Genomic DNA, 72,089 nt, shown 5'->3' on the forward strand with positions numbered 1-72,089 from the left:
GGGGGAAGAACAAACCAAGCTAACATAGTCTGATATTCAAGGCTCTGTCCAGGTAAGGCCACTCATTCTCAACTCATCAACGGGCCAAAGATTAAAAGATAACTGACAGATTTAGCATAATGAAGAGATAAATAAGTAACAATATTTATTTTGATACGGTTTTTAATGAAAAAGTATATTTTAAGAGTCTCTTCAGAATATTTTTTAATGATATTAATGATGTGGACTAAAATGTGTATTTTTAAAATAAACGTAAGATCTGTGAAATTAAAACAAAACATAAGAGTGATCAGAGTATTTTATTTTAAAATAAAGAATAAACCAATCACACATTGTTCAACATTTCAACATTAGTAATAAATGCTAAAAATATGGTATAAAAAATATGGAGGGCATAAAGGAAAAATAATTTTTCTCCTCGTTTGCTCTCCACATGTGGAGAAAAAAGTCAAGAAGAAACTGAGATTTTTTTTTCTATTTTTTCTCTAATTTTTTTCTTTTTCATTTTCTCTCCATTCTAAAGACTAAGCCGTGTTTCATGGGTTAATGGAATATTTGAAAGGAAACTAAATCATGATTTTAAAAGTGATATTACAATATACAAAATAAATATTTGAAGAAATTTGTATCAATTTGTAAAAAAAAATTGAAAGCAATTTTTGAGATGTTCCAAATGCCTCCGGCGAGTATTTAATTAAAAAAAAAAAAAGGATACATGATTGCACATATATGAATAACTTGACCTAAGTATTTTTTTTTTTAATACGTGGGATATAAACTAAAAAATTCTTGTAATAATGACGGAGGAAGCACATAAAGTATCTTAATAATAGTGATTGCCTGGACAAGAAGTTGAGATTAATAATTGGACTTGGTCAAACTTAAGTCATGAAGCAAATATATAAGCTTTTTCTTTCATGATCAAACTTATTTTAAAATTAAGTAAATTGAATTCTTAAGATAATCGGTCAAAAAAGAATTCATAAGATAAAAATTATTATTGGTGTTTTAGCGGGAGAAGAGCGCCTTCGTTAACTTCTTTCTCCACTTCCTCTCCACTCAATTTCTCTGTTATTGGATTAATTTTCAACGGTTAAGATTTAAAATTGAGTAAAAAGATTGTTAATATTAAATATGATAAAAATTTATCATTTTAAACTACTAATATTAAATTTTAACAGTATAAATTTATTTATCTATTTTTTATTATTTAATATTTAATATTTTAATAATATTCTCATAAGATAAATCTCAGATGCTAAATTTGCCTCCCAGACCTCTCGTTCTGGCTTCTGGTATCCCTCGTCGCAGTTGCCGTTTCTGTCTCAGGCTAGACATCGCCAAATTTTAGTTTGAATTCCTTGTTGCACGTGGTGATTCTTTAATTTCATTTTTTCAATCCTCATCCTGATCACGGAACCATCGCTTCTTGAGCCTATTCTCGTATAGTTGCGACAACCACGACCGCGTCTTCCAAGCGTCGGAAACTCCTCTGAAACATCGAAATCGCAAGGTTATCGGAAAAGGTTGGATACTTCAATCACACTCAGTTCTAGGAATCAAACTGGAAATATTTCTGTTAGGCGGTTTTTCTTTTCCTATGATCCTTAGTGGACATGTGATTCTTTATGGTGCTAAATTCTTTTGCACAAGAGCACCCAGTGTAATCCAGATTGAATAAGATCACAAGGGTGACAAAGTCCTACCATCTAATACGTAAACACGGCTTCATTCTCAGGACTTGAGCTTGAGACATTTGGTTAAAGTGATACAACCCCTTGCTAGTTGAATCAAGTCCTTGGTGATTATGGTGTTTAATTTGTTGCTGTGGTCTGTCTCCCAACCCCATCTCTGGAGGGTAAAAACAAAAAGGATCTGATCATTCTTCATCAATGGTTTTAATTTAATCCCAAAATCCACATAAATATTACATCCATGGATTTGACCTTAGTTAGCTGACACATTATTTTATATTTGGACTCAAAGAAAATGGACTTCCAGTAGATGGTTCAAATTATGCAGACAATACCAATGAGATTGGTGGCGATCTCAGAAGGAAACAGTCTGAAATAATGTCTGAAGGACAAAATCTAACTAAATCTCCAAGAATGATAAAGGCGATGATCAATCATTGCCAAAAGATAGTTTGGGGTCTTTCAAAAAACCAAAGGGAGATAAGTTAGACTAGAACATTCTTAGGCCACCCAAACGCTAGAAGCAGAAAACGATGAGGATACTAATGGTTAGGTTAGCTTGATATTTCTAGATTGAGTTCTCCCTTTTTCCCCGATATTGCGTTTTATATCTCTAATATTAATTTCATCAGTCACCATATATAGACAAGGTACATCGATTTTATCTGTTAATCCTTAATGTAATATTTTCTACAACATTTAATAAAATATTTATGTCTTTAGTTTTATTGAGGATAATTTTGAAAAGATTCTTAACTCTTCACTGAAGCCTAAAAAATATAAACTATAATCTCTTAACTTTCTTTCAATTATTTCAAATATTGATTCATTCTTCAAACTTTACCTTAGAACCACTTGCTTATAGTTTATTGAGTTAAAAATTGAAGGAATTGAACTGTCTTAACATTTTTTTTTAAAAAAAAAAACTTGAGTCACCAAAATACATAGACCGAGTTATTTTCGAATTGTTGACTAATAACAAAACTAGGATTATTTCAGATTCACTTTGAATATTTGAGCCTTTTGGATATATTCCACGAACTTGTAATAGGCTGTAATAGTTAATACACGATGAATCAATTAAAGCTCAAAGACAAAGTAAAGCATATTAGCATAGAACTCACGGATCCCCAGTGAAGTGCAATAAACCAGATCAATGGATGCAGACAATTCACAATTTTACCATTGCTTAATTGAGATGCAACCATAAATAACACGGGCCAAAATAAGAAAGTAACCCGCTCAGTAAAACAAGAGGCATACTGGAAATAAGGCTTAGTTCAAACCAAATTCATCTCCCTAAGATATGAAAAAGGAAAAAAGATTACGCACCCGAAGTAACTTCTAGTACACATTAAAAACAAATATCAAGCATGACAATATTTTTGAAAGCATAACAAAACATACCAGTCTTATGCTTCTCAGTACATATATATTTTTATGAGCAACAAGGAAACATTTGGATCAAACATAACAAGTCTTGTACTTATGACACCGACGTTAATGTCTTGACCAACTCGCATAAATTTCCAACATTCTTGTGACAAATTAGCTCAAATGCTTCAGCTTGAGGGAGCAATCTCAATGATTGCCAAGTCTTTGTTTATTTTTTTTGCCACCGTTGCAATGCTTTACATTCTTGAACATTCCATAGTCAAAAGACTCGATGATTTTTTCGGCTGTTAAGTCTTCACATCCCACAGCAAATTGAAGTGATGTAAATCTTCTCATCTCTCCATGATTTGATAGTCTTTCGGAATTTTTCAAGGGTTTATGAGAAAAGAAATCTGCATATGACAGTTGCTAGATTTCCTAAAGAAGCAAATTTTTGCATAATAATTTCAGCATCATGACAGCATTGCAGTAGGGATTTCACTTCGATGGCTAATATTTTTAATTTGTGAAGCACTGGATGATGATTAGTTGAATCTCCACTTTGATTGCATGATTCTGATAAGATAAATTTTGTATAAAATATAAATCTCACACAGGCTGCGGTTGTAATCAAGTCTCAGGGGTTTGCAGGCATATAGTTAAAAGAGCATGCAATGATAATAACTGAATACTAGAATAGCAACAAATGAGACTGCCAATGGATATACATACATATATATATATATATATATATATATCGATCAACGATGCAGTACACAAACGGAAATATATCAGAACGTCAGTGAGCAGTACAGCAGAAAATGCATAAGGCGAAAGAAGGGAAAAGCAATAAGAGCGAGGAGATCCAGAGAATCTGGCCAGAAGGAATAACAACCAAATCATGCACACCCCACCTTAACGGCTTTTGTCGTATTATATAAGAGCATCCTTCCCTATTTCCCGAAGCTTCCAAGGCCTCTTCTTCATCCGTTGGCTTCTACGTAGACCAATATTCTGGTTTGGGCTTTTAGCAGCACTACTCCCTAGATCAGCGTGCCCCATCTGGTGTGGGGTCGTAACAGAGCATTATATAGTAATATTTAAAATTTAAAGTATTAAATAACTGGCCATGACTACAGTAATTCAGTCCAAGTCAATTGCCGTCAAAAGATCAAAGGCGGACATTTTGATCATTTTCCACATATTCAAATTGATACTCAAGAAATTAAGGGTTTGTTAGATTTTATTCTCTATTTTTATGTTCTTCAAATAGTTGTAGACTACCACTGGCTGTTTGGCCGAGTGATGTGTGCATGTTGGGTGTGTGCGCGGGGGTTTGAGCTTGCTCCCTTATATCTCAAAAAAAAAAAAAAAAGTTGTAGACTAATTTTTTAGAACTCTTGAGAGCAAAAAATTAAAAAAAAATTGTTTGAACTACTAATTTGAAAAACATGTCTAAAATGGTAAAATTAAAAAGTGAAACAATAGTTTGCTTTATTGGCGTAATTGTTTTTTTTCTTTTGACATAAAAAGAGTCCATTTTATTATTAAAAATTATTATTTATACACATTAAACAAAAATACTAACACAATATCCTGACACAAAAATTGCGTAAAAAGCACTCACAAGAATACCAACAAGCATGATATTGTTATTTGTTATTAATGAAAATACAATGTATTCTACCTTTTTCCTAACTTCGTAAAACAAAAAGTAACACAATGTCAAAAGATGTTCTGATTTTTTCTGTTAATATTTTTTTTTAATAAGGCAAAACGGAAAACATATTTTTCAACATGCTTTTTATTTTTTATTTTTCAAAACGAAAATCTATTTTGAAAATAAAAAAGCAAACAGGGCCTATATCTTTTGAAACTAAAACGAATAACAAGATTAATGACTGCTTTGAATTCCATTATATATGCGTGTGCAAATATAAAACCCCTCAATAAGAAGACATTAGAAGGCGTTGGCCAAAAGAAAAAGAAAGATGTTAGAAGTCAACAATAAGAAAACGATGTTTTTTTCGAATAGGTACTCACCGGTTTGCCAGTAACATTGGCGGGCTTTGACGAACTTTGCTCTTCTCGTGGCGTGACCTTCAAAGCACAATGCATTAAGAAGATATCAGATATTTTAGCTACTTACTTGATTGACGCCTATCATCATATGATCATATATATTTGAAATCCCATCATACAACACTAAAATAATATTTTAAAATTCGAAAAGATGGAAGCATCACATTACTTGGAGCACTTCCATTCATTCAAATTCCTCTCCCAGTTAGTGGGGGGATTCTTCATATTTAAATGACCTTGCAATATAGAATCTAGAATCTATGTGGAGGGGAAGACAAGAGCAGAACCTCTTACATACCAGTTTAGCTTTAACAATGTCTTCAAACATCTTCCTCGCTTCAGTGGGGGATAAACCATGAACTCCAACTTGAGGCGAACGCGCACATTTAATCATAGAACTCACCCAATTAATGGGAGCTTTGCCGGCTCTAGAAATTCTCTAAGGGTAATTTCTGGAGAAAGATAGTTGCATTTGGAAGTTGTTAAACTTTCCAAAGAATCAACTTGTTTAATAATTTTTTCAGCATCATAACACCATTGCAGTAGGAATTTCACTTCAATGGTCAGTTCTTCTAATTTTTGAAGCTCTGAAATTCCATCATAATTACTTTTTACAATGTATGAGATTCTCAGGCACCGCAAACTTTCGAAGCATGGCACAAAATTCACTCCAGTATCTCGACGGTCAAATACCTTCAGGTGCTGAAGTGTTTGGATCTGATCAGATGGAATTATCGTCAAGTCTGAACAACGATTTAGATAGAATGCTTTAAGCCTAGTTAATCCGGACAAGGATGGCAAACTCCTTATTTTAGTACCATATAAGTTTAACACAAGAACATTGCTCATGCTGTCAAAATAGGCTGGTGGGATTTCAACCAAACTTCTGATTCTTTTGTAGCAGTGGTGTCTGAAGGCTCCCGCAATTTTTGTCTGTTGGTGGACAATCCTTTTTACTGCCAGCCATAGAAATCCATCTAGCACCCTGCCGTGACTCTGGTCTGAAGGAGCACTTCTCATGCCCTTCATTATCAACATGATAAGTGCTACATTCTAAATCCGAATATTTGAATGATATATCTAAGGCAAATTGCCCATAAAAATCGTTCATTTTAACATACCTCATTTGTTGCTCCCCTTCCAGGAACGAGACATTAACAAGGTGCCTCAATACTACATTAATACAGCGACTACGCATAGCGCTGTACTTAGTAGCTGCACCAACATCACCAAGAAAGCCCTGAGCAATATAACACTCCACAAAGTAATTTATGTATATTTTGCTATTTGCAGGATACAGTGAAGCATAAAGGAAGCATTTTTGTTTACGTTGATCACCCAACAGTTTATAACCACTTTCCAAGACTAGGTATAAACCTTCAAAACCATTAAGTTGAGGCGTGCATTCATTCAAAAGCCCCTCCCAATCAGGAGGAGACTCTTGATAGGTAAAAGACTTTGCTACAAGACCTGCAAGGAGGGGAAGACGATAGCAGAATCTCTCACATATCTGTCGAGCAATTGGTATGGGTGGTAAAAGATTCTCACCAATAATGCATCGAAACATCTTCCATGCTTCATTAAGGGATAATCTTTCCAGCGGGACTTTCCTATTAACACATGTCGAGTTGAAAGCAAGAGGATAATGAGTGGTTATTACCACCTTACTATCCTTTTTGTGTTGTGAAATATCCAACTTTTCCCAAATCCCATTTGGTGTGTGCCTTAGGCCATCTAAAATCAGTAACTATCTTTTATGTTCCAGCACTTTTCGTATTCTTCCAGCAACTACATCAGCAGGTTCATTACCTTCTCTGTCCACCTTTATTCTATTTGCAATTTCCTGTAGAATGTGAAGATCTTTAATCTGCTTATCAGATGGCACTTTGATGAATATCACCATATCAAACGACTTGTCATCGTTATCAACAAAGTGGTTGTTTAAGTTTTGCATTATTGTAGTTTTCCCCACTCCTTTTTGTCCATGAAGTGCCACGCATTTTACTCCTTTATTTTCATGTTGTAGCAGAGTCAGAATTTGTTCGAAGGCTTCCAGGAGAGTCGGATATTCTGCAATTGATAGAACACTAGTCTCCTTTATGACCCGCTCTGGCAGCTTATCAACTAGAATCTTCTCCGGACATTCTTCAAGAAGCTTCATCACATCTTTTAATGCCCTGTTGATACCCTTTCCAAGATCTCTCCCTCCAAAAATACGCCGTCTCTTTGTCCCTTCTTCAACATATTCTTTGTTCAAGGAAGCCGCCTGTTTCTCAATATTTGATACGCGCTCATTCCAAAGCTTGTAAGCCTCGAACGGATTTTTCTGTATAATATGGCTCAAAACTTCATTGTCTTTGTCCCTTTGTAAAGCAAGTAGCCACGTTAATCCATGATTTAGCGATTCATGTATGTAAGCAAGCGAAATGGAGTCTCCAACGACTTTGGACCACAGAAATTCTATAACAAATTGGGCAATAGTTGTAGCCGCGGGGAAGAATTATCCCAGCTATCACCTCAGCCATTGAGAAACCTCAAAGCCTACGGCGAAACGGTTCAAGAAACGTTACTAGAGAGTGTTATTAATGAAACAAGTTCCATAGAAATTTTCATTTTAAGAAATTTCCAACTATCTACTGCCTCCAATCCTTAATATAAAATAAAATAACTAATTTGTGAATATTTAAAAAATTAGTTAACAGTAAATTTATTTATTTATAATAAATAGGTGTTACATTCCCAAAAATATTCTTGTTAATAATGTGTATTGAGGCTATTTTTTTATGCAACCTTTAACATGTATAATCAACATGAGAAGTACTTTGAAAAAAAATATGTAAGAAAAAGTAAATTGTGGTCTTATATTTAGCATCAAACTAAATTTTCAACACTAGCTTTTATATTAAGCATTCTAGGTAGTATTTAAAAAATTAATCTTGTTTTATAAGTTGACTCGTTGAATTATCGTCTTTTTTGTATTTTATCGTATAAATTTGTCTGTTTCCCTTCCTAATTTGGCGGGAAAAAAAATCTAGTAGGTGTTCAGCCGGTTGGGGGTGGCGTTTTGAGAGGAAAAAAGTAACTTATAAATGTGATAAGTTAGTTTATAAAATTAGGAGCTGTTTGTCACAGCTTTTACCTAATATGACTTATAGGTCAAAAGTTACTTTTTTAAGTACAATTACAAAAGCACTTAAAACTTACTTATGACTAATGAAAAAGTAGCTTTTTGAAATTAAAAAAACATTTTTGCCCTTATGTCTATGTTGTTCTTGTGCTTTTCTCTATATGTTTCTTTTGCTTCCGAATCAATTTTTAGCTATTTATTTTTAATATTCTCTTAAGTGAAAATAATTTTTAACAGTTTTGATAATATTTTTAATTTTTAATTTTATATTTGCATAAATTATGCAGAGTATATCATCCAATTAGTTATGTAATATTATTTGATTTAAAAATTTTCACATTAATATGATTTCTAGCTTAAATATATTTTATTCATTAAATATAACTTTTTCCTATTACAATAATATAAAATTATTATATTTTGCAAATTCAAATTTTTAATCGTTTTTCATAATTTGGTAAAACTCATACCCATTTTGGTAATCATACAAATAAAACTTATTTTTACTAAATTATAATCCGACTAATTTTTTACCTAATCTAACTTTTACAAACTAACTTTTATAAAATACAATCCAAACACAATTCACATCACCCAATTTAACTTTTATCCAATCTAACTTTTTTAAAAGTCAAATTGATAATAAGCTGCTTTTTCAATCGCTAATTCAAACAGACCTATTATTGTCTTCTTGAAAGTGATTCAGCAGACAACAGCCACACTTTTTTTTGTCTTCTTTTCCTTTTTTTTTTTTTAACAAGATGGTTGCCTGCTTGAATAATTCACTTTGTTAGTATCTACTTGACATTCTTTTTTTTTTCTGCAAATTAAAACCCAGTTTCAAGCTAGCATCAACTAACATATAAATTAAAGCTCATTCAACGACAAAATTATTAAACTCGAAAGAGAAATTAATTGAAAAAGAGTGATGGCTTACGCATACTGAGACAAGTTACTGGCAAAGGTTCCATTCTTGATCCCCATGAAAGCTCTTAGTGGAGATCTATACTTCAAAGGAGACAGTCTAGTCAAATCAGAAGAAGCAATCACGTATATGAGTACTTTTGACTCAGATGAAATCAGAATAACGAAATTAGCTCATTTTATTTGTGTTTGTCTATATACATATCTTTAAGAAGCAGAAATCACTTACCAGTAATCAAGAATTCCCATTATTTCAGTCTTCTTTCCCTTCTTAGCTTTTTCTCTATCAGAAGCGGCTTCAAGTACTTGGACTTTCGTGAGCTATAGTCATGAACTTGACATTTTTTTCAACAACCGGTGCTTTGGTTGCAAGATTCAGAACCATATCTATATATTGACTATTATAACAGCTCATAAGAGATATTATGGAACAAGAATAAGTGATGGCTCATACTTACCCAGAACATGATGACCGAAAAAGGATCCCAATATGTATAGGTAAAACAAAATGAAGCTGTGTGGAAATTCAAATATCAATTCTTCAGATAAATAAGTAAATGCTGTAATGTCATATGGATCATTGTGCGTTAAAGAAGAATAAAATCCCAAACTTAAATGCTGTTCCTTTTATCGTTCAGTCTTGTTCATTTTATCTTTTTCCTGATAAGCAGAATTAAGCATCAAAATAAAAGTCTACTGAGTTAAGTCATGAACTTGACATTTTTCTGCAAAAACGCAACCACTGCTTAACTGTAAGAATTAGAATATAAAGCTGCTTCAACATCAAATAATGACCACATCTCAAAAGAGAAATTAATTAAAAATCAGAAAATACAGTGATGACTTCTGCTTACCCAGAATATGAGCAGAAGAGAAGAGCTTTTTTCCGGAGATGGTCTGAGTGTTGATTTCGATGAAAGATTTCAATTTTTGAAGGTCTGAGTGAAGGAGCTTCAGAGGAGAGTCTCCTTAGGTGTGAAGATGTGAATAGAGAAAAATTGCTACCCAAGTGTTTCTCGGGTTGCGTCTAGAGTGTAAATCCACAATTCTCTACGATGATGGAGGAAAAGAAAAGGAAAAAAAATAAAAGAAAAAATTATAAAATAAATGAAATAAAATTAAGATAAAACAACGTATTTAACCACATGATTGTTAGCACAAATTAAGTTTATTTTTAATTCTCATAATTCTCTTAAAATTATCACCTTATCTGTGTGTATATTATTTACTAAAATTCATGTCTTTTTTAGTAATTTTATATTTAAATTTGTTTTTTAATTAATCATTTATATAAGTTTTAATTTATCAAACTGACTTTTTTTTATAAAAGTAAACCTAAACATCAGCTGATTTTTACCATTTACATTTGCGAAAATAAGATGAAATAAAAATTAATTTTGTATCATTTTTAAATATAATGCGCATTTTCCGGTTGTCTCAATGGGAAAAAAAAACAAAGAACCAATTCACACTGGAAGAGGATTGTTAACCGCATGAATACTGATGTTAATGGAATTTATGAATTATGATGATCATCGAAAAAAATCACTACTATGAAAAAATTATGGGAAATTTCATTTAGCCTGGAGATTCTATTTCCAGTTTCCCCATATAAATCTGAAATTTTACTGTGCTCCTTTGAGGGTAAAGTAAAATTAACTCTTGAAACTAAAAGATAACAATAACATTGTAGAGAGAAAGAAATGAGAAAATTGATGTTATAAGTAGAATACAAGAATTTATAATTAAAATTTTCAGTTTCCCCATATTTTCTTACTTTACGCCTCAGTGCACCAATTAATATTTCCTCATTTCTGACTTTCTGTCATGATCTATTCATCTTCGTGCCATAGAAGTTGAGATTCCCTCCCTCCATTGTCTATTTGTCAAGTGTCATGGCTCCGATCGGCCCTCTCTTTTTATCAAATGGATCCAATGGAAATTACATGCCTAATTATTATCTTCTTTATTTCTCCCTCGTCATCCAAACTGTCTCTATTTTGCACATGACTTTTATTTGGTACTATGTTCTCTGCATACTGTATTTCCCTGCTTTATAGCTCAGCGCACTTTTGACATCCTGTCATGATCTATTTGCCTTCGCGCTGCAATAATTGAGATTCCCTCCCTCCACTGTCCATTTGTCAAGTGCCATGGCTCTGACCGACCCTCTCTTTTTATCAAATGGATCCAATGGAAATTACATACCTAATTATTGTCTTCCTTATTTCTCCCTCGTCATCCAAACTGTCTCTATTTTGCACATGACTTTTATTTGGCACTATGTCCTCTGCATACTATATTTCCATGCTTTACAGCTCAGTGCACCAATTAATGTTTCCTTCTTTATGACATTCTGTCATGATCTATTTGTCTTCGCGCTGCAATAATTGAGATTTCCTCCCCCCACTATCTAGTTGTCAAGTACCATGGCTTTGACTTGCCCTCTTTTGTTCCAAATCAATCCAAAGGAAATTACATGTTCAATTATTATCTTTTTTATTTTTCCCTCATCATCCAAATGATTCTTATTTTTTTTAACTTAATCCGACACTTTTTTTGAAAAATGATTTCTATTTTTCTCAATTCGCCATTTTTTGGCAGATTGACGAGTTGAGCTGGCTCCAGAGTTGAGATTAAAACTACGCCAGCAAATCATTACCATCCACGCCTTCTGCACTGAGTATGAATAATGCCACCATCGACGCCAAGCAGAATAAGTTGGAGTCAGGGTTAGACGTGGATTATGAGCACTTAGACTGGGAAGGGAGGATTTTCCGGTGTGTGTAAATAATTAAATAAGTTAAATAGATCACTAACAACTACTAATATTAAAAGATAAATGACAGATTTAGTATAATGAACAGATAAAAAAGTAAACATTATTTATTTTGATATGGTTTTTAATGAAAAAGTATATTTTAAGATCTCTTCAGGATATTATTTAATGGTGTTAATGATTTGGAATAAAATATATATTTTTAAAATGAACATGAGATCTATGTAATTACAACAAAACATGAGAGTGATTAGAGTATTTTATTTTAAAATAAAAGAAATAAACGAATTATACATTATTCAATATTATTAAAAAAATACTAAAAATATAGTATAAAACATATGGAGGGCATAAAGGAAAACTAAGTTTTTCTCTCATTTTCTCTCCATACACGGAGAAAAAAGTCAAGAAAAAAAAGAGATTTCTTTTCTCTAATTTTTTTCTTCATTTTCTCTCCATTCTAGAGGTTAGGCCTTGTTTCATACGTTAATCGGATATTTGGTTAGAAATCAAACCATAATTTTAAAAGTAATATTACCATATACTCTTATGGTCCTATTTATAAGGCAAAAAGCGAAGGGCTTTTTTAGTCCTATTTACAATTTACTTCATTAAGTTTTTAGCGTGAATACACTCTTTCGCCCCCATGTCGCACTTCAATTTGTGTATAAGGTTTAGGCTGCTTGTTCGATAACCTCTCAAATACAGATTAAAGGCTTCCTCGTTTGTGGGTTTTCATCATCGCAAATGTTCCTCGATCCACTACTGTCATAAACAGCATAATATTATGTTATATGTGCCTCCCTTTCGATGCTTTCTTCTCTCTCTCTCTCTCTCTCTCTCTCTCTCTCTCTCGCCAAGTCGCTACTTTCTGTTACTAGTATATTGAAATTTTTTGCATTATGTCAATATTGGTTCTAGTTTCTATTTGGTTATTGCAAGTTTGAATAATTTCAAGACAGGTTCAATTTATCCAAAACAAAGGTTAAATCTATCATAAATAATTAAATATATTATACTACTTTCGGTCCTAATTATAAGAGTTAGTTGACTAATTTGAAGAGATTAAGAAAATGAGTTAGGTTAGTTATTTGTAATAAATAGATGTTGTCTTTCCCAAAATATCATTACTAATCAAGTATATTAGCTAGAACTACGATTATTAGAAAGACTACAATCGAAAAGAATGCATAAATATGAGAGACAAAGTGGACTGGGGTTTTATATTTAAAACCAAAATAAAAATTAAATAAGATCTTATATCAAGGACCGGAGGTAGTACGTCAACTATATTTTGTAAATAAAATTCTCATTATGGCACATAATTTAAAAAATAAGCCGCATTATATATATGTTTATAGTTCATGACAATAAAATTTGTTAAATTCTTTTATAATATGTACAAGGTTTGCATCAAATTGTGTGTATACATATTATTAAAAAAATATTGTCTCAATACTTTCACCTAAACGTATGGAATTGAGGATGAAAATTTCTGTGTAAAGGGTTTCAAATGCACTCATGAATATGATCAAAGTTTTCAAGCCGGCAAAGATATATAGAGAGTTCAGGAAGAGCATGCTCTTTAGAGGATCGCCTATCTGGCACTAACCTGAAAATCTGAACTTGGAAGTAATTATTGGCCTTGGTCAAACTTATGTAAAGGAGCAAATATAAACTTTTTTTTTCCACATAAACAGATTTATTTTAAAATTTTGTAAATTGAACTCCAGAAAGATAAATTATTATTATTTTTTGGCACAAAAAAATAAATTACTATTAAATAGTAAGAGAATAACCTCTACTGAATTCATTTGTTTAAATGGTCCATGAATTGAACCCAAAATGTTTTTTTGGCTAAAGCATAGGTATCCTCTTATTGGAGGTAATCCTATTCAAGACACTGTTGGGTACTAAATGTCGGCACCTCTCTCAACGGGAATTCGAGCCTTGGTTTGTCATGTTGTGAGAGATTATCTCCTTCCGCTAGACCAAATCCCTGTTGATAAAATGTTTTTGTTTTTTTTTTTAAATGTTTTTGTTTTTTGGGTGATACAATTGAACCCAAAATGTTAAAATTCAGAACGGTCTATTGTAAGTTCACAATAGGAGAAAACGGTCCGTGACCCGAGCCCGTCTAAGAATCAAATATATCCATCGGCATCTCTCGTCCCCAGTGCCCGAATCTATGACGAATCGACTATAGCAACATGTGGATTGGTATAAAAAAATACTTATATCCACTTACTTATATTCATTTATGTTAAGTTTTTTGATCATTATCATGTTTTTTATTTTTAAAATATTATCATGTTATAACATTTAATTATAAATTTATATAAAATAAAAAAGAACTTGATAAATTCACCTAAGTTTTTGATGTTTACCAACATATATTGATTATTTATCTCAGTAATCACCATAAAATCCCTCGGTTCAGGCTGCACACAGGGTGTCTCTGATTTGATTTCTCTCAGCTGCGGCAACTTGTAAGAGCTTCCACCCGAAATGGAAACTAGTGAAAGGTGGCCAAGGAGAGAGAGTCAGGTATGCTTCGAAAGCTTCAAAGACTTTCTTCTTTGTTCTTTTTGCTTTCGCTTATTGCTTCTTTACTCTATGCTCTCAGTTGGACTTTATTTACATTGACGTACAATCTGTCAGCATTCTCTGGTTCTTGACCAAGAGTCTCTGCATTTTTCTTAGCCGTATTTGTAATAACCTGAAACATTTTTTTTCCCTACATTCGTCAACCCTACGAATTTGTCGGGTCCTCACAAACTATTCCAGGGTAACGACTGTTCGTGATGTGATTGTTTAGTTTGGAGATGAGAAGCTGTGATTTTTTTTTATTTTCGGCGTCATGACTGAAAAACATAAAACACCTGTTGAATTTGCCTAGTTATGGATGTTGTAGATCCTTTGATATATTTGCTTGAAAAGCTATGAAAACGTAAATAAATTATAGAAAATTTCCATTTGTTTGTAATTTGCAATTCACACAAATTCAATAGCAAGTAAATAAATATGTTTAAATAAAGTAATAAGGATCAATGGATAGATTTTTAAGTATTAGCTCATCAAATTATGGCCATGTTAATTGAATTTTAGAAGTCTATGCGTTAATCATATACATCGTTAATATGGATAGACACTCCAGGAATATAGGGTTGTTCTTACATAAGTAATCAAGTGCTAAATTTTCAATTTTTCATATCTATTTAGGACATTTGGTCCTAAATTTTCAATTTATGATCTTGGATTTCGGTTTTGATCTAGGCATTTGGTGGAAGGTTCGAAATCATAATGGCGAAACGAGAGCTTTCTTAGCAGTATTAGTTTAAATTTATGGCAAACTGAATTATTCACATGATTTTTCTAAAAACTACCTGAGATATACAGTGAAACCGATTTTTTCATTATCAACATTTCAAGTTAATACATGCATGCATACACACACGCGCACACACACATATTCTAAAGCTAAAATTTGAAATAAATTCAAATAATTCAACCACTAAATTCAAATAAATATAATTACTCATTGGCTGTGAATTTTAAATTTTTTAAACTTTAAATAATACTTAAATTTATAAGTTAAGAAAGTTAATTGATTTTTAGGTTTTCTTAATTTGAAAATTAAAATAGACCCGTGTAATCATCTTGGCAGTGTCATTGAAAAGCTTCCCAGCTCGACCTTAGCTAATCGAACTTCAGGAAACTGCTTGGAAACACCCGAACAAGCTTTGCACGCTACTATGTCGATATTAATATTTAATAGATTGTTCAATTATTAACTAGCGGCAGTGCATTCCTCTTTCTTTTCTTTTCTTTTTTTTTTTTTAAATACAACGGAAAGAAACATCACTACGCTCTTTGTTGACTATTATTTGGCCAACAATTAAGAAATTGATATATGACAAATAAATTTATATATTTCAACTTTAAGTTGTATAAAAAAAAAAAAAAGAGGAAAGTTACTTGCATCGTCTTCCGAATATTTTAAAGTTTAAGCTTGTGTAGGTTTTAATGAAAATATGATAAATAAATTTCATAGCTAAACAAATTAAAGAAATATTTATATTAAATTTAATTAAGAAATTTATATAAATTGAACAAAAAACTCAAAGAAAATCTGTGTAATTTAACCTAGATAAAAACATGTGGAGCGGGTTCATCATATTCAATAATACTTATTGTGCATATTTTGTTCATGTCAATCGTTTAAATTAAAATTAGATGTTCTCAGTCATATTTTATGTTTTAATGTTCATTTTAAAATTATTTTTTAAAAAAATATAAAATCATATATATATTAATTTTCAATGTGAAAAATAATAATGACTTTAGTCAGAAAATTAAATTAAGTTTTCAAAATAAATCGAACATGAATAATCTGACGGAGCAACAGCCACGATCCTCCTCCTTAGTAATGAGCACCAACACCGTTCATAGTGGAAGCACACTATCTAAGATGATAGAAGATGCGTGGAAATTTCCATATACTCATAAAGAAAGTCAATGAATAAGACGACGGAAGACGCGTCGAAATTTTCATATACTAATCATGGAGGTTGGTAATGAATAAGAGATGCATAGAAATTTCCAATTATTGATCTCGCTCCATGTCTTTATTATAATGTTCAAATAATTAATTTGCAAATAATGAAAAATTAGATAGGATTAATTAAAAATAATAAATAAATTAAATATATATTTTCCGATTATGTCCTTATCATACATGAAAAAAAATGAAAAAAATATGTGGGAAAACACAATAAGAGAGAATATGACAAAAAAGATAGAATAAATAATTAAGGATAAAATAAAAACAAATACATTAAATGATAAAACAAACTCAAATTAAACTTATAAAATGGACCATATTCTCTTCACATTTGAAACTTATAAATATGTATTTACCACGAAGGGACCTATATACATTGACCTCTTCATTCTCTACGGTTCTTTACTCTTCCAACAAAGGTCAGTGCTTGAGCTGAGGCAACGCCTGATCAGATCGCTTCTTGGTATGTAAGTACCACAATTATCCCACCCTCATCCATATTTTCTGATTTATGAACTTCAATTCAAATTCCTCTTCCTTCAATATTCATGAATTCTCTTATTCATTGCTCTCCGGCAGCTACCTAGCTGGCAGCTTGGCACTCAACTTTTGCGGAGTGGTTTCCGAATTTGAAGCTATTGAATCTGAGTTATAGTTGGAGAAAGTCACGGTGAGTTATACAACTTATGCTTTATTAATTAATTGTTTAATTTGTCATGAGCTAGCCAACGCTCATCTGATTTTGAAATTTAAAAAAAAAAAAAGGGAAGCAAGTAATTAATGACTCCTGCTTTTATTTTCCCCTTCATCTTTTTCTGGTTTGGAACCATTGAATTTGATGCCAAGTTACGTTGCTTAATTCTTTTATCTCAGATTTCAAAGGGATCTGGACTGCTATTTTTAATAACCATCAAAGGGTCTGGAATTGACATTGATTGCTTTAATTTTGAATTTTTATTCTGCTTTTGAGTTCTGTAAAGAGAACGGAGAAGTGGAGAAAGAAGTAAACACACATAACGATTTATCGCAAGAGGAGGGGCGCAGAGAGACTTATATCAATCAAATTGTGCGGAAATAAGATTAATTAAGGGAAAAAAAACAAATGCAAAAATACATTGCCTAGACATAGGGAAAATTAATGAATGGATTATTTATTGACAATTTTATTGGCTGGAATGATGTAAATGATAGTACAAAATTTTATGTATAAAACTTTTAAGTAATGTACAAAATTTGTTGAGACCGGCACTTCTTATGTAATTTATCGGTCCTTCTTACAAATAAAATTTTCAAAGGGGCCAATTTTTCTTTTTTGATATCTATGATTAACTTTGATTAAGATCATTAAAGATAATGTAATGATGTGATAATAAAACTTTCATTAATGTAGTAATAATATTTTATAACTTATATATTGATGATGATTTCAATTATGTTGTGACTATGTTGGGAGATTTGTGGGTTGAGCTTTGACCTTTTGTTTCTTGTGCCTCAAGTCTCCTTAGAAGGGATGTTGTTATGGGTTTGTAGGCGGTTACCGCTGGGCCTTGTTCAAATTGTTGTTGGGTTTGTGGGAATTCTTGTGTGCTGCCTAATATCCTTTATGATGCCTTTGAAATAAGTTAAATCCTCATTAGCCATGGTCATGTTTTCAACACCCTAGTTTAATCCTTTTTCTATTATGGGTGATTTCTAAACTATTTTATAATATAGGTATTAAATTAGGGATTCATCAATTATTTACTTTTTTGTACTAAATATTTTGTGTTTGGTGGCTGGAATATGAGTTTATACATTTAAAAAAAAAAAAAAGAGGAGAAAGAAGATGTTTCTAGAAAACAATAGAGAAGAAGATTTTAGTTTAGAGTTTATATAGATGGTGATAACTTTTGAATATAAGACACATTACATAAATTGAAACAACTCATGGGAAACAAAACCAAGGGGTTTTCTCTTCAATTCTTGCCAAAACTTATTAAATGTCACTAGACTGATCCTTTAATATACCTGGTGTAGATAAGTATCTTTTAGCTGTTCAAGTAACTGGTGTAAAGAGTATCTAAAGTTTATTTTAACTTATTTTAAATGATTTATATTAATTGCTAGAGTGGTCACATGAAATTCCAATGTAAAAAGTATTCTTTACCCTTAACATGTAAGGAACCAGCGTAAAAATTATACTGATATTCACAAAAATGCAACTGGTCACTTTTTTTCACACCGTCGTGGCGATGAACGGTGTAGATAAATCAGTTTTAAAAATTTCTTTAGTATTGTGTGGCTCAATTGTCAAGCATCTCATCAATACTTAACAATTTTTTTTAAATACCGTTAGACTATATTTAACAATTTTATACATAAAGGACTAATGGATCTAACCACTGAAATTTGGAGGACCTAATAAAAAAAAAACCAAGAACCTAATTTAACATTAGGAGAAACTATAAGACTGATATTAATTTTTCTAAAATTTTAATCATTAAAAATTACAAATTCATATTAATAATAAATAGTCAACCTTTTTGTTTTGTGCTTTTTGGACTCTATATGTGGATGAGTCAAAATAATCTTAAATTCAGAAGAAGAGAACGTATATATCTCCTAAAAATGAAAAATAAAAATTGACGAAAAGTCTCACATTAAAAATTTTAATGATGAGAATCACCTAAATCAAAGACTGATATTTTGAGTGTACAAAATTTGCAGAGCACTTTTTATGTATAAACTTTATTAAATTCTTTACACTAATAAAATTGAAAAAAAACATTACATTCAAGTCCTAAATAAGAAAATGTTTTACTGTAAGATCCCCTAAAATATTCAAATTAATCTCAAGTCTCAAGAGACTTGTGGGTGAGAGACTACCATTATGAATTCATTATCTTGTTGTCAGGACTCTCCCTTGTCAATTTCGATTCCTTTACTTGTCAATTATGTTTATACAAATTATCACTCCATGCTGCACCCTAATTTGTCAATTAGGTCATAATAAGTTGTCATTTGAAGCACTATAACTTGTCAATTGAGTCATAATAAGTTGTAAATGCATGTCCTTTCTTTTCTTTTTTTTTGACCAAGACTAAATGCATGTCCTTTCACTTGACTGTTCTATAGCATAGAGTGGTAATTTATAATAGCATAATTGACAATTAATAAGACCTGAAATTGACAAAGGAGGTGCTGAGAATGACAATCTATATATCAATGAAGGCAATATGGTCGACTCATAATTGTAATCTCTCACTAACATGATTAACCTACAATTGTAATCTCTCGCTAACGGATCTCTTATGACTTGAGATTAATTTGAACATTTCAGAGAATCTTACAGTAATAAAATCTCTTACCTGAACCTTGAGTATAATCCTAAGTAAAGGTACACTCGGCATTCGAATCTTTTTTATGGTGTATCTAGTATCTTGATCTTATTTTTTAATGCAACCAATATCCTAATGTTATTTTTATAGTGTACCTAGCACCTTAATATTATTTTTTAGTTATATCAAACACTCTAAAAAAATAATGTCAGGATATTGGGTGCATTAAAAAAAAAGTACTCAATCTTCAAGAACCTCTCTCTACTCCGTTTTTCTTCGATTTACTATCATTTTATCAATGACATAACAATATGAAAGGGGTATTTGATTGAAAAGAAAATCATGATTTCAAAAATAATTTTATGATATATATAATGTATGAAAAATTTTGTTTCAATTTGCACAAGTTTTTTTACACTCTTTAGGCAACATTGGGACAACATGGGGCGGGCTAGAACCCGAACACCTGACCCGTCGATCACTTCTAGCCAAGTCCTCAGCCAAAACTGGTCCCCAAATTTTATGATTCCACGTGTCGCCTCGTCATTTGTCTACCAATTAATATGAATCACCCTCTAGCTCCCATGATTGCTGGATCCTATGTTTTAAACTCTCCCACTCTCACACATTTCACGCGCGATGCACTTGCTTTCTGCAATCGACATCTGTCACCACGGTCTGTCCCAACGGCTTCTGGTGCTCCGACATTAACTACCAATACTGAGCGTTCAGGCCTCACGCCCAAGAACCTTTTTGGGTTAAACAAAGTAATAATGATAATAATAACAAAATAAACCCGTTTCAGGCTTGTACCAGGGAGAGAGAGGAAAAAAAAGAAAAAAAAAGGACGGCCATTTCAGGCTTTCCATAATAGAAAGCCTCCGTACTAGGACCTTTCCAAAAGAGAGGGAGGAAATTCCTCATCTTCAACTTCTTCAGCCAGGTCTATAATATTTTCTGTAAGTTCCAGCTTCCGAGGCACATATATGCACTACTGATAAAGATTGTGTGTGTGTTTTCTATCTATAAGGTTTCCGAACAAATTATTTTCATTTCTTCTGGTATGGTATTTTTGTTTGTGAATTTGTTCGATGAAAAACAGCTTTAATTACTGATTGTGTGCTTGATCTGAAAGGCGAAGCCCTAAAGAGAAATGGGCAGACGGAAAGTTGCGATTAAGACGATTGAAAATCCTGTAAGCAGGCGAATGACTTTTTCAAAGAGAAGAAATGGATTGCTGAAGAAAGCATTTGAGCTTTCAGTCCTCTGCGAGGCGGAAGTTGGCGTGATTGTGTTCTCTCCCAATGGCAGGCTCTATGAATTTGCAAGCTCCAGGTATGTTCCCAGTTCGTTTACTTTTCTTTGTTTTATCAGAAGCATTATTTTCTCTGACGGGTTTTGGATATGAATAATATCATTTTCTTCTTCTTCTTCTCATTATTATTATTATTATTATTATTATTATTATTATTATTGGGATTAACTATCTTGAATTTGATATTCTGTCAGACACTGGTTATTGTTGGTACCAGCAAGAAGAAATTAAAATCTTTTCATACTGAACACCTGCACATTCATCAAGATTATCAATCTGTGAGCTTGTAATTGATGCTTAGGAACGTTTGGCTATTAGTTTTGGGAGGAAATATTCTCTGAATCCTCCTTTCTCTTTTTCTTCTCAAATCCCATTTTCACAAATAATAATAAATAGTTCATATTTTATACTTTACAAAACTATGATTATATTATTATACCATTGCATAAATAAGAGAGATAAGAGGTAGATATCTATTTTTTAAAATATTAAATTCGAATCATCTATTATTATTTGATCTAATAGTGGAGATGAAATTCTAAGAAGAAAAGAAGAAAAAGGGATTTTGAGAGGATGCAGACCCGTTAGTTTTGTCCTTCAAAATTTCCATGCACAAAAGTGTTATTTTCCGCAATTGCAAATCCTTGATGAATTTCTGATATATAAGGATCTCTTCGTCCTTCTGCTAGCTGAGATCTTTCTTCTTCTTGTACACGTTTTTTCTCTTGCCTCTTCTTTTCTCCCTGTCTTTTTTTTTTTGGTTGCCCCAAGCCAATAATCCTTGACTAGATTGCTTAATTAACTCACTGACTAGTACACTTTCTAAAGTTCAGATATAAAAGGGCTCGTTTGAATCTGTTATTGATAAGTGCTTATAAATACTTTCATATGAGTTGAGACAAAACTCCACTCACATAAAAACTACTTTTAAACCATTCCAAATAAGTCAAAGATACTGGGCAGTGAATTCTATGAAAAAGAGTCTTTGAAAGGACTCTAAGAATTCTCTCTAGAGTTGCTAAAAAATTGAAGCATGTTTGTGGTCTAGTCATCACCTCTTTTCTTCTCTTCTTCTTTTGATAAAGATCTTTTTCTCTCTTCTCCTTTCAAACATTACCATAAAAAGAAAAATTCTAAGAGATTCAGACTCTAGTTGAACTCCTTATATATGATGAATATTAGATTGTATATATATGCCTTTTCCATACATAAGTAGATAGTCTCTCTAAGCATTGATACGAGAAAAATTTGAAAAGTTATGCATGACATAGCTAGTATATATATATAAAACATCATAAAAGATTTCAAAAAATTTATATATCTTCTTAGTGAGCTGCGCACTTCGGAATATTCATTTATTAATTATACTCTTCCGATTCTTAATATAAGACTTAATTGTTGTGTTGATTTTAGTCCTAAATATAAAATCTATTTCTTATATTTTTCAATTTTTCTTAAATTATTCCTATGGATACTTCTTCAACTATAATCAAGTAGAAGAGAGAGGGAGGATATTGAGAAAGATGATTATGGTGTTTTAGGAAAAGCATGTCATATTTCTTATAATTAACTAACTTTTTAAACTTTTTTATTAAGGATTGGCGGGTATATATTTATATACACCTTTGTAATGTACTCTTTTATTTATTGATATTATTTTTCCTTACTATTAAAACAAACCTATTTATATACATGCATAAGCGATTTTGCGCACATGTGTGATGATTCATTTATTATGGTTGGTTTTATTAATTTGTGATAATTGCTTGGTGATAATGGAATGTAAAAGAGCTGGGCAATTTATAATCTTTATGTTACAGCATATCAATAAGGATTGGATGGATTGGGGTACAACTGAGATATACTTGCAGGCATAAGTGCTATGACATTGACAGGCTATTTAAAATCTTCAAACTATATGAGTTTTTTCCCTTCTAAATAGCAGAACTAATATCTATTGTATATGCTCATTTTCAAATCTTTTGGGTTAACATATGCTAAATGAAATTTTGAGAAAACAAAACTAAGTTTTACAAATTTAAAATGGGAGTTTTAATAATACACACACTGACATACATATAAACATTAACTTATGATTATACAAATACTATATATACTTATGTCACTGTACTCATATTTTAATTCTTCATCAGCTGTTCATTCAATCGGCGTAAAAATATAGGATTTGCATGCTAAATGATTAGAGCTGGACGAGAGTTGAAAATAGTTGATGATGTAATAGGTTGGTCCAAGTTATTGTGCTTTTCTCTACCCCGGGACAAGGATAATTATATGTTCACTCATGTAATTTAAAACACATAATATATGAGTTTGTGCATGTAATTTAAAACACATAATATATATGAGTTTGTGCATGTAATTTAAAACACATAATATATATGAGTTTGTGCATGTAATTTAAAACACATAATATATATGAGTTTGTGCGAACTCTGGGTCATTAAATTATTTGAAATAAAAACTTAATTACAATGATACAACTTTTGTTATCAAATTTTCAATAAGATTATAATATACAGAAATATGTTTTAAAAAACAATTAATGATATAATGAGAATTTATAAATATCGCTTCGATAAAATATAGTCAAAACGTAATGTTTCAAAATTTTCAATTAATATAGTATAACCACTTTTTAAGTTGAAGTCATTTTTCTGCCCCTACAAAAGATTATTAGATTATTAACTTTTTCTGAAATATAAATAACTTTTGAATGCCACTGAGGTTAGAGGATGGAAAGGAAAACGTGCTGCGCTGATTACACGTATGTTAATCTCAAGACAATTTTTTTGTTTTAAAAAAAGAAAGATTTATGCGAACTTCTTGTTCCGAGCTCGATTTTTAATTAGACATTAGATCCTTATACTTGATTGTCTTTTCAATCATGACATTTTTTGGTGGGTTAAAACCTTTACATAATTATTTTCAACGTTAAAATTTGGATGCTAGGTATCAGAAGTTGATCAAACTATATTTGAACAAATCATGCGTTGGTTAATAATACACTTGTAAAGCTAGGGAGTAGATTATGACTACCCTTCATGTGGCATCTTTATTCTGAAAACTCTGTAGTTTTAAAAGTAATTTTATAGTATACGAAATAAATATGTAGAGAAATTTGTCTCGATTTATAAAAAATACTTTTGAAAAGCACTCTTATAACTTTTCAAACACCCCCTTGATCATTCCCCCTCTTTTTCTGCAGTTAATGTCTCCGTTTCTTCTTTTGTGGCAGCGAATTTACTTTTGACCTATTCTTGGCTGCAGTCAACTCTCATAGCTTGAAACCAAGCTAAGAGAGAAAATAAGTCATGTTACCAAAAGGAGGACAAAAAGATTGGAGGAAAAAATCTAGAAAAGAAATTTAAAAATACAAATTAAATCCTACTTTTTCTCTTATTTAAGAAAACGAAATGAAGCAAGATAATATTGGGTTGCATTCCAAGTAGAATTGAGTTTATAGTTTTTAGCAAGATTTTCTCATAAATACAATTTATGGTGGCCACAGAGTTGCCTTTCTTATTTGACTTCATCGCATTTATGACCTTTCCATTGTGACTATTCATCATCTCTTACATATAAAAAAAAAAAATCTTTAGGAAGAATTATAGCTTCTTCAAATTTAACAGCACCTGTTTGAAGGTGTGAATAATCTTATAGTTGTAATATGGAATTAAAAATTGGATTGGATCTTGAAATTTTGATTTGATCATTATTATGCTACATTACTACTATATGGACAAACACCTACCTGTCTATGAGTGACCTTAACATTTTTAGCGAACCTTTTCCTGTTATAGTTTGCACTTCCTTGAACTGTGCATTTGTTATTATTATTATTTTTGGGGTGAAACAAAGGGGCAAAGCCCAATTACATTCGTACTAGTCTAGGTGTTCCACCGCCTTGGTGGGGTGTTCCATATCGTCCTTCTTGTTCCCTTTTGTCGGCTCATGGAAGCCAGCTTATCTGCGCACCGGTTACTCTCGCGAAAATTATGGGAGAACTTGACACAGCGCGGTAGATTGACTACTTCATTGATTTGAGCTTGAAGATGAGTATATCCTGTGACTGCAACATTCTTTTTCAGCGCCTCTATCACTTTTACAGCATCTGATTCAACCTCTATTTTCCTGAATCTCATGTACCAGCTAATTCGCAGCCCTTCAAGAATTCCGAGAGTTTCTGCTTCTACCACGTCGTATTGTCCCAGATGTATGGAAGAACTCCTCCACACCCTGCTAAGCCATCTGTTGAAACAGTCCCATCTGAATTTAATTTACACCAGCTTTTAGGAGGGGGTGCCCAGGTCACTAGAGTGGTTTCTTCTTTTGTGTCTTGTAGAGCATCAAAACATCTCCCATGGTTATAAGTGTCCAGGAAACCGAAGATACGCTGTATTCTATTCACCGGAAGTTCCACGTCTGGACTGTGGATTTGTAAATTTCTCCATTTCCAGATGAACCAACAGGTTACTGCAAGTGTATCTGGCCATGTCCATTCCTCTTGGCTTCTCTTGACATTCTTAATGTTTATATCTATCCAGGAATCCCAGTCTGCACCAAAGAAATTAACCCGCCATTCAGTCGGTGTAATTTTCCTCCCAATCAGATTAGCATGAAGACAATCTCTCAGTGTATGAAATTGGTCTTTTGTCACCCTTTGACAAAGTGGGCAAACACCATTACTATCATCCCAAGCTTTGGTGATTGCCCTAGTTGCAAGTCTTCTATTAGCAACAAGTCACATGAATACTTCAATTCGCTTGGGTACCCTCAGCTTCCCAGTCCTTTCCTATTGCTGGTGCTGCGTATTTTCTGGTCCTAGGATCCATTTGTATGCAGAGGCCGTGGTGAAGGATCCATCTTTGAATAACTTCCACTTGTACTGTACGGTTCTACTATCAATGTCACTATTCAAACATTCTATGTTCTCTTGAAACTTTTCCCATAACTGTCTCATTTCTTTCCAGAGTTTTGATCACTCTTCTTCACCACTATGTGTTCTGTGCCCTGTTGTCTCCCTCCATATTTACCATGAAGCACCTGTACCCAGAGTTTCTGTGGGTTAACTATACTTCGCCATATGAGCTTACACAAAAAAGCCTCATTCATACATTGTAGTGATTTAATTCTCATGTCTCCATTCTCTTTTGGCTGACACATTCTTTTCTTTCCTTGGAGATTGCATGCTGTAATACCTTAATTTTCTATGTCAGCTGGGTCAAATTACGATAGCTTTAAACCCCTAAGCCATGTTTGATCCTGGAAATATTATACTCTTGCAGAAATTTTCTTTATAGGGTTCAACTATATGGTAAGTTAATAATATTACTAACCTATCACCACACAGCCATTAAAGTAGATGGCATTCATTTGTTCACTTCAAGAGCCATAGTTTCCTATTTGTAGAAAATTTACATTCCATAAATTCATATAACTTCATGTCTACATATTTATATACACAGAGTGGTAGCCATACTTGGCTAATAAAAAATTATAAGTTCAAACTACAAAAATATAAATCGATGACCAATTATACAAACAACTTGTTCTTTCAACCTTCTCAATTCCTTGCGATCACCACACTCTTGTTGTTCGAGCAACTTATCTTTGTTGTATGTCATGGAAGGAAAGGAGTAAGATTCTAAGAATCCTAGTAGTAGCAACAGTCTATCATACACATATACAAGTTCACAAAGCATATAAAACAAGCCATGTAATAAGCACTCAGCAGATCAACATATCCAACAAGGTTCACATGGCATATACAGTTTAACATGGATCACAGTTCTATTATTCACATAGAATGAGTTTGAGGGAACACACAATTCTAGCATTTACATAGAATAAGAGTTCTAGGAAACACATAGTTCCAGTATTCACAGAGAATATGAGCTCAAGGGAACACAGTTCCAATATTCACACAAAATACGAGTTCAAGGGAATACACAGTTCTAGTATTCACACAAAATACCAGTTCAAGGGAATACACAGTTCTAATATTCACACAGACATACAATTCCAAAGTTCACACAGAATACAAGTTTCCATCATTCGTAATCGAGCACACAGCTCCTATAATCAAAACCACCGTTCATAATCGAGCACACAGCTCCTGTAATCAAAACCACCGTTCATAATCGAGCACACAGCTCCTGTAATCAAAACCACCGTTCATAATCGAGCATATAGCTCCTGTAATCCCATTCATAATCGAGCAAACAACTCTCGTAGTCAAAAGCACCATATATACATTAAAGAATATAGGTACTATGACACAAATAGACATGCAGAGCTATTGTATAAGTATATGAGAGAAAGAGTTACTACTTAAGCCCCTTCTTCTGATTTACTTTTTCTAGATTTCGTCTTTACTTGCTCTCTTGGTAGGCTTGGGCATATATTAAATCTTATAGTATAATTTCACATATAAATGGGTCAATGCTTAGTCCATTTAGCTTCTATTATTCAAAATATAACTTTTCGACCCATTAATGAACTTCATTTCTTTTTATTTAATAGTTGCTAGACAATATTTTTATATTTATATTCATTAATTTATTTAAAGACATTCAAAATGGCTTTGCCTTCTCTCAATCCTAATTCTCTGAGTTTTCCCCCCTTTTTAATAACTAATCATCTTGGTTTTAAAAAAAAAAAAACTTTGTATTTAACTTTTACTTTTAAGAACAATTTCCTAAGTAAATATCTGGAGGCACCTGGTTAATATTTAAGAGCAACCAGTATATTAACTTGCTTATTATATGACTAGTTGATATCATTATATAATAATAGCAATATTATTCAAATTTCAAGAGCATCGAACAACTAACTCCTTTTATGTTTTAAAAAAGAAATCTGATTTTCTCAGCACCCCAAAACACACGCAAATATCTAATGCTCCATTATTCTCATTCATAGTATTTAAACTTTCCTTCTCTTTTCCAGCATGATTCCCAAAACTCCACAAAAAGGAACAAAAGCTTTTAACTTCAAAATTGTCTCTCCTCCACTGTACCCAACATCTCATACTAGAATTAGTAACCAAATCATAGTCTTCTATTCATTATATTAAAATAAGATGCTTCAAAACCAGAACAGGGAGTCCAAAAGAAAGAAAGAAAGAAAAATAAAATTACAGAACATCGAACCCAGACACAACAGTCAACATGCGACCCGAAGACATACATATATACTGTATTTCCTTCTTCATTCACACCCAAAACTCAACGCCATTCTCTAGATTCATTGGACCCCTGTTTTGGTAACTCACAACCCAGCAACATTAAGCAACATGCAACCAAGAAAACATGCTTCTTCTAGCCTTTTATCAGTGAACCCGGCGACCATAATCAGAACCAAGCGAGCTTAGTTCGATTATTTTCTTGTTCTTTAACTTCTCTCTCTAAAACGGATTTCCATCCCCCAAACCTCACCCAAAACGTAGCCACAGAAAGAAATAAGGTTGGAATGGTGCTTAGGAGGCTTACCTTGATCAAGATCGCCGGTTGCATGCAAGGAAAATGCCCTCCGATTAACTTCTTCTTCCTCGCTCCCTCTCGTCTTTCTCGGTCTCCCTCCCTCTCTGTAATTTCTTTGGTCTGATGGAAATAGAAGGGAAGGAGGAGTTTCAGATGAGTTGAATGAGCTGGGGAATCTCAAAAAGACCATTTTACCCCTCTAACCTTTCTTATTTCCAATTTCATCCTTTCACTAAATTTCTGAAATCATAGAATAAGTCCAGAAATTTTTCCATAATGTTTTGTTTGGATTTTCCTTCTCCATTATCTTCTTTGACCTGTAAAATAATTTTTCTAAAAATTTCGGGTAAATAATTAACTCCCTTCTTGAATTTTTTTAAGAATATAGCCCTTAATTCCATACATTAATCCTTAATTCATTTTAAGGATTTTATGCCTCTATTAGCTCCTTTATCTCATAAAATAATTATCCTAAAATTTTTAGTTCAAATATAAACCTCTAGCTATTTTCCTTCAATTTTCGAGAAAATTTGTCATTTTAACTATCGCAATTAACTCTAGAATTATTTAAGCTATTTTGGGAAAAATAAACTTTTTCATAAAATTTCTAAGTCCTTGAAATAAATGTTCCATAATTTTTTCCAAATTTTCCTGGGCTTTAAATAATTTAGTAAATTTTCTTTGCTACTTTTCCCGAATGTGAAAAATTCAGGGTGTTACACATGCCATCTCTTTTTTCGCTCCGAGTTCCCCTAGATGAATTAGCGCTCCTTCCTTTCTATGTTTGCGATAATACCTTTGGGGATCTTATGATGTTGCATGGAGTATTAAGCCATAAAGCTGACTATAGATTTGACCAAAGTCATGTACCCACCATTGGTAAGCTCGAAACTTTCTACCCTTGGAGTCTTCTCTGTTCCCGTTGCACTATGACTTTATATCTCTCTGTCTTTTGGGGAAGGACAGTTCTGCACCAAGATATCACCCTAACTCATCCACCTGCTTGAATTGACTTCTACTACAAATTTCCCTCCTGGTGGTACTGGGAACATTGAGGGAGAAATAGATAACAGTTTTCTCTTGACTTTATGCCCCATAGCTTGTCAAAAACCTGCAAACAATTCAAAATAATGTTCAGTTGATTAATATCAGCTTCTGCAAATAACACGAAGTCATCTGCAAACATCATATGCGAAATAATTGGTCTTTTTTTACCTACTCTCAAGCTTCTCCACTTTCGCTTGCACTCTGTCTAGGATCATATGAGTGAGTTTCCCCATGCGAAGCACAAAGAGATCAGGAGAGAGAGGGTCCCCTTGTTGAAATCCCTTGGAAGTTTTGAAGCTGCTCAATTTCCCTCCATGCCACAAAATACCCTTCTTCTTCCTCAGAGTGCAGTATTTCATTTACAATTATAATATCATCATGAATATTCCTACCTGGTAGAAAGCTAACTTGGTAAGGTGATACTAGATCCACCATATGCTCTTAAGTCTCATGATTGTAATCTTTGATACACATTTATAAACTACATTGCACACTTATATAGGTCAAAACTGACTCACATGCTTAGGCTGGTCTACTTTTGGGATAAGGATCCCATTAGATCCCAACAACGTTAAAAGAATAGAGCCTAAAACTCGCTTTAAAACCTTCTATAGCAAACATGGTATTTTTAACTTCCTCATCTATGGTGTCCCCATCAATATAATCCCACTCCTCCTTCTGAATTGTTGGCCAAGAATGTTCATTGCAAGCCCACTTATGATGAAACTCTTGCTCCGTAAACAGTTCTTGGAAATGTTTGTTGATTAACTCTTCCACTTCATCTTAGCCTTCCACCCAATTGTTGTGGTTATCTTTTAGCATAGAGACCTTATTCCTCTTTCTTCTAGTGGTTGTATTTGCATGATAATAGGAGGTATTTCAAGGCCATTGTGTTCTTGCCTTTTGAAACCAAAGAAGTTCTTCCTTTTCTAGTATATCACTCAGCTCCTCTTGTAACTCTTTTTCCAATTTTTCTAGAAATAGGTTCTTTTGGTTTTGGGTGGCTTATTGTATACCATTTAGTCTCCGCAGTAGTTCACATTTCTTTTTTCCAATATGTCCAAATGAATTTTCATTCCAGTCCAATAAACTTGGCACCAGATCGTTTAGCTCATCTTGAATTTCCTTCTCACATGTCCAGTTGTTATACGAACTACAATTTTGAAATCTTTATGCTTCACCCAAATTGCTTCAAACTGAAAAGGTTGTCGTCAAGCGTTCTGCTTCTGGCCCTTTAAGTTAATGTGGAGACGGTGGTGATCTGAATGCAGCCTTGTCCCCACTCGAGCTACCGCATCGCAATATAGGTTTTGCCAATAAGTATTGCACATTACTCTATCAAGTTTCTTGTATAGCCTTGAACTCAGCCCCACTCTTGGTCCTCTCTAGGTGTACCTTGCATCTTCAATGTGTAAATGAATCAGGTTGCATGTATCAATTTTTGCATAGAACCTTTAGCATCTTCGTTCATTTATCCCTTTTCCACCACGTGGCTCATTGTTTGACTTAATATCATTGAAATCTCCTATTAGGAGCCACAGGGTGGACATTGTTTTTGCTAAGTTTTCTAGTTTCTCCCATAGATCATCTCTTCTTTCGACTTCCTTAGGACTTGCATAAATTATGGTAAACAACCGGCTGTTTTTTTCCAATACTTGAGATTTCACAATACAAAAATTGCTTGTGGCATTGGAGATCCTTGATTTCAATTGATTCATCATCCCACAAAATCCAAATTGCCCCAGACATCCTGCGCTTCTTCTATCACTTGCAATCTGAACCCCATGTGTTTAATGGTAGCAGGGGAGCTCCCAAGTCAATCTCAACGCACGTCCTAGCGCACATTGTTCGATCTTTACTCGGAGTCATCTCATTGACACAAATAGGACTTCCAAACTTGGTCCCCAGGTCATAGGACAACTTCTTATTGTAATAGTCTCCGGTGAGCCCAGGTAATCTAACCCAGACTTCACCTCTTTGTAGCTTCTCAACCCTGCCATGTTTGAACTGTTAAGTAGTGGTTTTTGGCTAACTATGACCCTTTTTCCAAAAAAAAAAGTAATAATCACCCATTTCCTGGAAGGTGGCTAGTAGATACCCAATATCTATATAAGAGATGTCGACCTTACCAGCTTTCCCCCGCATTAATTGCACTTTTCGTCATAACTGCATAAAGCCAATTGCTTCTCCCAGCAATTTAATAATGAGAGAGTTCTACCAGCTATGAGCCAGATGCCTCCTTTCCTTTTCTGAGGAAACTAGGATAGGGCCTCTCGTTGAATCTATGATTTTTAGCCTTCTAACAGTTCCTCGTCATTGTAGAATAATAAATTCCCATCCCATACTTTCTCTTCTTTCTTTGCTCTACTATGGTTAGTCTTCGGTTTCAAAACTTCACTGTATGAGAGTGGTTGTTGTGGTGTGGGTATTGGTTGTACAACCACATTATCCTCCAGCATCCATTCTTCCTCACATGGTTTTAATGAACTCTGGCTAGTGAAATTTCCTATAGTTCTTTGCACTTTGCCTCTAGCTTCTGCTTTATTCTTCTCAATATCGTGGTCCATTGCTTCTAAGTTATTTTGCAAGGTTCTCCTCTCTATCTCTATCTCCCTTGTGCTTCTATTTGTATTAGCTAGGACTGAAGTTTCCACTTTATCGACTGGAGGTCGATTAGGTGGTTGCTTGTCGTCAGTGACAGGCTGATCTTGCATGAAAAACTCAGGGAATCTCTCTCTAACTTTCTCTCTCTATACGTTCTTGGTAAACTTTGCATATTTTAGGTTATATTTTAGGGTTTCTATCCTCAATATAAATAGGGAAAATTACATTCAGATTCTAAGTAATTCAAACGTTCAAATTAATCTCGAGTCCTAAAAGACCGTGGGTGAGAGATTACATTTATATGTTGACCATTTTACCTTAAGCATCCTCCCTTGTCAATTCCAACTCCTTTACTTGTCAATTGTGCCTATAGAAATTATCACTTTTTGCTGCACACTAACTTGTCAATTAGGCCACAATAAGTTGTCATTTGGAGCATAGTGACTTACCAAATGAGCCACAATGAAGTGTCAGTACATGCCCTTTCACTTGACAATCTTACAACATGGAATAACAATCTGTATAGGCACAATTGACAAATAGAGTTGGAATTGACAAAAAAGGGTGTTGAGAGTGCCAATTTATATGTCAATGAGGGCAAGACCGTTGATTCACAATTGCAATATCTCACCCACAGATTCTTAGGAACTTGAGATTAATTTGAATATTTTAAGGGACCTTGCGATAATAAAATCTTTTATTTGGGACTTGAGTGTCATTTTTCCATATAAATATCATGTATTCAATTTCCCATGTCCAAAGGGTTGGACTTCATAACGACTAAGGTTGTTTGGTTACATTTGTTTTTTTTAATGGGAAAAAAGACCTTATTCGTTTTTCTTTTTACTAATTGACTCTTTCTTTATGGCAGCATGGAGTCTATTATTGAGCGCCGCAATCGCCTTACGAGGCCTGATTCAAAAGTCAAGGTATTGCACGTACACTCCAAGTACTATTCTCAAAGTAAATTATAATGTCTCTTCATACAAATTAAACCCAGCTACTAGACATTATTAAAGCATGGTTCCTATATATAAGCCAATATACAATTGTTATCCAAGCAGAATTATAAAACATCGGAGAGACACTATTGACAACCAGAAGATATAGTTGGGCTATTATTCTGGGCTTAAACATGGCCCTTTTAGATTTTTTTTTTTAAAAAAAGCTTTTGCACTACATAAGAAAAACTCAAAAGTCAAATCTATAATCAATAAAAATTGAGTTTAATAGAAGGGCTAATCCCCCACAGTATGGTGAACCAAGGATCAAATTTCCGTTGAGAAAAGTGGCCACATTTAGTACCTATTAAACTACGTACCTGGACTTTCTGAACTCCTGTGAATGGCTCAATTAAATTCTTGTTCAATTTCATCAAGATGGCTTCTAGGACCTCCTTCATGGTATTATTATTCTTTTGAACACTATTTGGACGAAGCGGAATCTAGCACTGCATCAGGGTACTAGATGGCATCCGCTTAAGGTGATTCAGGAAATACAGGGACTTAACAACTTCACTCAAATTGCTTTTCAGTCTCACTCACCTTAGTATCTCAATCAGCAGAGTCTCAGGTTTGCGCCTAAATTAACCTTTCCCCACCCAATGGTTGGTGCATTTTCTTCTTGAAGAAAAGGAAGCTCGGACATCATGGATGCCATACTCTCACGTGCCTAAAATGCATCCCCACGATGTGTCTGATTTGATATAGAAAACACTCGGATCCACATCTCTTCTCATAATTATGCTTGAGTTTCCTCATTCTGAATTCTCTATTTTAGCAACACCATTGAACCGGAACAAGAAACTCTCCAGTTAATTTGTATCAACAAGATGACCATCAATCTTAATGGGAGCAATCTTCGAGCAAGCTTTGCTTGGCAAGACATCTTGCGTTTGCTTTCTTCTTTCTTAAGGGTTTCGGCTAGTATGTAGCTAATATTTCTATTTTCAACTCCTTCATTAGGTCTAACTTAATCTCTAATATTTATTATACGATGCAATAACTTTCTTCTTTAATATCATTTTGCCTTTTTATAAGGACAAAAACCATGAGATGTTTTTTTTTTGGCCAACAAAATGAGATTTACAGCTGCAAGCCTGCAACCTCTTTTTTCGCAATATTTATGCATATTCTTTAAACTCTACACGTCTTTTAAAATTTTCCTTCCATTGTTATTTTTTTATACTTTTATTCCTCATTTTTTACCTAAAAAATGAAGTGCATTTTTATCATTTTATGTTGTGTTTATAATTCGGCGCAACTATTTAAATCAAACTATGAAATGTATAATGTAGCCAATGGTTTTTTCGATAGGCCCCTCAAACTTTATTTTTCATCTTATGATGATGTACAAGTCCTCCTTTAAAATATGAATCAAATTGTGAAATTCACAACTGCTCATCCTATCTGTTTTTTACGGGTCTTTTTTTTTTAAAAAAAAAAAACAATATGGGGATTACCATTTTAAATGGTTAAAACTAAGAATAATGAGTTGTATCGAGTTAAAGTTTAAAATTAAATTTCACTGCCTCAAAAGTATAGTTTTTGAGTTACGCCGTGTACCAAGTTCAGATTAAGATGGGTTACTGGTACACTCAAGCAAAGATTTAGATTAATAATCTAAAGTGGCATACAAAATGCACAGCAAGAGAGGGGCACAATTGTTGGAGGCAACTACTTCTATTTATATAGTTAGGTGGAGGAAAAATATCCCTATCTTAGAAAAATGGTTCACAATATCAGTGAATTAACTGTGATAGATTTATCATAATCTTTCCCAATATCTCAATTAATGAGATAGCATATTATTTATTTATATCCTAATTTATTTATATTACTTTAGTGAAAAGCCTGATTGAATATTCCGCGGTCTTGATCTGAGATATTTAAAGACCAAGTTACAACCGATTTGGAACTAAAAGATAGTTTGTTGTTCAAAAATATTCCTTGGTAGATGTAATGAATAGAGTTATTTCGCAGGAAAACAAAAGACCTGATTCTTGTTCGAGTAAGATGGAGGTTAGAGCTCATGAGCCAATGAATTTAGATGACAGTGACGATGGCTTGTCATATGGCATCATCAAATCACGCCGATCGCCCAGAAAGCCTTCAAATTTCGTGGGAGCGCAGAAGAATCCATTGTTGAGGTTAGACAGAATAAGAGATGTTGTCAGCCTCTGGTTGAGTTATCCTGTTAGAACAGTGCATGATAGCAAACTTAAGACATGGATTCATCAACTTTCGAATGCGCATGGCTCAGTAGCAGAAAAGTACAGTCTGATCCTTGAGGACCCGCTCCATTACTTGGAAGACCTTGTACCAATGGAAATGTTGATGGAGAATGAGACAGAAGCAATTTGTAGTCCCATGGTTGATCAAAATAAGATACCAGATGCTATTCTCAATTTAGCTGCTGATCTTGCTATAAATCAGCTGGTTCAAATCTTACTTTTTGGGGATGGTCATGCGCTCAACATTCGCCGTGTCATGATTCGTACCAGAAATAATGCAGAACGAAGACAAGTTTTTGAAAAACTGAAAGTGGTACTAAAAGATATGGAAGATCTGCCTCGTTTTAATGAAATCTTTCATGGAGTTTTGTGGATTGATGTGTCAATGAGTCAAAGCCAAGTAAACGTAGAGGCTTATGCTAAGCAACAAGTCGATCTGCAGCTTCGCCAGTTGTCAAGGATCGGGAAGAGTGATCACCAAAGCATGATTCGAAAGAAATATTTAGTGGTTGTTTTCGATGGGTATGCTGAGAAAACTATAGATATGAGGAAATTGAATTTGCCTATAGGTGAGGCTGTTATGGTGTTGATTACCACTGAATCTCGAGAGCAAGCAAATGATAAAAGAACAAAAGCGATAGATCTGGCAATCAGTACAAATGATCATTTGTTGCCATGGAGAGTCTTTTGTCAAACCGTAGGCAATGAGCTTGTCTTCTCCTATGGTGCCCTCCAGGAAATTGCAGTACGCATAGTTCAAGAATGTGGTGGCCATCTTTTAGCCATTGTCCTTCTGGCGAAGTCATTGAAGAATGTGAAAGATGTCAAATTCTGGGAACTTGCACTCTACAAATTGTGCTGCCTTAATCCTTCTTATGACATGAATATGTTTCAGGATATAAGCAAAGTTACGGTTACTACATTCATAAACTTTATCTGGAATGATATGGATCAAACGCTGAAGCATTGCCTCATGAGTTGCTTATTCATCCCTGATATCAAAATCGGTAAGTTCTCAACTGAATTGGTGCATCATTGGATTTCTTATCAGTTAACAGATGATCGAGAAGCCATGCATATCTTGACCGAGCTTGTAGAACGCTCTGTCTTGATCAGAGATCAATCAAATGATTTGTATGTCCAGTTGCCCGAGGACACATATGCTATTTTGCATTCATTGAACACCCTAACCCCGTTGTTCATGAAGAAATCTGGATTAGGGTTGACAGAGCCACCTAAGGATGAGGAATGGCATAGTGTTGTGCATATGGAACTTGCAAACAATAAACTTGCTGAGCTGCCTTTGTCTCCAAGCAACCCTGAACTCAAAGTGTTATTGTTGCAGGGAAATGTTGATTTAACAAGAGTGCCAAATACGTTTTTGTTAAATGCCCTTGCTTACGATCCTAGACTTATCTTACACTAGTGTGCGTGAACTACCAGACTCTCTTTTTGAGTTGGAGCAGCTCAGAGAAATGTATTTGAAAGGTTGTGAATGTTTCATGAAATTGTCACCAAAAATTGGAAAATTGAAGAAACTTGAGAAGCTCGATCTTGACGGAACTGAGATCATACATCTGCCAGAAGAGATTCAAGAGTTAACCAAGCTCCAAAGCTTGTTCCTTTGCTTCTGTGAATATCGTGGCAAAAAAGGCAAGCAATATTCGTGCCCAACAATTATTCCATCTGAGGTAATCTCAAAACTCAAGGGGTTAAAACATTTAGGTATTGATGTGAACCCTGATGATGAGCGGTGGTATGAGAATGTACTGGACATTCTTCCAGAAATCTTGGGATTAGAGCATTTGCTGACTCTTAACTTATATATCCCGCATCTGGAACTTTTAAAGTTCATACCAGACCGTATATTATTGCGGGGTGATTTTAGATTTATTGTTGGTAGGCATATGCAAAGGATCATATCAAGTACCCCATCCACATGTGAGGCAAAATTTAAACAAAGTGGCTGTAGCTTGAAGTTTGTAAATGGTGATGATGTCCCTAATGAAATTGAAAGGCTTGTTAGACACAGTAAGGCTTTATTTCTGGAGAGACATAAGACAATCAATAGCCTATCAGGATTTAACGTGATGAATTTAGAGCAGCTGCGCGTATGTATGTTGGCAGAATGCAGAGAAATGCAAACAGTTGTTGATGGAAGAAAAACAATTAGGGGTAATGACATTTTCTCACATTTGCTATACTTGTGCATATCACACATGAAGAGTTTGAGAAGCATATGGGAAGGGCTACTTCCACCTCGCTGCTTTTTTGGTATGCTGAAGTGTTTAGTACTGCAAAATTGCCCGGAGTTAACAACTATCTTTACCTTGGATTTTTTGGGCAATCTTTCACTATTAAAGGAGATTATAGTTAAGGATTGTCCCAAAGTAACCACGTTGATAAGTGATGGATCATTCAAACATAAAGGAGAGGTCTTCCTGCCTAACTTGAGAAGGATATTACTTCTCCATCTTCCTGAGTTGATCACTATTTCCAATGGATGTTACATAGCTCCAAGCTTGAATACTATGGGAATTTATGATTGCCCAAAGCTCCAAAGCCTTTCTAAGTCGGAACTGTCAAGCCAAACTCTGAACATCAAGGGAGAAATCAAATGGTGGGATCAACTGCAATGGAGCAGAGAAGAGTGTGGAATACCGCAACGACCGTCTAAGTTTGATGGCATTTTTTCCTCAATTGATAATCAGGTTGATATAATGACTCAAATGGGAAATGATGGTGATGATATTGATGATAATGCAGGTAATTCTCTATCTATTTTTAATTTAAATTTTCTTAATATGAATGTCATGACCTCTTTTAGCATTTCTATTTCCCTTGATTCCCTTGCTAAATCTACCATGGCAGATATGATGTCGCTACAGACTTTATTTGAGCACCCAGAGCAAAATGCCGAAACATTTAGCAGGTGCATTTGCTTAACTGTGTTTATGTACCTCTATTCAAAAGGTTAGCAAAAATTGTGATGTAATTTTATAACAATAATTCTTGTATGACAGAATCAGTGATGATATTGACGATGATGCAGGTAATCAATTTAAATTTTCTTAATATGAATGTCATGACCTCTTTAAGCATTTCTATTTCCCTTGAGTCCCTTGCTAAATCTACCATAGCAGATATGATGTCGCTACAGACTTTATTTGAGCACCCAGAGCAAGATGCCGAAACATTTAGCAGGTGCATTTGCTTAACTGTATTTATGTACCTCTATTCAAAAGGTTAGCAAAAATTGTGATGCAGTTTTGTAACAATAATTCTTGTATGACAGAATGCGTGATGATATTGACGATGATGCAGGTAATTAATTTAAATTTTCTTAGTATGAATGTCATGACCTCTTTTAGCATTTCTATTTCCCTTGATTCCCTTGCTAAATCTACCATGGCAGATATGATGTCGCTACAGACTTTATTTGAGCACCCAGAGCAAAATGCCGAAACATCTAGCAGGTGCATTTGCTTAACTATATTTATGTACCTCTATTCAGAAGGTTAGCAAAAATTGTGATGTAATTTTATAACAATGATTCTTGTATGACAGAGTGAGTGGTGATATTGACGATGATGCAGGTAATTAATTTAAATTTTCTTAGTATGAATGTCATGACCTCTTTTAGCATTTCTATTTCCCTTGATTCCCTTGCTAAATCTGCCATAGCAGATATGATGTCGCTACAGACTTTATTTGAGCACCCAAAGCAAGATGCCGGAAGATTTAGCAGGTGTATTTGCTTAACTGTGTTTATGTACCTCTATTCAGAAGTTTAGCAAAAATTGTGATGTAATTTTATAACAATGATTCTTGTATGACAGAGTGAGTGGTGATATTGACGATGATGCAGGTAATTAATTTAAATTTTCTTAGTATGAATGTCATGACCTCTTTTAGCATTTCTATTTCCCTTGATTCCCTTGCTAAATCTACCATGGCAGATATGATGTCGCTACAGACTTTATTTGAGCACCCAGAGCAAAATGCCGAAACATCTAGCAGGTGCATTTGCTTAACTGTATTATGTACCTCTATTCAGAAGGTTAGCAAAAATTGTGATGTAATTTTCTAACAATGATTCTTGTATGACAGAGTGAGTGGTGATATGGACGATGATGCAGGTAATTAATTTAAATTTTCTTAATATGAATGTTATGACCTCTTTTAGCATTTCTATTTCCCTTGATTCCCTTGCTAAATCTGCCATAGCAGATATGATGTCGCTACAGACTTTATTTGAGCACCCAAAGCAAGATGCCGGAAGATTTAGCAGGTGTATTTGCTTAACTGTGTTTATGTACCTCTATTCAGAAGTTTAGCAAAAATTGTGATGTAACTTTGTAACAATAATTCTTGTATGACAGAATGACTTTTTCAGTCTCAAGAAAAATACCTGAACCTGAAGATCATACTCCAGATGATGGGTACAGTTGGAGGAAGTATGGCCAGAAAATAGTGGCTGGATCCAAAATTCCAAGGTAGCACCACTGCAATTACCCTAAAAGAAAAGAGAGATGAATTACTTCAATATTTATGCATCATTTGGCTAATACTGTGTGGGGTCATTGCGCAGTTCCTATTACAAATGTACTCATGTAGGTTGCCCAGTTAAAAAGAAATTAACGCGACGATCTGAGGAAGACCTAACAATAGTTGAAATCGTTTACAAGGGAACACATACGCACCCCAGTCGCCAGCGTGACAGATCCCTCCACGAACTAAAGTCCAGTTAAGTCTAACAGTGTTTGATTTTAATTTTATACATTGTTATTGCTACTGTGTGCGCCATAATCTCATTCACTTCCACACCGCTCTGGATGGACAGATGTCTTCGATGATGACTATAGATGGAAGAAATATGGTGAGGAAATCATTAGCGGATCACCCAATCCAAGGTACCCACCAATTTTAGTTCTCCGCGACTACTCAAGTTATTGTGCATCATTTCGCTGATACTAGGTGTTGTGAACGCGCAGAAGTTATTATGGATGTGTTTCCACAGATTGCTCTGCTAAAAAACACGTGCAAGTATCAGATGAAGATCCAACCATGGTCGAAATCACTTCCACTGGAGTTCACACTTGTTCCACCCCATTTTGTGAAGACGCTGCCGTGAACGAACCATGTGACTCAGTACTGACTCAGACTTGACAGGAGTTGATCAGATTATGCCGACATCCTCCAAAGGATTTATTTGAAAATTGTTACGTCCCGTCTTGTTTTAAACTCCCGTTAGATATGACTTGTTATGATATGTGCTGCTACTTAGTTTACTGTACGTCAGAATTTATTTCAATAAGAAAATGGATTCAGAGACAATAAAAAAATCCATTCAATATATATTTTTGCTGTTGGTAAAGTTTCAATGTCGCGTTTCTTCCTCATCATATGTATTTGTATGTGTAGGGAATGAATTCAGCAAACAGTAAGGCGCATATTATCCACAAAACGGAGCTTTGGGTCGCCCCTTAAGCTGGCCTTTTACTAATGGAAGTTCTCAGTCTAGCTAGCAGCGAATCTTGATGTTCCTCAACTGGTTTGAAAGAATCTAGTCAGAGGATGATAATTGGATAGGTTAGGAAGTTAAGAAATTGGGTTGATAAATCAATGTAATTATAAGGATGAACGAATTTTTTTTTTTTAATCTAAAATGTTTCCTAAACGGGAAAAGAGAACAAAAAAAATGCCAGTCATTTTTATTTTGGGAAAAAAAATTAAGAATAATTTTAAAAATCAGGTAAATGCAAAATATTTACTCAAATAAATTTTTTTTTCAAAAAACAAAATACTGTTTAAATATGAAAAGATGAAATCCAGCGGTTTGAGACGGAAGAGTGCCGCTGAGTGATCACAATTCACAAGCTCGAGTAGATCATCTAAAGGAACAAGCATCAATGTTGGGTCGACCCCTGAAACAAGGAAGTCCGCCTTCAAAAAGGGGACCCGCAACGAAGACACCAATCAATTACAGATGGGTTTCGACATGGGACCACGTCAGGAGCCCATTGGTAAACAATACTCCATCCCTCTCCTTAGCGTAGGAGTTAAGTTAGTATTTATAAAAAAATGTGTTAATTTTTTAAAATACTCTGTCTAATTATTAGGTGGAGTTTGCCAACTCTACACATTATGTAAATCAAAACAAAACTCTTCTCATATATTTACTTTAAACTGCATAAAATCATTTCCAAAAAAAAAATAATGCAAATATTTGCATTGGAGCTACTGTTAATGAAACCCGTACCATGTGCATTCAACAAGAATAGTTTGAAAAAAAAAATTAGAAATTTAAGAAATATAAAGTGAGATGCAGTCTTATGTGTTTGAGTAAAAACAAAATTATAGTCTTAAAAATACTTTTACAATATACGAAGTAAATATGTATAAGAATTTATTGCAATTTGTAAAAAAGTACTTTCCAAGTTAGGTAAATACCGCTTTAGAAGTAAATAAACCTCTTATTTAACTCCTATATTTCCAATATAATGACGCTTCTCTGACAGACTGTCGGCACTGGATTATATATCACGGAAAAATGCTTTGGTGAAAAAGGTTTTGCTAAATACTGACGGCTTGAGAGGTTCGTTATTGTTTTATGATAACGGGGGGTCAATGAATAAGACAATGGAAGGTGCGTGGAAATTTCCAATTATTGACCCAAAAAAATACCATTTTATTTATTTATGAGGAGGTCTTTGCTTGGGCTGAGAGAAGGCTTCATTAGATCACTTCTTGGTATGTGCCACTATTATCCCATCCTCATCCTTATTGTTTTATTTTTATTTTTATTTACGATCTTCAATTTCAAATTCTTCTTCCTTGGGGCCAAAAGAAGAAATATTAAATACTCATGAATCTGGATTTCCATTAACAAAAAAACCGTCAAAGGGTCTGGAATTGACATTTGCTTTGTTTTAATTTTGAATTTTTATTCTGCCTTTGAGTTCTTTTAAGAGAATTGAGAAGTGGAGAAAGAAGTAAACACGGAAAGATTTTCGCAATAAATGGGGCTTAGAGGGGCTTATCAGGTTGTGGAATTAATAAATGGGTTTTTTAATTGAAATTTTATTACTGAAAATGACCTAAATCATAGTATCTACCTATGTGTATAAAATTTGCAGAGACTGGCACTTCTTACGTATAAAAAATATGTCGGGTCCTTCTTGGCAATAAAATTTTCGATGCATGAGACCATTTTTTCTTTTTAAAACTATGATTAACTTTGATTCATACAAATCCCAAGATTAAGGGGTGTTCAAATGAACTTTTTGAAAGTAATTTTATGGGTTCAAAATAAGCACGTGCAAAGAATTTTGTTTCAACTTTCGTAAAATCATTTTTTTAATTAAAAAAAAAGGAGGTTGCCAAACTCTTCCTAACTCAAATCTTGCACTTCACACACTTCCATTTTGCCATACCTGCCATCTCTTCTAAGGGCACGCCGTCTTATAAGAAACTCTCAGGGACATAAGAGACTAAACAATACTTGCACAAAGAGCAAGATACATTGAAGCTCTTCTCAAATGAATAAGATAATGACATTAGATGGCAGAAATCATTATATGATAAAAGATGTATGAAATCACGAATATAACCATCTTTTATTTTTCTTATAGTTCCTCTCTAATAAAATGCATCTGGAGCGATATATATTTAAAGACCAATATGAGAAATAACCATTGGAGTAAGAACAAAAGAAAAGCCGTTTATAACCGTTGGGAACTTCTTCTTACTAGTTAACGTACTAAGCACACCAACAACTATATTTTGTACTCATCCAGTCCTAAATATAAAACCTATTTTGTAGTGCAAATTACAGTACAAAAAGGGTCTTATACTTAAGACCAGAGGAGTATTATTTAATGCCTTAGGCAAATGTTTAAAGGTGAAGGTTAGTGCGTTAAACAGAAACCCATAAAATATGATCATTATGAAGTCCAAGGTTTCCTTGATGCGTTCAAGTTAGTAGATTCTTCATCGTCATAAGCTCTTCTTGAACTATCTTATCTTTATTTTTATGTTCTTCATCTTGAGTGTAGCAATATGCATGATGATGGATACAGTACAATGCAGAGCCATGCATATAAGATAAGCTTCAATGTATATTCAATTCATATGAAAATAACATTTCTAAAAACATAAATTGGATATCAAAAACATTTTAAGACTAAAACTTTAATTTTCGATCATTTGTTATCATAAAAACTTGTATTAAACATGATGGCCAAAAAAAAAAACTTACAATGTTATGAATCACTATGTCGAACAAACTGATTTCTTATTTGGTTAAAAAACCGATCTTTTTAGAGTTTTAGATGAAGACAAATAAGGAGGCTGTCCAATGAATTGATAGATTATGTTCAAATTACTTTTTTGGGGATGACATATTTTCCCGTCATCCTCTTATTCATTATGCAAGAAATATTTTCTCTCTGGAGTTTCCATGGAGGGAAGTGATGAACAAATGGTTTCTGATGATATCAAAATACATGCAGTCACCAAAATGGAGCCATCTACAAAACAAGCTTTGGATCCATTTACTAAACTGGAGGAAATAGAAACAGCGAAAAGATTTGATTTTACCAAAGGAGAAAAAGTGGTGCCATTTCTGAAAGCGGAGCCATTTAGTCTTCCCAAACTAAAGCTGCCAAATCCTCTCAGGATAGAAACAAATGCACATTAATCTTCCAAAGCCAAAACCCTTAAGCAGTTTGGTATGCCACTGAGTAGATCGACGTCTAGATTGCCGCTAAAAGTGAGCCGGATAAGAGATTTTATCATGCTACTGTTGAATTATCCCATGAGAATAGCGCACGATAGCAAACTCAAGGCTTGGGTTCCAGAAGTTTCAAGTAGGAGACATTCTCTGGATGATTTGAATCGCCTTCTCAATCAGAAGCCTCTTGAATGCTTCCAAGTCCTTTTACCAATATACATATTGAAGAGCGTGGAAAGTGGTTGGAGTCCCAACTATGCTTATTCCAACGAAACACCAGAAGACATTCTCAATTTATCGGCGAATCTTGCTGTGGATCAATTGGTTCAAACTTTATTGTCAAAGGATGATCATGTACGAAACATTCACCATGTCTTGTTTTCTGCGAGAGATGCAGCTAAAAAAAGACTAGTTAAGGAAAAAATAGAATCAGTCTTGAAAGATAAGGAAATTATGCTTCGCCTTCATGAAACATTCTCCGAAATCTTACTCATCGACGCCTCAGATTACCAAGGTCCAGCTGCGGAGATCCATGTTCAACAGCAGATAGCTCAACAATTTCATCTTCCACTGATAGAAGGCAATGACGATTTGCTTAAAACAAGCATTGAGAAAGAGATGTCAAGAAAAAAATACTTGGTGCTTTTGGTTGAAGGAGAAGCCCAAAAGCCTCTTGATCCTAGGAAAGTGGGTTTTCCTAAAGAACTTGCAGGAGTTGTGGTGTGCATTACCACTAAATCTGCAAAGCAGGCTAATAGTGAATTAACAGTGGCAATGGATCTGAATATGAACACAACGGATCACTTATTGCCATGGGAAGTTTTCTGTGCAAACGTCAGAATTCTGATTTTACCATCATCTAATACTGAGAGAATGGCCATGCGCGGTGCTCATCTTCTTGCCGGTGTCATTGTGGCAAGATCATTAAGAAATGCAAAATATTTTTCACAATGGGAATATGCTCTGGTCAAATTGAGTTTGCTTCATTCTTCCTATGACATTGATATGTTTCGAGGCCAGAGCAGCGTCTTACATAAAGCATTCATAAACTTCATCTGGCATGATTTAAGTAAGACACAGAAATATTGTCTTACATCATGTTTATTCGTTTCTAAATTTGGGAAGCCAGAAAATGAGTTAATAAATTATTGGATTTCTTCTCAGATTAGTGGGTGCTGGAGAAGCAAAGCATAATCTAATAGAGCTTGTGGAGCGTTTTGCCTTATTGCAATTAGAGGACACGAAGCCAAGGCACATTCAAATTCCGCAAGACATATATGATATCTTGCAATTATTAAACACTCAGAATCCTTTGTTGATGAAAAAATCTGAGTTAGGGTTGGTTGAACCACCAAAGAGCGAGCTATGGCATAGTGCCATATATATTGACTTGGCATGCAGACAATAAGCTGTCTGAGCTACCTTTTTCCCCAAATTGTCATGAACTCAAAGTGTTAAAGTTGCACAACAATGCTGATTTGACAAAAATTCCCCCTCATTTCTTCTTTAAAATGCCTTTGCTTTGCGTCTTGGATTTGTCCTACACTAGCATTAAAAAATTACCAAACTCCTTTTTGAGTTGGAGCAACTTAGGGAACTCCATATGAAATCTTGTGAATGCTTCATGAAACTATCCTCAGAGGTTGGGAAATTGAAGAATCTAGAGAAGATTGATCTTGACAAGACTCAGATTACACATTTGCCAAAAGAGATCTAGGAACTGACCAATCTCCAAAGTTTGACTCTTTCTTTGTATGAGTATCGTGGCAAGAAAAGTAAAGAATATACAAGCTCAGCAATTATTCCTTCTGGGATGATTTCAAAGCTTAGAGGCCTAAAACATTTAAGCATTGATGTAAACCCCGATGATGAGAGATGGGAAGAGAATTTACAAGTCATTCTACTAGAACTCTTGGTATTAGGATGCTTGGAAATTATTAGTTTGTACATTCCAGCACCAAAACTTTTAAATCTCATACCTGCTCGCTTTTTTGAGGCTTGATTTTAGATTTTGTTGGGAGACATATGTCACGGATTAATTCAGGCACACTACCCACAGCTGAAGAAAAATTTAAACAAAGTGAGTGCAGCATAAAGTTTGTGAAAGGTGTTGATGTTCCTTATGAAATAACAAGTGCTGTTAGACATAGCAAAGCTTTGTTTTTAGATTGACACATGACCGTCAAGAATCTCTCAAAATTTGGCATGATGAGTATAGAGAAATTACAAGTGTGTATATTGGCTGAATGTAAGGAGATGCAAACAATTGTTGATGGAAGATGCTCGAGCAGTAAGGATATATTTCCCTGCTTGCTGGTGTTGAGTGTATCATACATGAAGAATCTAAGAAGCATTTGTGAAGGAGAAGTTCATTCCAGTCACAGCTTTGGTATGTTGAAGACCTTAGCATTGCATAATTGTCCCAAGTTAACAACTACTTTCATCTTGGATTTTCTGGGCAACCTTTCACTCTTGAAGGTGCTTGTAGTTAGAGATTGTCCAAAAATAAGTGCTTTAATATCTTGTGGACCCTCCAACTCAGATCAGGTACTTTCCTCCCAAAATTATTAACAATGACACTTCCCCATCTTCCTGAATTGATCAACATTTCCAATGGATTGCACATGGGCCCAAACTTAGGATTCCCCAAAACTTCAACAGCTTTCAAAAATGGAACTGTCAAGTAAAAATTTGAAAGTCATCAAAGGAGAAACCAAGTGGTGGGAGGCATTGACATGGAGTGAAGCAGAATGGGGAATAGTTGGCTGGCCATTTGTTTTTGATTACATATTTTCTCCAATTGATAAACAGGCTGACATTATGGGTCAATTGGAGTTCGACAATGATATTGATGACATTGCAGGTAAATCTATCTGATATTGGATTTTAATTTTATTTTTTGTTTATTGCTACTATGTTGTCATAGCCTTATTTACTTCCTTAAATTTTGGCCCCAAAAAAAAAAATACTTCCTTAAATATGGTGAATTATCAATGACCCACATGACATTTACTTTACTCACTTTGTAAATTGCTATTGAAATAGGGGGGATAGTGGGCAAGCCACTGCATCCTTCTAGTGGCAAGGTCTTTGAGGATATGGTGAATTATCAATGATCCACATGACAAGTATTTACTCACTTTGTGAATTGCTATTGAAATAGGGGGGATAGGGGGCAAGCCACTGCATCCTTCTAGTGGCAAGGTCTCCGAGGATATGGGGTCTATCACATCAGGTGAGATAGTGGGTTAACTGCTACAGTCTTCCAGCAGCGAGGCCTCCAAGTATAGAAGGTATATCCATGCATAATTATATACTACTACCTCCGGTCCTTATTATAAGACCCTGTTTGACTTTTATTTTGGTCCCAAATATAAGACCCCAATCTACTTTGTCTCTCATATTTATCCACTTTTTTCCATGATAATCCTTCTAATAATAGTAGTTATAGATAACAAACTTGACTAGCAAGGATATTTTAGAAAAAACAACACCTATTCATTACAAATAACTAACTTAACTAAGTTTCTTAATCTCCCCAAATTAGTCAACTGGGTCTTATAATTAGGACCGGAGGTAGTATCATTTACGTTAGCTCATAGGCTTATAACAAAGTAGTTTTATTTTCTAAAACTATTCTTAAATTACAGAGTCAAGTCAGTTATCTCAACATGGACGAAGCAATCTGAATCTTTTGAAGATGGATATAGCTGGAGGAAATATGGCCAGAAAATGATTCTTGGAGCCAAATTTCCAAGGTACCACCACTTCTTTTAATTCTCCAAGAATCGCAATGTCCGTACCAATTATATATGCCTCTTTTGACTTGCGCTCCTTGTGATCTATGAGCAGAGATTATTTCAGATACGATCACAGAAATTATCGTCATTGCCAAGCTAAAAAACATGTGCAGAGAGATAATGAGGAGCCTTTCCTCTACCATATCACATATCGTGGTCATCACACTTGCACACAGACCTCCATTGTAACAAATTCCCCTTTGAACAATCAGGTCCACTTAGGGGCTCAATCCGAGGTAGACGATGATGATGATGGTATTTACTATCATTCGGGTAATTCTATGTCTATTTATAATTTTAATATATGTCGATATTTCAGCGTGAGACTATTTTAAAATCAAGCACAAGCGGCGTGGATAAGAGCGGAAATAGGGGTAGGCCCTTCCATAGCATCCAGTAACCATACATGAAGGGGGAATTGGACAGACTTAGCATTTCATAACCTCTTTTTCTTCCTTTAATAAGTGGAATTTATATCTATAGCATATCGGTTACCCTTAATTCCTTGGCCCCGTTAAAATCTCAAGCTTCCTAGCCTTCTAGTTTGAGGATGCTTGTGGATCGAAAGCAAATTGCAAACAGAAGCAGCAAGTATATATGCATGACTATATTCCACGTATCTCTTTTTATTTACAAGGCTATACAAAAAATTGTGTATTTATAAGGTTAACTGTATTTCAACTATCTTTAAAATCACTTACAGGGGAAGCGACACTAGCACACAAGCCTCTTGTTCGCCAAAGTCTGTTGTAATTTACAGTATAAATTGGAGAGGCAAGTCGGCATCCAATTCAGATCTGGAGTCATTTTTTACTATGGAACATTGTATTAAACCTTCAGCAAATGAAACATATGACAACGGTGCAGACGCAACTTGAACTGGCTTTTTCTAGTCATCCAGGAATTTACAGTTCCACATCTGACCAATTCGACGACTCTCTTCTTGAGCAGATTGTTTTGCCATGCACTAAGGATTTGTTTGAAGTGATACACCCACATCATCTTCTATGTATTTTTAAATTAGGTCACACTTGTTATATATGATACTTGTTTGAAAAATCAACATTTTGTAAACGTTGCAAAATTGTTTGGCTACTCTCTTGGATGATCTCTCCTTTTGTACGTTTTCAATGAAAGCTGGATGTGGATTGAGCATCATATGAGCATGAAAATCTGTTCATTCCCCCATTCACTGAAATGGCAACACGAAGGAGCACAGATTTGCCAAATGCTCATGGAAGAAGGAAAATGCGAGAAATTTGCAAGGGGTAAGAGAAGTCTCTGTACCATTCACAGCAGCTTGATGCAAGACTGTTAACAACTATATATTGCTAGGAGTCAGTGTTGAGTCCCATTACTATGATTCCATGTTAAAAAAGTACTCAAAAAAAATATATTAAATAGTAAGAGAATAATCTCTACTGAGTTCATTTGTTTAAATGGCCCATAAGTACGTTGAACCCAGAATGTTAAAATGTAGAAAGAACCATTACATTGTAGTCATAATATAAAAGTTCAAAATTGGAGAAGACGGTCCATGACTGGAGCCCATTTAATACATCCATCCGCGTCTCCCGTCCCCAGGGCCGGAATCCACGCCTACATAATATAAATTGGTAATATTTTCCTTCTGACCAATATATGTATTGATATTTACCTTTTCGGACGAGCCCACGTTAGGTGTCGAGTGGATCTTCCTTTTTCTTTTTAAATATTTGTGTTGCACTGTCAGCATTTACCTCTCCCCTCACGTGGCGCCCTGCCCCTCCTTCCTTTGTTTTAAATAAGAGTAAATGTGAAATTTTGTCTTTAATTTTATTTCTCATGTGTAATTTTATTCCTCTTTATTTTAGTAGTATAATTTTACCCATGATATTGCATCGTCTTCCGGATATTTTAAACTTTAAGCTTGTGTAGATTTTAATTAAAATCTGATAAATAAATTTCGTAGTTAAACAAATTAAAGAAATATTTATATTAAATTTAGATAAGAAATTTATATAAATTGAAGAAAAAACTTATAGAAAATCTACGTAATTTAACCTAGATAAAAACATGTGGAGCGGGTTCATCATATTCAATAATACGTGTTGCGCATATTTTGTTCATATCGATCGTTTAAATTAAAATTAGATGTTCTCAGTCATATTTTATGTTTTAATGTTCATTTTTAAATTATTTTATTTTAAAAAATATAAAATCAGAAATATTTTTTTAAAATTTTCTTCGTGAAAAATAATAATGACTTTATTCAGAAAATTGAATTGTTCAAAATAAATCGAACATGACTAGTCCGCCAGAGCAGTAAACATGAAAACCCTCCTCAGTCCTTACTAATGAGCACCGACACCAGATATAGTGGAAGCATACTATCTAAGATGATAGAAGATGCGTGGAGTTTCCACATACTCATAAAGAAAGTCAATGAGTAAGACAACCGAAGATGCGTGGAAATTTTCCCGTACTCATAAGGGAGGTTAATGAATAAAACGATGGAAGATGCTTGGAAATTATCATGTTTATAACTGAGGTTAATGAATAAGACAATAGAAGATGCATAGAAATTATCACGTTTATAATTTAGGTTAATGAATAAGACAATGGAAGATGCATAGAAATTGCCAATAATTGAGCTTGCTTCATGTCTTTCTTATAACCTTCAAATGACTAATCTGTGGATAGCGAACAATTAGATACGATTAGTTAAAAAATAATAAACATGTTAAAAAAATATTTTTATTTTTAACTATGTCCTCATGATATATGAGAAAATGATGAAAGAAAATATGTGGAGAAATATGATAAGAGAAAATATAGCAAAAAGAACAAAAATTAAGAACAAAATTGAAAATATATATATATATATATATATCTTACTCTGGTCCCTATTATAGGGTATATTTCCAGAAGCTCTTTTTGTTTCCAAATATAAGTCAATAAATAACTCATTAATGACTTTTTTCTCATTTTACCCTCATCATCAATTACTGAGGTTTAGTTTTTTTTTTTTTAAAATAAAGCCTTCATAATTGGTGATTTTCGATCTACATTTAAGTAGGGGTAAACTAGGAAAAAATTATTAATTTAGGACCAATTTAATGCTTTAACTTCCAATTTTTGGTATGCGATAATTAGGTAGGAATCCTTATAATAAAGACCAGAGGAAGTAAATGTTAAGACAAACTTAAATTGAAACTTATCTGCATATTTGAAGTTTATAAATATGATCGGAAAGAGTATTTATGTACGACAAAGGGACCAATATGCATTGACCTCTTCATTTTCTATGATTCTTTACTCTTCCAACAAAGGTCAGTGCTTGGGCTGAGACAAGGCCTGATCAGATCGGTTCTAGGTATGTACGTACCTCAACTGTCCCATCCTCATCCATATTTTCTAATTTATGAACTTCAATTTCAAATTCATCTTCCTTCAATATTCATGAATTCTCTTTCTTGCAATATTATTCATTGCTCTCCGGGAACTGTCTAGCTAGCAGCTTGGCACTCAACTTTAGTGCAGAGGTTTCTGAATTTGAAGCTATTGAATCTGAATTCCGTATCAGCTTTATTTATAGTTGGAGAAACAACTCACGGTGAGTTGTACAACTTATGCTCTATTGATTAATTGTTTAACTAGCCAACTTTCATATGATTTTGAAATCAAACAGAATGGGAAGCAAGTAATGATTCCTAGTCCCCCCCCCCCCCAATCTTTTTCTAGTTTGGAACTATTGAATTTGATCCTAAGCGTCTGGGACCTGGATTAACTGCAATTTCAATGGGACCTGGATTTCCATTTCCTTTTTTGACCATCAAAGAGTCTGGAACTGACACTGCTTGCTTTAATTGTGAATTTTTATTCTGCTTTTGAGTTCTGTAAGGAGGACGGAAAAGTGGAGAAAGAGGGAAACACACATAAAGATTTACCGCAAGAGATGGGGCTTGGAGAGGCCTATATCAATCAGATTAAATTGTGCGGAAATAACATTAATTAAGGAAAAGAGAAATACAAAAATATTTTTTTTTTGGCATAGGGTAATTTAATAAATATAATGGATTTTATTGAAAACTTTATTGGCAGAAATGACGTAATAATGATAGTATAAAATTTGTACAAAATTTTATTATAAAACATTTAGTATGTACGAAATTTGTAGAGATCAGCACTTTCTACATATATTGGCCAAAAAAAAAAAACAGCACTTTCTACATATAAAAAATTTATCGGGCCTTCTTACAAATAAAATTTCAATTGGCCAAGTTCTCTTTTTTGAAAACTATGATTAACTTGGATTAGGATCTTTAAAGATAATGTAATGAAGTGATAATAAAACCGTCATTAATATAGTAATAATATTTTATAACAGTAAAGATTTTTGGTCAATTAATTGATTTCTTAGTAAAAAAAAAAAAAAAGAAACATTGCCTCAAATTGACCATAGCTATAGAGAGTAAAAACTGTTGTCCCAACTAGAAAGAAGGGAGAAAATTTGCTGGTAAAAAAAGGCAGAAAATTTGGCAAGGATTGATTTTTTTAGTGAGACGAATTAAAGTATATTTGATTGATGAAAAGTATTTCGTTAACGGAATATTAATCTTTATTTCAGCAATCTAGTTGTGCATTGACGCTTGGATGACGTGTTAGTTTAGATGACTTGATTAATTCGCGAATTGAATTCGAAACACAAAATTAAATTTGCAATTTTTTTTTTTTGCCTACCCAATTCAATTTGGATTAAAGCATTAGAAAGACCTATCATCATTTGTTCATAGTGTGACTGTGAAGCATCAGACAACAGGTTTAACACGTTAAAAATTTGGCTAGTTCTCAACTCTCATCATGACCTAAGGTCTACAACATTGAACATATCTCCAAACTACGTAAATGATACATGATTGAAAAGCTCTTGAAATCTTACTTCTCAATAAAGTTATAACACAGCGAGATTTTTGAAATATGATTGAAAACGCGACCAAAGGTTAGAAACTGATTCAACACAGAATCCATGTCTCAGTGCATAGATTTATATATTCTTCTTAAAGGAAACATGCGTGTTATGATTTTAAAACTTTACCCAATAATACATATCTATATCAATGAGTTTAATAGAAGCTTTTGATGTATAGACTTCAATATTCTTCTTAAGGTGCTTGCACATCAGAATTATGAAGTCCAAGGTTTCTTTGATGCATCCAAAGCTAGGGAGGCTGTCCAATGAATTGATTGATTATGTTTGAATCATCACTTTTCACTTTTGGGATGACAATTTTTTTCTCCTATCATCCTCTTATTCATTATGCATGAAATATTTTATCTCTGGAGTGTCTATGGGGGGTAGCGATGAGCAAATGGATTCTAACGATGTCAAAGCACATGCAGTCACAAAAATGGAGCCACCTACAAAACAAGCTCTGGATCCATTTGCCATACTGGAGGAAATAGAAACAGCAGAAACATTTGATTTTCCCAAAGCAGAAATGGTGGAGCCATTTGTGGAAGCAGAGCCATTCGGTCTTCCCAAACCAAAGCCGCCAAATCCTCTCAAGATAGAGACAAATCCACATTACTTTTCCAAAGCCAAAACACTTAAGCAGTTTGGTATTCCACTAAGCGGACTGATGTCTAGATTGCTGCTAAAAGTGAGGCGGATAAGAGATTTTATCAGGCTACTGTTGAATTATCCCATGAGAACAGTGCACAATAGCAAACTCAAGGCTTGGATTCAAGAAGCTTCAAGTAGGAGACATTCTCTGGATGATTTGAATCGCCTTCTCAGTCAGAAGCCTCTTGAATGCTTCCAAGGCCTTTTACCAATGTACATATTGAAAAGCGTGGAAAATGGTTGGAGTCCCAATAATGCTTATTCCAATGGGACACCAGAAGACATTCTCAATTTATCTGCGAATCTTGCTGTGGATCAATTGGTTCAAACTTTATTGTCTGAGGCTGATCATGTACTAAACATTCACCATGTCCTGTTCTCTACGAGAGATGCAGCTGAAAAAAGACTAGTTAAGGAAAAAATAGAATCAGTCTTGAAAGACAAGGAAATTATGCTTCGCCTTCATGAAACCTTCTCCAGAGTCTTACTTATTGACGCCTCAGATTACCAAGGTCTTGCTGCGGAGATCCATGTTCAACAGCAGATAGCTCAACAACTTCATCTTCCACTGATAGAAGGCAATGACGATTTGCTTAAAACAAGTATTGAAAAAGAGATGTCAAGAAAAAAATACTTGGTGCTTTTGGTGGATGGAGAAGCCAAAAAGCCTCTTGATCCTAGGAAAGTGGGTTTTCCTGAAGAACTTGCAGGAGTTGTGGTGTGCATTACCATTGAATCTTCGAAGCAGGCTAATAGTGACTTAACAGTGGCAATGGATCTGAATATCAACACAACGGATCACTTATTGCCATGGGAAGTTTTCTGTGCAAACATCGAAATTCCGATTTTGCCATCATCCAATGTTGAGAGAGTGGCTATGCGTATAGTTAAAGAATGCGGTGCTCATCTTCTTGCTAGTGTCATTGTGGCAAGATCACTAACGAATGCAAAATATGTTTCACAATGGGAACCTGCTCTAGTCAAATTGAGTTGGCTTCATCCTTCCTATGACATTGGTATGTTTCAAGGCCAGAGCAGTGTCTTACATAAAGCATTCATAAACTTCATCTGGCATGATTTAAGTAAGACACAGAAATATTGTCTTACATCATGCTTATTTGTTTCTAAATTTGGAAAGCCAGAAAATGAGTTAATAAATTATTGGATTTCTTCTCGATTAGTGGGTGCTGGAGAAGCAAAGCATAATCTGACAGAGCTTGTGGACCATTTTGCCTTATTGCAATTAAAGGACAAGAATTCGAGGTATATTCAAATTCCACAAGACACATATGATATCTTGCAATTATTAAACAGTCAGAATCCTTTGATCATGAAAAAATTTGAGTCAGGGTTGGTTGAACCACCAAAGAGTGAGCTATGGCATAGGGCTATATATATTGACTTGGCAGACAATAAGCTGTTTGAGCTACCTTTTTCCCCGAATTGTCATGAACTCAAAGTGTTGAAGCTGCACAACAATGCTGATTTGACAAAAATCCCACCACATTTCTTCCTTAAAATGCCTCTACTTTGCGTCTTGGATTTGTCCTACACTAGCATTAGAGAATTACCAAACTCATTTTTTGAGTTGGAGCACCTTAGGGAGTTCTACATGAAATCTTGTGAATGCTTCATGAAACTATCCTCAGAGGTTGGGAAATTGAAGAATCTAGGGAAGATTGATCTTGACAAGACTCAGATTACACATTTGCCAAAAGAGATCCAGGAATTGACCAATCTCCAAAGTTTGACTCTTTGTTTGTATGAGTATTGTGGCCAAGAAAAGTAAAGAATATAAAAGCTCAGCAATTATTCCTTCTGGGATGATTTCAAAGCTTAGAGGCCTAAAACATTTAAGCATTGATGTGAACCCCGATGATAAGAGATGGGAAGAGAATTTACAAATCATTCTACCAGAAGTCTTGGTATTAGGATGCTTGGAAACTATTAGTTTGTACATTCCAGCACCAAAACTTTTAAATCTCATACCTGCACGCTTTTTTGAGGCTTGATTTTAGATTCATTGTTGGGAGACATATGTCACGGATTATTTCAGGCACACTACCCACAGCTGAAGAAAAATTTAAACAAAGTGAGTACAGCATAAAGTTTGTGAAAGGTGTTGATGTTCCTTATGAAATAACAAGTGCTGTTAGACATAGCAAAGCTTTGTTTTTAGATCGACACATGACCGTCAAGGATCTCTCAAAATTTGGCATGACGAGTATGGAGAAATTACAAGTGTGTATATTGGCTGAACGTAAGGAGATGCAAACAATTGTTGATGGAAGATGCTCAGGCAGTAAGGATATATTTCCCTGTTTGCTGGTGTTGAGTGTATCATACATGAAGAATCTAAGAAGCATTTGTGAAGGAGAAGTTCATTCCAGTCACAGTTTTGGTATGTTGAAGACCTTAGAATTGCAGAATTGCCCCCAATTAACAACCGTTTTCACCTTGGGTTTTCTGGGCAACCTTTCACTCTTAAAGGTGCTCGTAGTTAAAGATTGTCAGAAGATAAGTGCTTTAATATCTTATGGAACATCCAAACTTGGAGTAAGTACTTTCCTCCCAAAATTAAGAACAATAGCACTTCTCCATCTTCCTGAATTGATCAGCATTTCCAACGGATTACACATGGGTCCAAGATTAGAAAATATAGGGATTTATAATTGTCCAAAACTTCAGAGGCTTTCAAAAATGGAACTGTCAAGTCAAAATTTGAAAGTCATCAAAGGAGAAGCCAAGTGGTGGGAGGCATTAACATGGAGTGAAGCAGAACGTGGAATAGTTGGCCGGCCATCTGTTTTTGATTGCATCTTTTCTCCAATTGATAAAGAGGCTGACATTGTGAGTCAACTGGAGTTGGATGATGATATTGATGATAGTCCAGGTAAATCTACCTCATATTTGATTTTAATTTTACTTCTTGTTTATTGCCACTGTGTGTGTCATAACCTCATTTACTTACTTAAATATGGTAAATTATCAATAATCCACATGACAATTAGTTTAATCCACTATCTTTGTGAAATGCCATTGCGATAGTGGGGATAGAGGGTGAGCCACTGAAGTCTTCCAGTGGCATGGTCTCTAACGATATGAGTTCTATCACAACGGATGAGATAGGGGGTGATCATCTACTGTCTTCCAGAAGGAGGGGATTGTATAAGAGGTATGTCTATGCATAACTATGTGTCATTTGCCTTATCTCTTAGGCTTATAACAAAGTAGTTGTATTTTCTAAAACGACTCTTAAATTATGGAAGGACCAAGGAAGCAAGACATGCAATAATATCTAAGTCTCTTGAGGATGGGTTTAGTTGGAGAAAATATGGCACAAAAGCAATTCTTAATTCCAAATTTCCAAGGTACTGCTATTTTCAATTATCCATGAATCATAACTTACTTCACATCTATATATGACTCTTTTTAAAGGTAAATTATTTATATGCCTCTTTTGTTTTATCCTGCTACGCACACAATATTACAGATGCACTTATAAATATGATACGGGTTGTCAAGCAACCAAACAAGTGCAGAGACTTGACGACATTTTCCTCCTCACTTATTTTTGCAAGCACACTTGCATACAAGCCTGCAATGGAACAGAATCATCCGTGAATAATCAGGTTGATATGATGACTCAATTTGGGGTAGATAACATTGACAACAGTCCGGGTAAGTCTATCAATATTTGATTTTAATTTTATAGGTTCTTATTGCTAGTGTGAGCGCCATAACTTCATTTACTTCCTTAATTACCCCAATCAATTCACTGTGATTATTAAATACTATCACAAAACGGAGGATAGTGGATGAGCCATTACGACCTTCCAATGACGAAGTCTTCAAGGACAAAAAGCGTACTCAGGAAAGGTGTGTGGGTGTAACTGTTTGTATGATGTTTTCCTTGGCCTGTAAGCTTATAACAAAATGGTTTTCTTTCCTGAATACCAATTCTTAAATTACAGAAGAGTCATCCCCACATGGACAAAGCAGTCTGAGTCTTTTGAAGATGAATATAGTTGGAGGAAATACGGCCAGAAAGAGATATTGGGAGCCAAATTTCCAAGGTACCACCACTTTCAATTCTCGAATCACAATTTACTTCCCAATTTATATGTGTCTCTTGACTTCCACTACATGTGGTCTATGCGCAGAGAATATTTCAGATGCACTCATCGATTTGATCAAGGTTGTCAAGCAATCAAACAAGTGCATAGAGATGACAAGGAGCCTTACCTTTACAATATCACCAATCGTGGTCATCATACTTGCACACAAAGCTTCATTGGAACAAATCCCTTCATGAACAATGAGGTCGACTTAGGGGCTCACTCTGAGGTAGATGATGATGATCATGATGATACTCACAGTCATCCGGGTAATTCGATATCTATTTACGATTTTAATTTAATATATGTCGTTATTTCATCGTAAATTTCATAACCTCTTTTTCTTCCTTTAATAAATGGAATCTATATCTATAGCATAACGATTGCCCTTGATTCCTTGGCATCATTAAAATCTACAGCGTCACGGCCTTCTAGTTTGAGGATCTTCGCGCATCAAAAGCTTACTGCTAGCGAAAGCGACGGGTAAATATGCATGACTGTATTCCACGGATCTCTGTTTATTTATTAGACTATACCGAAAAAATTGTGGATATGTACGCTTAACTGTATTTCAACTATAAAATCGCTTACAGGAGAAGCGACACTAGCACTCAAGCCTCCTGGGTGACAAATTCTCCTATAGCTGACAGTGTAAATCAGTTGGGCGAGTCAGCATCCGATTCAGATCTTGAGTCATTTTCTCCAGTGGAACTTGGGATTGAACCTTCAGCGAATGAAACATATGCCTACAGCATTGACCCAGAACTGATGTCTTTTCCTATTCATCGAGGATTTTTTGGTTCCACATTTGACGACTTCGATTTTGACGACATCGACTGTTGAGCAGATTGTTTTGACATCCCTTAAGGATTTGTTTGAACTTTGAAAGATACACCCATCTTCTATATATATTTTTAAAATTCTCATGAGATCACACTTGTTATATATGATACTTGTATGAAAAATCAATCTTTTGTAAACGTTGCAAAATTGTTTGGATACTCTCTTGGATGATCTTTCCATTCGTTTTCAATGAAAGATGGACGTGGATTGAGGACCATATGAGCATGAAAATTTATTCATTCCCTCATTCACTGAAATAGCAACACGAAGTATCTCAGATTTGCCAAAGGCTCATGGAAGAAAGGAAAATGCCAGATATTTGCAAGGCGGTAAGAGCAGTCTCTGTATCATCCACATCAGCTTGATGCAGGAGTGTTAACAGCAACTATTCATCGTCTGAGTCCCATGGCTATGATTCCCTGTTAAAACCTTCTACAAGTCTGCAACTTATAACTGAAGAGGTCTTGGTTCCACTCTCACTGGAATCACCATCTCATACTATTAGCTTCTTGACTGCCAAGAAGTCATAGGAAGATAGAAATATACGTGGCAGATCAGGGCAGGGTCCACGATGGGGATCTCAAAGTTGTTCGTTCTGGGAATCAGGGACATGTCACGCTTCAATTTGCACATAAGCTTTGGGCTGCTTCTTCAATAACCTCTAAAGTACAGCAAGTTGTTTTGTCGATTGTTAGGCTCTCTTGTTTGTGGGTTTTCATCATCGTGAAGGTTTCCTAGATCCACTACCGTCATAAACAGCATAATATTATATTATAGATGCCTCTAATTCTGGACTTACAGTTATTAGTTTATTGAGAGTTTTAACATTATGTCTGTGTCCTGGTTCTAGTTTTCTATTTTGCTCATTTGCTTGTATATTAATGCAAGCTCCAAAAATTTTAAGACAGGTGCAATTCACCCAAATTAAAGGTTAAATCAATTGTAAATATGTTACACATCAGCTATATTTTTTTAAAATAAAATTCTCATTATTGCACATAGTTTAAAAAAACCGCATTATGTTTATCGTTCATGGCAATGCAATTTGCTAAATTCTTTTATCATATATGTTATTGCCCCCCTCAGGTCCTAAATATAAAATCTAGTTTTGCACTGCAAATTTAGATCTGATGTTTAAAACAGAAGGTAGTATTAAAAAAAATATTGAGTCAGTCATTTCACCCAAACATGTAGTAGAGTCAAGGATCAAATTTTCTGTGTAAAGGATTTCATATGCCCTCATGAATATGATCAATGTTTTCAAGCCGCCAAAAATATGCAGAGACTTCATGAAGAGCTCGTTTTTTTTTTTTTTGGCCAATAGAGTTCAGGAAGAGCCTGCTCTTTAGGGGATCGCCTGTTAGGGCACTAACCTGAAAACCTGAAATTGGAAGTAATTATTGGCCTTGGTCAAACTTATGTAACAGAGCAAATGTATACTTTTCTTTCATAAACAGATTTATTTTAAAATTTTGTAAATTGAGTTCCTGAAAGATAAATTATTATTATTTTTTGGTATAAAAAATTAAATTAGTATTAAATAGTAAGAGAATAATCTCTACTGAATTCATTTGTTTAAATGGCCCATGAAATTGTCAAAGTATTTATATTTATCATTTTTATCCAAATTAATTTGTCTCCCTTATAAATTATTATATAATCAAATAATTCGCATAAATATTTTAGAAAGATCATGTAATATATGCTATAATTAAATAATTAGTAATTTTTTTTAATCTTTTCAGATTAATCAAATGGGTTAAGACTAACATATATTATAATTAAATAATTTTTCTTATTTTTCTCAATATTTTCCTTCTGACCAATATGCATGTATTATTAATATTTATCTCAATAATCACAACAGAATCCCTCCGTTCAGGCTTCGCAGGCCCCACGCGGCGTCTCTGATTTGATTTCTCTCATCTGCGTCAGCTTGCAAGAGCTTCCACCCCAAATCAAACTAGTGAAACGTGGCCAAGGAGAGTGAGTCAGATGTGCTTGGGAATATTCCAAGACTTTCTTCTCTGCTCTCTTCGCTTTCGCTCATTGCTTCTATGGAATTGGATTCTCTCCACTACCCTTTCCATCCTCTTCCCTTCCACTACCCTCTTTTTCTCTTCACAACCATTGGATCAAAACTCCAATGGTCCAGATTTAATATTTTATAACATTTTATAAAAATAAATATTATGATAAAAAATAAATAAATAAATTTAAACTGTTAAAATCTAATCTGAACAGTTCATAACTACAGACTATTATTATAGAGCAAATTTTTTTTAATACAATTGTAAACTGTTCAGACCAGATTTTAATAGTTTAAATTTATTTTTTTTAATAACATTATTTTTATAAGATGTTAAATCTCGATCATTGGAATTTTGATCCAATGGTTGTGAAGAGAAAAGAAGAGTAGTGGAGAGGAAGAGAATGGGAAGGTAGTGGAATTTCTATACTCTATTCTCTCAGTTCGACTTCATTTATATTGATGTACAATTTGTTAGCATTCTTTGTATCTTGACCAAGCGTCTCTACATTTTTCTTAGCGGCATTTGAAATAACCTGAAATTCCCCCCCCCCCCCGGGGCATTCGTCAACCCTACAAACGAGGCCGGGATTATCTAGTTTGGATCTGAGAAGCTGTCATTTACAAACGTGTGTTCACCTTTTTAAAAAAAAAAAAAATTTATTTTTACAAACTGGAACAGAGTATGTTCCCCTGTTTAATCTGCCAAGTTATGGATTTTGTAAATCCTTTGATATATTTGCTTGAAAAGCTATGAAAACGTAAATAAGTGGTAAAAATCTTCCATTTGTTTGTAATTTACAATTCACACAAATTCAATGGCAAGTAAATAAAAATGTTTAAACAAAGCAATATGGATCAACTGATAGATTTTTAATCTAAGTATAAACCCATCAAATTATGGCCATAATAATTGTATTTTAGGAATCTACGCGTTAATCGTATAAATCGTTGGTAGGGATAAACACCCTACGAACATACGATCCACAAGTAATCAAGTGCTAAATTTTCAATTTTTCCTATCTATTTAGGACATTCGGTCCTAAATTTTCAATTTATGATCCTGGCTTTCAGTTTTGATCTAGGCATTTGGTGGAAAGCTGGAAATCATAATGGCGAAACGAGTGCTTTCCAGCACGCTCAAGAACTTGAAGGTAAAACAAGAATCAAACATGGTCTCCCCCCCTCCGCCTTTCTTTTCCTGGGGCTTGGCTTTATCATTGCTTGGTTCAAGACTTCATATTTGTGATATTTTCATGACTCAATATGGTTATAATATTTCTTCATTCAATAGTTCATGCAAAGAGCAGCTCTAAGAGAGGAGAAATCCAAGAAAGAGGAGGATGAAGTAAAATCTGATGTCAATATTTTTGGAACTAATTCTTCTTGGTACTAATTTGGATGTCAACCTTGAAATAGGCGGTCTGAGTGTGTTGACATATTACCTGAATTCTGAAATAATTTTCACCCAAAAGTTCTGTGTCAGATTATGACTGGTTGGCTACTAACCGACTACATTCATTGTCAGCTAGGGCTTTTTTCATCACAAATTATGACTCATCGTTGCTTAATGTGGTTCCACACGTCTTAAATCTATTCTTTTTAGCAATAAATATCAATCTTCTTGATAGAATTGTTTGAATTCCATGATCGTCCTCGAATCTACTCTTGGCGAGTAGCGTTAAAAAATTCTTTAGTGTGAAATCCTGCAAGTTATCATTAATGCCGTTTTACCTATAGCTCCTTTTAAAGAGCACAATATAAACCCTTTCTATACCAAGTTTGTTTTTCGCGACTTAATTCCATTAGTGCCTCTGATATGTTTCTAATATCTGCATATTCTGAATTATTCTTTTTAGCTATTTCATGATTTTCAGTGTTCTCTCTAACTGTATGCAGTATTGTCATAATGGAAGGTGATCCCCATCCAGGAGCAATTAAAGGTTGGATGTCATTTCAAAGTTTTAATAGACGAATTAATGTGAATATTAAGATCAAGAATTTAAAAGTTTCCCTGCTTGATATTTATCTGTTATTCATTCCTTTCATTTCTAATGGCAAATTCTTGCCTGGATAGAGACTCAATGAAGAAGACGCAAGGCTCCATCGGCCAGCAGCTGAAACTCCTAGTTCTAGGAATCAAACTGGAAATATTTAAGTTTGGTGGCTTCTCTTTTCCCATAATACTAAGTTGAATGTGATTTTTTTATGGTGTTTAATTTTTGTTTGTGCAAAAGCACCCTGTATCGTAGGTCTACCCCACTTTAACTGGAGTATTTACCTGGAGTTCAGGCTAATCTGAATTGAGCTGGGCTCAATCATTAGGGCGCTCAATTTTGAGACCTCTAGTTAACTTGGTATAACCCATTGCCGGTTGAACCAAGTCCTTAGTGATTATGGTGTTTAATTTTGTCGGTGTGGTCTGCCTCCCATCCCCATCTCCTTTTTTCTTTTTTTTTTGGGGGGGGGGGTGTTGTTATAGGATGATTCTGCATCAATGGTTTTAGTTTAGTCCCAAAATCCAGATAAATATTACGTCTTTGGATTTGACCCTGGTTAGCTGACGCATTATTTTACATTTGGATTCAGAAAAAATGGCGACGTCAAAAGCAAACAGTCTGAAGTAACGTCTGAAGCACAAAATCCAACTAAATTGCCCAAGAATGATAATGGCGGTAACCAATCATTGCCAAGAAACAGTTTGGGGTATTTCAAAAAACCAAAGGGAGATAAGTTAGACTGGAATATTCTTAGACCACCCAAATACAAAAGGCATAATTGGATGAGGATACTGATGGTTAGGTTAGTGTGATCATGCTAGATTGAGTTCTTTGTTTGCCGATATTGGGTATTGTATCTCTAATGTTAATTTCACTTCGTGATTTTATCAAGTAGCTATAATGGCTACATTTTCCGCCATGTAATGAAATGAGGTCAGGACTCATCAGTTATCACATACATGTTAGGATTTTTCTTTATAAGAAGCTTAGATATTTAGCCTCATATATTTAATATATTTTTATTAGGTAAATCAGAACAAATAAACTTTAAAGTTTTAAAAATATCATCCTTGATTATTTCACTGTGCATTGTATAATTTCTTTTGCTTTGGCATAATTTTTTTGTTAAATGTTGGCATATATGATTGTAGAATTTTACTTGGCGAACTGTTAACAACAAATATTAGTCCGATTGATAAAGGGTTCGTTTATAATTCGCAAGGTTGAGTTCAAATTTGCTGGCAATGTATAGGTTGAAAATATTGTTTTAACTTAAATGGAGAGCTTTGGCCCCAAAAAAACTTAAATAGAAAGCCTGTCCTAATCAAATGCAAATCAAAGCACTTAAGTTGCCTACTGTACGACTAGATGGTTTAATTTCCATCTCCCCATCATTCCACGAAAGCAGAGGATTTAGCATGCCTTGTGGAAGAGTCTCTATTATAGATAATGCTTGCAGAAACTCGCTAGAGACTGATACAAAACCGAGCGTATGTTGGTATGCTTTGGGTCTGCAATTTGTATTATCAGCCAGAGAGAAATTCTAATTGTCATAATTGTAGCTTCATCGTAATAAAACAGGCCTTGATCTTTGTCCTGTAAATTAAAATCTTTACTTCTTTTTTCATTTTCGAATTGTTGAGTAAAAAACAAAACTAGCTACGATTGTTTCAGATTCACTTTAGATTCTAATGATTTCGCAGTCAAAAACACAACTTATGACAGTAAAGTAAGGCATGGAGTTGATGAAACTATTGCCATCATAATGTTGGAATTTTAGATTGTGTTTAAGAAAAATCTCATATTACTTACAATTGAAAAAGGCTTAGGGTCTGTTTGGCTATGAGAGGAAGAGGAGGGGAAGGATTTTAAAGGAGGAAAGAGGAGGAGAGGAGAGTAGAAGGATTTTAATATTACCTTGTTTGGATTTATAAAGAGGAAGGGGAGGGGAGGAGTTCTAATATTACCTTGTTTGGTTCATGAGAAGAGGGGAGGAAAAAATATTTTGACAGACAATTTTACCCTTATTTTATTTAAGATATGGGTATAATGGTCACAACATGACAAAATATAGATATAATGGTCATAACATGGTAAAATATTGTCATTTCCCTTAAGATCCTCCTAATTTTGGAGGAGAGGTTAGGGAGGGGAGGGGAGGAAAAATTTTAAAGAGAAATGATTAAAATCCTTTCTCCTCCCTCTCCTCCCCTCCGAATCCCTCATACCAAACACACCCTTAGCACCCGTTTGCTTCGCTGAATATTAGGAAATGTAATGGGTTGGAATGTAATGTAATGTAATAATGATTACAATAAGTTTGTTTGGTACAATATTACGAATGGGGTAATGAAATATACTTTTTATATTTACTTAATTAAGATAAAATTAAAAAGTCAAAAATATCCTTGTAAAAAAAAAAGTCACCTTCCTGCATCTTGTATTTCTTCCTCGTAGCAAATCCAAAAATCAAAAATCATCACAAAAAAGTAACAATGAAAAAAATTCTTACAAATCGAAGAATCGAGGAGGAGTAAGGAAGTGATTGATCAAGAATGGATTTGATTGTAAATAGATTTCTAAGTTGAATGATTTTTTAGGGCTTTCGATATTGGGGTTAAAGAAATGTGGGTGTGGGTAGAAGTTATGCCTAGAAGGAAATGATGATGAGATCCAAGTTTCAACTTGTCCCTTGTATTCAAAAACAAAAAAACAAAAGAAGAAAAGAAAACTGACGATGAGGGTGGGGATGCGTTTCCATGGGGGCTGCGGTGCTGTCAAGGCGAAGGATGGGGGAATTGACAATGTTGATAGAAGAGAAGGATCCAAGTATTGTTTGATTTTTCTAAGGGTAATAATGTATTTTTCTCCACCTGTAATCCCCATTCATAGGGTCTATCTATGTAATCCAGATGCAGGCTTTTAAGGGAATTAGGATACCAAGATGTAATCTTCTTTACATTACAAAACCCAACCAAACAAGTGAATCAAACTTTTACATCAGAATTACATGTAATTCTCATTCCTGTAATCCAACCAAACGGGCCATTAGTGCATGCTAAGATGTGAGTTTGAGGTGGAAAAAGGGCTAAGAAGAGGAACTGAGAAAGACGATTTGTTAAAAACTAAGACTATCATTGTTTAGTTGAGATGCAACCATAAATAACACGACCCAAATTAACAATTAAGAAGTTAACACGCACAGTAAAACATGTGGCCCACCCTAGAATGAGTTCAAGCCAAGTTCATCTCCCTAAGATGAAAGGAACAAGATTGCCCAAAATAACTTCTAGTAATTTTTGAGATTTTGCAGCGTACGTACCATCATTTGAAAGTGCAACAAGACATACAAGTCTTACACTTTACATTACAGATTAGTATGAGCTACGAGGAAACATTTGAATCAAACATCACACTCAAACAAACAGGTCTTTTACTTTTGACACCAACAATGATCATTACGAGTATCAAAAGCACAAAGGAAATATTAATTAGAAGCTGAAAATGCAGACGTAAATTTCTCATGAACCATGGGATGAGTCCAGTCTAAATTGCTCCACCATTCTTGCTCACCTTCAATGGTTTTCAGATTAGCTGCATTGATTGTGTTGAAAGGTAGCGTTTTCAAGTGAGGGCATTTTCGAACATTTAACTTCTCCAAAGAACGCCATACCAAATTTTCACTTGAGCATATGAACTTGAAGTTTGACAAGCTATCCAATACTAACACCTTCAATTCCGGCAGTATCCGTTGCTCCCCTTTAGCAGGGACCTTGAAAAGAACTTCAAGTCTTGAACAATTTTGAACCACTAATTTCTCCAGTTTAGGAAAATCAATATTTGCTACCTGAGAAAAGATACTCGTCAACTCCGGACAATTCTTTAATTTCAAAGTATGCAGCATGGAAAAGCTTCCAAAATAGAAGGGGCCCCTAAAAACAATCCTCAAGTGTTCCAAATTATCCAAATGTAATTGTTGCAAGTTTGGCAAGAGACCTGCATTGGTGCCATTGATATTGTATACCTTATCTCCTTCAACAATGATTGACATTTGATTACACCCTTCTATAAGTAAATCATGGAGACATTCTGGGTTTGATGTCTCTACCAACTCTAATAAAGTTCCAATGCTCTTGTGACAGATTAGCTCAAATGCCTTAACTTGAGGGAGCATCTCAGTGATTGCCAAGTCAACCCTTTCATCACCATTACAATACTTCACACACTTGGAAATTCTATCGTCGTCAAGAGACTCAATGATTTTTGGATTTTGTGAGTTTTCACTTCTCACGAAAAATTGACATGGAGTAAACTGCTTCTTACCTCTCCTTGATTTGCTGGTCTCTAGGAATTTTCCAAGGGTTTCTGAAGAAGGAAAGCTGCATCGGAAAGTTGTTAGATTTTCCAAAGAAGCAACTTTTTGTATAATATTTTCAGCATCATCGCACCATTTTGATGGGGACTTCACTTCAATGGTTAATTCTTCTAATCTGTGAAGCTCTGAAATTCCATCATAATTGCTGCTCGCAAAGTATGAGATTCTTAGACACCACAAACTTGCCAAGTATGGCACAAAATTTATTTTAGTACCTCGAATGTCCAATACCTCAAGATGTTGAAGTGGTTGGATATCATGCGAACATATTTTCAATCTTGAACAACCATTGACATAGAACGCCTTAAGCCCAGTTAGTTCTGTCAAAGATGGTAACTTGCTTATTTTAGTCCTATATAAGTTTAAAACAAGAAGATTGCTCATACTTTTAAAAAAGTCTAATGGGATTTCAGCCAACCTCGGATTCTTTTGTAGCAACAGTGCCTGAAGACTCCCACAATTCTGGTTTGCTGGTAGACTATCTCTTTTACTACCAACCATAGAAACCCACCTCGCATGCTGCCATGATTCTGATCTGAAGGGCTCCTTATGTTTTTCATTATCAAAATAAGTTCTGCCTTCAGAGTTGTTATATAATATATGTAAAGCAAGTTGCCTATAAAGGTCATTCATTTTAACATACCTCATCTGTTCCCCTTCCTCCAAGAATGAAACATTAACAAGGGACCTCAATACTGAATCAATAGCTCTAGTGCGCATCCCACTGTACTTAGTAGTTGCATCAACCTTACCAAGAAAGCCCTGAGCTATGCAACATTCCACTAAGTAATCTGTGTATATCTTGCTGTTTGCAGGATATAGTGAAGCGTAAAGGAAGCATTTTTGTTCACTTTGACCACGTAGCCGCTTATAACAATAATTTTCCAAGGTTGAGAATATCTCTTTCAAACCATTAACTCCAACTTGAGGCCAAGGCATACATTCATTCAAAGCCGTAAGCCAATCAGGAGGATCCTCTTGATAGCTAAAAGACTTTGCAATAGGATCTATAAGCAGGGGAAGACAAGAGCAGAACCTCTTGCATATCAATTTAGCGTTTGGTGGTAAAACCTTGACACTAGCAATGTCTCGAAACATAGACTGTGCTTCATGAGGGGATAACTCTTTAAGCTTGACGTCCCTATTAATATAATTCGACTTTAAAGCAAGAGGATAATGAGTGGTTATTACCACCTTACTATCCTTTTGGTCCTTTGAAATATTCAACTTTTTCCAAATCTCATCGGGTTTGTACCTTATGTCATCTAAAATCAGCAAATATCTTTTGTTCTCCAGAACTTTCTGTATTCTTCCAACAACTTCAGATTCATTACCTTCTCCATTCACCTTTACTCGAACCGCAATTTTTTGCAAAATGTCAAGGTATTCAGCCTGCGGATCAGTCTGCTCATCAGCCAGCACTTTGATGAAAATCACCATATCAAACAACTTGTCAACACTACAGAAGTGGTTATTTAAGTTTCTCATTATTGTAGTTTTCCCGACCCCTTTTTGTCCGTGAAGTGCCACGCATTTTACTTCATTATCTGTTAGCAGATTCTGAATCTCCCAGAAGGCTTTGTTAAGAGTCGGATACTTCCCAATTGGTGGAACGCTGATCTCCTTTATAACCCACTCTAGCTGCTTATCAACTAGAATCTCCTCTGGACATTGTTCAAGAATTCTGATAACGTGACTGAGTACCCTTTTGATCTCGTTTTGAAAACCAATTCTTTTTAAAAGACGCCGTTTCCTTGTCCCTAGTTTATGATATTTTTCATTCACGAAAGCCACCTCTTTCTCAATATGTGATACACGCTCCTTCCAAAGCTTGTAAGCCTCAGACGGATCTTTCTGCTCGCTATGGCTCCAAACTGCACGGTCTTTGTCCATTTGTTGAGCACGTAGCTGCGCCAATCCATAGTTTAGCACTTCATGTGTGCCAGCAAGCGAAATGGAGCGTGTTCCAGCTTTGGACAACAGAAGTTGCAGAACAGGTGCCGCAAGAGTTGCAACAGCGGGAACAATTACCCCAGCAATCGCTATCTCAGCCATTGGGGAGCCTCAAAGCCTGCGGGGAAATGTACGGTTCAAGAAATGCTAGCATAGAATATTATTAATGAAACAAGTTTGATAGAATCATTAATTTTAGGGTTAAGGTGCGCCCAACATCCCGAACTATTTATCCAGGTGCGTCCAGTGGCTTAAAGTAATTTTGGTGCATCCAGTGTCCTAAACTAATTAAAATGGTGCGTCCATATCCTAAACTAACAGAAATGTTATGTTTAACTGTTACTTTCCTGACTGAGCTTAAAGTTGACCCATGATATTCTACATGGTAGACACATGGGCACCCGATGTGTATTATTCTTACTCAAAAGTCAATTTATTTAGAAGAAGAGGAAGGAAATAAATTCAATTTTGAGTAAAAATAATACATATCAAATGTTCTTATGTGTACCATTTAGAATATATAGGGTCAACTTTAAGCTGAGTTAGAAAAGTAGCAATTAAACATAACATTTCTGTTAGCCTGGGATATGGACGCACCATTTTAATTAGTTTAGGACACTGGATGCACCCAAAATTACTTTAGGCCACTGGACGTACCTGGGTAAATAGTTCAGGGTGCTGAGCGCACCTCAGCCCTTAAGATATTTTATAACTAGGTCGTTATAAGAGATCAATCATGCATGTTTTATAAGCTGACTCCTTGAATTATCATCCTGCTCATATTTTATCTTATAAATTTGTTTGTTTCCTTTCTCTATTGAAAAAAATCTTAACTAGTATTTGGTCAAAAAAAAAATCTTAACTAGTAGGTGTTATCACTGTTGTCAAATTCACAACTTGACTCACCAAATTTACTTGTTTTTATATTTCTACCTTACAAAATCGCATTATCTTATTTTTAAACTTGTACTGCTGGCAAACTCAATTGAACTCACAACTGGCTTGGTCAAACTTGGCAAGCTTGTTGAATTTTTACTGAGTTGAGCAAGTCAAATATGTAACGAGCAGAGCTTGGTTTATAGAACGTATAGAGGACCCATCCAAATAAAAATTAAAGTCAAAAGAAAAAAACTAATATTAATACAAAAACCAGAAATGCCAAAAATAAGTTGCTTATTTTAAAATTGTAGAGTGGTGTGTATTCTTTGAAGTTTTCTTCTATGTTTTATCATCAAAGGACTCAAGAAGGAGGTGAAAGACTGAAAATAGGGAGAAGTTCGGGCTTAAATATATTAAAACCCAATTGTTGTTATTTTTTATTTTAATTATTTAATTATATACTTTTAATAGTTCTAGTATTATTGATTAGAGCTAAACTCTTATGAGTTTATTATTCAAATTCACGGTATAATTCTACATTTTTGTAACCAGTTTGCTTAAACTCTAAGTTTGAAAATCTTGGCTGCTATTGTTTTCTTAAAAGTGATTTAGCAGACAATAATCACATTTTTTTTTATTTCTTTTATCTTTCCTCTTTTTAAAGCAAGTTGCCCGCGTGAATAATTCACGTCCCTAGTAAAGTTAATATTGGCAAAAACAATAGAAGTACAATTTTTCAATCTAATCTTAGCACATAACTTTTTTATGATAAAAATTTAAGCACATAAAATTTCAAGATTTTAATAAATCATTATTAATTGTAAGAATCATATGTGACAATATTTAATTAGAGAATTAGAGCTAATACGAGTTCCGCTTCTCTCCTCTGCTTTTTGTATCCCTCTGTTTTTGTATCCGCTGCTGTTCGCCGCCTTGAAATGAGGCCGTTAACTACATTACATATATATATATATAGTATTATATAATACTACCTCCGGTCCTTAATATAAGACCTTATTTGACTTTTATTTTGGTCCTAATTATAAGACCTCAATCCACTTTGTCTCTCATATTTATGTATTTTTTCCCAAGATAGTCCCTCTAATAATTGTAGTCCTAGCCAATATAGTTGATTAGTAAGGATATTTTAGGAAAGATAACACCTATTTATTACAACTAACTAACTTAACTTCTTTCCTTAATCTCCCCAAATTAGTCAACTGGGTCTTATAATTAAAACCGGAGGTAGTAACATACAACAATGCCACGTGTTCATGCGTGAAGCGGGACGAAGGCTAATATGATATTATACCTGACAAATTTTCCAACAAAATAATTCACCAAAAAAAAGTAGCAGTACTAATAATATACTCCTCCGATCCTTAATATATAACCCAATTATTGAGTTGATTTTGATCCTAAATATAAGACTCACTTCTTATATTTATCAATTTTTTCTAAACTACCCCTAAAAATACTCCCCCAATCATAATCAAGTAGAAAAGAGAGAGGAGATATTAGGAAAGATTATTATGGTGTTTTAAGAAAAACATGTCACATTTCTTATAATTAACTAATTACCTAACTTCTTTAATTTAATCAAATTAGTTAAATGGGTCTTATATTAAGGACCGGAGGAGTAATAAACTTTAATACATGCACATGGTTTTAGACGAGTTTTGTGTAATTAACACTTATTATATTAAGTAATTAGCACCAGTCCTTAACTTAAGATATAATTTATAGTCCAAATAATTTGATTTTATATTAAGTATCGAAAGTAATATATGTACTTATAAGTAAAATATAAACTAGTAAAATGGTTATTTGCATAAAGTTTCAAAATTAGGTAATTTGTTACAAAGTTCTTTCAAAGTTTAAGGGAGATTTTTAAAAAAAAGAATAAAGTTGAGGAGCTTGCAGTTTTTCTTATTATTATTATTATTATTATTATCAGTAATTTAGTACTAATTTTATCACTGTCAGTACAATACTATTATTCAAATATAAGACCCCAATTCACTTTATCTCTCATATTTATCTAATTTTTTAAGGTAATCAGCCAATATATTTGATCAATAAGAATATTTTTTAAAAAAATAACATATATTTATTATAAATAATTAATTTAATTAATTTTTTTAATCTACTTAAATTAATTAGTTAACTTTCATATTAAAAACCGGAGTTAG

At 34.2% G+C, this 72,089-nt stretch overlaps 4 protein-coding genes and 1 long non-coding RNA gene across 10 annotated transcripts; 2 read left to right on the top strand and 3 right to left on the bottom strand.

The window, feature by feature from the left end:
* Positions 1-25,209: 25,209 nt before the first annotated feature.
* Positions 25,210-29,703, bottom strand: LOC114721247 (uncharacterized). The gene is made up of 3 exons (XM_028907083.1): positions 29,549-29,703; positions 28,688-28,798; positions 25,210-25,751 (listed from the first exon to the last, which is right to left on the bottom strand). Exons 1-3 carry the CDS (start codon positions 29,553-29,555, stop codon positions 25,387-25,389), a joined length of 483 nt encoding a protein of 160 aa, XP_028762916.1. The 5' UTR covers positions 29,556-29,703; the 3' UTR covers positions 25,210-25,386.
* Positions 29,704-33,237: 3,534 nt separating this feature from the next.
* On the top strand, positions 33,238-40,945 carry LOC114721245 (disease resistance protein At4g27190-like). Of its 6 annotated transcripts, XM_028907078.1 has the most exons (16): positions 33,238-33,258; positions 35,311-36,568; positions 36,907-38,327; positions 38,433-38,493; positions 38,585-38,613; positions 38,705-38,765; positions 38,857-38,885; positions 38,977-39,037; positions 39,129-39,157; positions 39,249-39,309; positions 39,401-39,429; positions 39,792-39,852; positions 39,944-40,057; positions 40,153-40,307; positions 40,405-40,474; positions 40,556-40,945. In XM_028907078.1, exons 3-16 carry the CDS (start codon positions 36,950-36,952, stop codon positions 40,728-40,730), a joined length of 2,313 nt encoding a protein of 770 aa, XP_028762911.1. In that variant the 5' UTR covers positions 33,238-33,258; positions 35,311-36,568; positions 36,907-36,949; the 3' UTR covers positions 40,731-40,945. The 6 variants fall into 6 exon arrangements, with proteins under 6 accessions (XP_028762911.1, XP_028762910.1, XP_028762913.1 ...); XM_028907077.1 differs by having other exon boundaries at positions 35,311-38,327; XM_028907080.1 differs by lacking the exons at positions 39,401-39,429; positions 39,792-39,852 and having other exon boundaries at positions 35,311-38,327.
* On the bottom strand, positions 38,016-44,693 carry LOC114721249 (uncharacterized). Its single transcript, XR_003738048.1, has 3 exons — positions 44,566-44,693; positions 42,015-42,016; positions 38,016-38,029 (listed from the first exon to the last, which is right to left on the bottom strand). It is a non-coding gene; the product is annotated as an uncharacterized LOC114721249 (long non-coding RNA).
* A 17,072-nt stretch (positions 44,694-61,765) lies between these two features.
* On the top strand, positions 61,766-63,502 carry LOC114721169 (uncharacterized). The gene is made up of 5 exons (XM_028906990.1): positions 61,766-61,844; positions 61,985-62,079; positions 62,590-62,671; positions 62,768-62,844; positions 63,280-63,502. Exons 1-5 carry the CDS (start codon positions 61,803-61,805, stop codon positions 63,500-63,502), a joined length of 519 nt encoding a protein of 172 aa, XP_028762823.1. The 5' UTR covers positions 61,766-61,802.
* A 2,675-nt stretch (positions 63,503-66,177) lies between these two features.
* LOC114721170 (disease resistance protein At4g27190-like) lies at positions 66,178-69,120 on the bottom strand. Its single transcript, XM_028906991.1, has one exon. It carries the CDS (start codon positions 69,118-69,120, stop codon positions 66,178-66,180), a length of 2,943 nt encoding a protein of 980 aa, XP_028762824.1.
* Positions 69,121-72,089: the final 2,969 nt, after the last annotated feature.

Source organism: Neltuma alba, unplaced genomic scaffold (genome assembly GCF_004799145.2).
Source record: "Neltuma alba isolate B1F8T4 unplaced genomic scaffold, ASM479914v2 tig00012014_pilon, whole genome shotgun sequence".
Taxonomy (NCBI): domain Eukaryota; kingdom Viridiplantae; phylum Streptophyta; class Magnoliopsida; order Fabales; family Fabaceae; genus Neltuma; species Neltuma alba.

What these genes read in the sequence shown, in the direction of transcription:
- LOC114721245 (XM_028907077.1), top strand. Translation starts at nt 36,950, where the DNA reads ATGCCCTTGCTTACGATCCTAGACTTATCTTACACTAGTGTGCGTGAA. An exon ending in TGATATTGACGATGATGCAG is followed by an intron (nt 39,158 to 39,248) that starts GTAATTAATTTA and finishes CTGCCATAGCAG; the next exon opens with ATATGATGTCGCTACAGACT. An exon ending in GATGCCGGAAGATTTAGCAG is followed by an intron (nt 39,310 to 39,400) that starts GTGTATTTGCTT and finishes CTTGTATGACAG; the next exon opens with AGTGAGTGGTGATATTGACG.
- LOC114721170 (XM_028906991.1), bottom strand. Translation starts at nt 69,120, where the DNA reads ATGGCTGAGATAGCGATTGCTGGGGTAATTGTTCCCGCTGTTGCAACT.
- LOC114721247 (XM_028907083.1), bottom strand. An exon ending in AACCGGCGATCTTGATCAAG is followed by an intron (nt 25,752 to 28,687) that starts GTAAGCCTCCTA and finishes TCTTTGGTGCAG; the next exon opens with ACTGGGATTCCTGGATAGAT.
- LOC114721169 (XM_028906990.1), top strand. Translation starts at nt 61,803, where the DNA reads ATGGCGAAACGAGTGCTTTCCAGCACGCTCAAGAACTTGAAG. An exon ending in GTTTTAATAGACGAATTAAT is followed by an intron (nt 62,672 to 62,767) that starts GTGAATATTAAG and finishes TTGCCTGGATAG; the next exon opens with AGACTCAATGAAGAAGACGC. An exon ending in AGGAATCAAACTGGAAATAT is followed by an intron (nt 62,845 to 63,279) that starts TTAAGTTTGGTG and finishes ATTTGGATTCAG; the next exon opens with AAAAAATGGCGACGTCAAAA.